The sequence below is a fragment of the Dipodomys ordii genome, unplaced genomic scaffold (genome assembly GCF_000151885.1).
Source record: "Dipodomys ordii isolate 6190 unplaced genomic scaffold, Dord_2.0 Scaffold42, whole genome shotgun sequence".
NCBI classification, from domain to species: domain Eukaryota; kingdom Metazoa; phylum Chordata; class Mammalia; order Rodentia; family Heteromyidae; genus Dipodomys; species Dipodomys ordii.
In genome coordinates, this window is record NW_012267258.1 from 4,152,705 (window position 1) to 4,209,352 (window position 56,648).

A 56,648-nucleotide genomic window follows, 5' to 3' on the forward strand; every position below is an offset into this window, starting at 1 on the left:
ATGGGACTCCACGAAGTGTCCCCGAGATGCGGTTATCTGCTTGTGGCCCTTCTGTGGATGTAGGTATGGGGGGGGGGGGGGGGGGGGGGGGGGGGGGGGGGGGGGGGGGGGGGGGGGGGGGGGGTGCGAGGAGATCCTTTTGCAAAGTGTCGGGTGTCCCTGAGCCTGGCTCGGGGTAAACATGGATGCGCGCTCGCCGACGTGGTGTCGGGCAGGGTGCGTGCGCTCAGGTACCCGGGTTTCCGGGAATTGTGTGCACCGGTCGGAGCGGCAGCCGCGCCGCGCGCGCAGTGGCCGGGACTTTGGGGTCCTGCGTTCCGGGTTCAGCGCTGCCTCCCCCCGGCGGCGGCGCATGGGGTGTGCAACCCGGGGTGGCCGTGCGCAGCAGCGTCGGCAAGGCTGGGGGGGGTGTGTGTGTGCAGTGTCCCCGGGCCGCGAGGGCCTGCCCCCCTCCCTCCCCTCCCCCTTGGCCCGCTCTCAGACTCAGATAAAGCATTTCCTTCCATTGTCATCCTACCCGGCCGGCCGGGCTGCCAGGGCCCTCCCCCTCCCGGCCCCCTCCCTTCCTCTCGTCGTCTCAGTCTCGCTCTGCAGCCTCCGGCGACTAGTGGGGGGGGATGTGAGGCCGGCGCCCCCAGTCCCCCTATCCTGCCATGAGCCCCCCGATCTGAGGGCCCTGGCCCCCTGGATGCACAACCCCGGCGCTGGTGAGTACTGGGCGCCCCCCCTCCTCCCCAACACCCCGCCTCTCCCCGCCCTGCGCGCAGCGCCCAGCGTCTCCCGCCCAGGCTCCGGCTCCGGCTGGGGGTTCCCGCCGGCTCTGCGGGGGCCCCCATTCCGCGGTGCACCCCGCGATCGTACTCGCTGCGCCCGGCTCTGCGGGGTTCTAGCAGGCTCCCAGTTCGGGCTGGTTCCGGGGCCGCAGGACTCAGGCCTTTCTCGGGGTGCCCACATCCGCCTGCCCCGGGGCAGCCTCAGGCCCCGTAGAGAGGCGGTTGGAGGGCCCGGGCCGCCGGTGCTTGGGGTCGGGCTTTCCATCACGACCTCCCCCCCCACACTATACCCAGCGAAGACAAGTCGGGGGGGGGGCACCCGGGAGGCAGGGACGGCCGCCGTGGCCTGGGAAGAGGGCGGTGCTGCCGGGCGGAAGGTTTTGGAAGCGCCGGGGCAAAGGACAGAACCCACTGAGTTGAGGGGTTGTGAGGCTGGACATCAGCGCCCCCATTTCGTAGAGCTCAGCTGGGTTCTCCTCAGATTCTGCGGATTGGGATAACGTCGTGTCCTGGAGGGGTCCTGGGCTGGGAAATTGTGCCTAGCATTGCCCCCCCACCCCGCCCCCTTTTACCCTATTCCACCCTTCAGGGTAAACAGACACCTGTGCCCGAGTGAGATGTGGACCGGGCACAGCCCTCAGGAGGGGTATTGAAGGGTGAGGAACTGGATATGCACCCCCCCCTTCCCACACACACCCTTTTACCCCTGGCCCAGGTATGGTGTTGCTGGGGGGACCGATCTAGCAGCTAAACTGGGTTTCCAGGACCCATTTCTAGGGCCTGTAGGTTTGGATCCAGCTCTCTAGGGCCTGAGAGTCACTCACTGTCCTGGCACCCGCATTTCCCTCTCCTTCTGCCTGCCTGTTTGGGTTTGACCTCAGCCAGCCGTTGCCACTCCTCATTCCTTGTCCTTGCTGGCTGTCTGGCATAAGCAAAAGCCTCCTGCATCTGGACACAGGCGGTCTTGCTATTAACCAGCCCTCCCCACCCTCCGAATTCAACATCTGCTGGAGGCCCAGCTCTGCCTGCCAGTTTCTAGCATAAGAATGGAGCACTGGTCCTCAGCTGGCTGTCTTCCCCCCACCCCTCCCCTTGGGAACTCAACATCTGGACTCAGCCATCATTCAGTTTCTTAGACTTGCACCTGGACCTGTGGGGACCTTCCTCAAGTTCTCTTCCCCCTCCCCCAATCTACTATCCATTGGTCTCAAAGACTATGACTCAAGTTCCTACCCTCTAATGGGGCACTCTGATGGCATCTTTCTCTCCAGGGGAGGGACTGTTAGGTTGCCAGACATATTTCCCTTCTCATGCCAACCCTCTTACTACTTCCCAAGTCCTTCTCCATTTTGGGGGGAGGTAGGGCAGGGGTTACTAGGGCTTGAACTCAGGGCCTAGAAGCTGTCCCTAGCTTTTTTGCTCAAGACTGGCACTCTACCACTTGAGCCACAGATCCACTTACAGCTTTTTGCTGGTTAATTGGAAATGAGTTTCACAGACTTTCCTTCCCAAGCTGGCTTCAAACCAGATCTCAGCCTCCTGAGCAGCTAGGATTACAGGTGTGAGCCACTGGCACCCAGCTTCTTCTCCAATTTCTGCAACCTGTGCCTTCACTCCTAATTGCTCAGCACCTTCCTCTCCTCCCTCCCTGCACTATTTCCTTACACCCTCCCATCCTTAACTATTAGGTTATTTTCTTCTCTGCTGTCACTGCTAAAGGGAAACTGAGGCATACAGCAGTTTCATTGTGTTCGCCAAGTGAACTAAGACAGGATCAAATCCTGGACCCACTGAGACTTGTCAGCTGGCTTTAGTCCCTCTGTCTAGCCAAGCCAGGGGCAGAATCTAGCTCAGAGTTGCCTCTTGGTATTGCACCTGGAGAGGGGCTGGGCGGTGGTGGGAAGGGACATGTCAATGGCCTGTGGAGCCCTTAGCTCAACCCATTGGATAATCGTTTCCATAGCTACCAGCAGCTTGTCCTGGGATCCTGAGGCAGGGAAGGTTGCATTTCTAGCTGGTTGCCTCCACTTTATGACTCTGTTTCTTCATCTCTAAAATGGGGAGAAAATTCCTAGTTTATGTCTCAAAGCACAGAGGAGGAGGGACTAGCCACAAAGAGATGAGTCCAGTGTGAGGGCTACGATGTGTCCCCTTCAACTTGCCTTAGAGCTTTAGTACTTGGTGGCTTTTGGGCCAGAGACTTAGAGCTTTCTGGATCCTAATATAAAAATCCTTGGGCAAGTGAGAAGCTCTTGTGGGATAGGATGAGGATTGAGGATCCTCTTACTGCTGTGGGTATGTGGGTAACCAAATAGAAGTCTTCATAGCCCTATCTTCCCCTTGTCCTCTTTCTCCTGGCCTTTTCTTGAGGGCTGGTAGCTTTGAAGTTGGCAGAGTCCTTAGAGAAGATGAGCTTATGCAAGGCTCAGGGTCACTCAGCCAAGGAATGGATGCAACAGGCCCTCTGCCCCTGCCAGTGCCCATTCTCCTGGTCCTGGTCCATCCGTAGTCAGATGTGGTTGGGGCCCACAGTGGAGTATATTCGGGTGTTGCTTGAGGCAGGCCTGGGGCTTGGGTAGGGCCTGTCCCCTTGGAGTCTCAGGCTCCTGGGATTGTGAGTTTGTGTATTTTGGATTTGTTCACTAGATGGGGCACTTCCTTTGGGGCAGGAAGCTTTGATTTCCTGTGGTGGGGGACTTGGTAGGGATTGGGGGGGGTCAGCTCTGGGCAATCCCTGATGTTATTTGTGACTACTGGGGAGTGTTTCTCCTTGAGGCTGCTTGCTTCTCCTGCTCTGAGGAGGCAGGAAGGAAGGCATGGCCAGGAGTCCCTGGCTGAGGCTGGAGAAGGAGGCTGTGAGAGCCATGAGGTGGGGGTGGGCAACACCACAGGAAACTCGGTCAGCAGGTGATCCTGCCGGGTATTGTGTTTCCTTATAATATTTTCCCTTGTTTCTGTGGTAACCATCCCTGGGGGGGTCTTAGGTCTTAGGGCAGTAGGAAGGCCCTACCCTACAGACAGCTCTTTCCTTAGAGGAATTCCTAGATCTCACTACCCCCTAAACCTTTGGGTTCTGCAGGACCAGGGCCTGGGAAACTAGGTGAGTGGCCTGAATGGGTATTAACCTGGGGGCTATGTATAGGCCTTCTGGGATCTTCCAGGCATGGAAGGAGGGAGGGGGGTGCTGGAGTTTAAGTTGTTGACCTCAGCCTCTGCTCCCCTCATCCCATCTTTCTTATGTGCCCCTCTGGCCATATGAAACATTGGGCACTATGTTGCCTGGGGCAAGGGGAAGAGAGGTAAGGGTGGCAGAGGTGGAAGAAATGCTTTCTTCAGCCCATTTCCCGGGACAAAGTAAATTCAGGATAATGTCTGTTGCATGTGTTCTCTGTGTGAGGTGTGTGTGGGCCCTGGATGTGTTGGGGGAGGGGGCGGTCTGTATGTTTGCACTAAGCTGTGTTGTATCTGGGTGGTGGTTCCCTGGCAATCTGTCCTCCATGTGGTGGCTCCTTGTTGGGTGTTTTCTGAGCATGACCACATATAATACAGATGCGTGTCAGCTGCAGTGGATGGCTCTGTGTGGAGTGTATGGACAGGTTTTGAAGGGTTGTATACCTGTGTAGCAATGGTTTTTTTATTAAGTAGTTGGGCAAAGAGGTTTCAGTTCAATATAACAGTTTACAAGTAAATGTATCTTGATCAATGTCATCTCTTCCATCCTTCTCTGTCTTTCCCAACATCATTTCGTGTGTGTGTGTGTGTGTGTGTGTGTATGTGTGCGCGCATGTGTGTGCATGCCAGTACTATGGTTTAAACTCAGGGCCTGGACACAGTCCCTGAGTTTTTTTGCTCAAGGCTGGCTGGCTCTCTATCAGTTGAGTCATAGCTCTACTTTTAGCTTTTTGGTGGTTAATTGGAGATAGAGTCTCACAAAGTTCTCTGCTTGGACTGGGTTTGAATTCTGACTCTCAGATCTCAGCCTCCTGAATAGCTAGGAGTTGAGGTATGAGCCACTGGTGCCTGACTAGCAATGGCTTTAAAAAAAAATAGAAGTCCAGATGTTGGCTTGCAAAACACTATGTCATCCATGGTTCTTAAGTGTCAGTCCTTAGATCATTTGATTCAGAGTCAGTGGGGAATGTATTTAAAAATCATTAGGCCCTTTTCTGGATTACCTGTCAGAAGCTGTAGTATGGAGTTCCAGGAGTCTTAATGTGTGTGTGTGTGTGTGTGTGTGTGTGTGTGGTACTTGAACTTAGGGCTTTGGTTTCTTGCTTAGCTATTTTGCTCAAGACTGGTGCTCTGCAACTTGAGCCACGCCTCCACTGCAGCATTTTACTAGTTAATTGGAAATGAGGGTATTTTTCCTAGGTTTTTTAAACCATGCCCCTCAGATCTCAGCCTCCTGAGTAGTTAGGATTTCAAGTATGAGCTCTGGGCACATGGCAGGACTCTGGATTTTAACATGTAGTCCAGATTATGATGACTGATGGCTCATGCCTGTAATCCTAGCTGCTCAGGAGGCTAAGATCTGAGGATTGCAGTTCAAAGCCAGACTGGACAGAAAAGTTGTAAAACTTTTTATCTTCAATAAACTATTCAAAAAAAAAGTCAGAAGTGGCACTGTGGCTCAAGTGGTAGAGTGCTAGCTTTGAGCCAAAGAAGCTCAGGGACAGCTCCCAGGCCCTGAGTTCAAGCCCTAGGACTGGCAAGAGGAAGAACCAAGACCCAAGCCCTCCAAAATCTATCCTGCATTTCAAGCTCACCAGAGCATCCTGTGGGTGCCTATGCCACACATCCGTACTCAGTGTGATGAAGAGAACCAGATGAGACTGGTATACATGTCAGACAGAGGCCTGACTTCCTCTGGGGTCCCAATTTTCTTGACTTTATTACTTGTATTTATTATTTTATTTGGTGCCAATACTGAGGATTGAACTCAGTGCCTGGGCTTTCTCCCTTAACTTTTTACCTTAAGGCTGGCACTCTACCACTTGAGCCAAATCTTTACTTACGGCATTTTGGTGGTTAGGTGATGGCAAGAAACAGTCTCATGGATTTTTCTGTCCAGGCTGGCTTGATCTTCAGATCTCAGCTTCCTCAGTAGCATGAGCCACTGGAGCTAGGCACCTTGTTCTTTTTTTTTTTGAGTCCGGTCGTGGAGCCTGAACTCTGGGCCTGGGTGCTGTCCCTCAGCTCTTCAGCTCAAGGCTAGTGCTCTACCACTGGAGCCACACACCACTTCCGGCTTTTTTCTTTGTGCTTATGTGGTGCTGAGGAATTGAACCCAGGGCCTCAAGCATACAAGGCAAGCGCTCTACCACTGAGCCACCTTCCCAGCCCCGGCACCTTGTTCTTATAATGACCTTCTTCTCCTCATGAGAGGAAATTTTGAGATGGTTGCATACCAGTCCTCAAAGGTCCATGTTGACAGGTAGGGAACTTCATTTACTAAGTCATCCATTCAGCAGATCACCCATTCATTAGATGCTTGCTGAACCTTGCTGTGTGCCAGATATGGGCACAGATGCACAGTGAACACACAGGCACCTCTGACCTCAAGAAACTTCTACTCTTGTGGAGGAGACAAACAGGAACAAGTAAGCAAGTAAAGGAATGAGTCTGTGTTGCCTGGTAATGCATTGTGATAAGACCTACAAAGGAAATGAACCCCGTACAGTAATAACAACAACACAAATAAGGTGGGACTTCCTTAGGCCGGGTGACTATGGGAGAACTGTCTAAGAAGGTGACATTGGCACTTTCTCTCACCTCCCTGGACTGGAAATAAGCCCAAAGCGCCTACTGAGCCAGGCACGGGAGCAATCTGGATCCAGGTGAGAGATTTGGATTGAGAGCATTGGCTGAGGATTAGATCTGGGTTGCCAGGCACAATCTCCTATCCTCAAACAGCCCCGGAGAGGGAGGAAAGAGGCAGGGGAAGCCGGCCGGGGCCAGAATTCAGGTTAATGCATTGCTTAGGTGCCTGGTTGTCATACTGAATTTTGGAAAGGAGACAGCATCTCTTCCCAGCGCTCCCAAGCACCACCCATTCCTGACCCGTCTTGCTTTTACATTCCTCTTATCTTATTCCCTCCCATCTTCTGGCCAGGACAACTCTTGTGCCAAACCCTCCCTTTAGGGTCTAGCCTGGTTAGCTCCATGACCATTGGGATTTATTTTCCTGGATCAGGGATCACCAGGAAGATGAGGGGTCAAAGCTTCACAGAGGATCTGGGCTTTGGGAGAACCCAGATTCAAGAGCTAGGTTGGGTGGCCAGAGTGAAGAGAGCTCAAGTGAAGATCAAAGCTGCAGGGCCCAGGATGGGCAAGGGCATGGAGAAGACCTGGGCTCAGATAGCTCTTTCACTGGGCTCTATAGAGCTGCTGCTCCTGGGTTTTGGCGTCTGTTCCCCAGACTGGATACATCTTTGAGATCAGAGGGCAGAGCGTTTGGCTTAGCCACCTGCTCAACATCGATTGGAAGGAAAAGCCCCCTTAGGTCCACCTGCAGCCCCGCCCCTCACCCTCTGTCAAGGGGCTCACAGGGGTATCTGTAGTTTGCATTTAACATTCCTGCCCTTCAGATTCTCACCTTACCCTCCCCTCCCTGGCAACTTTCTCTGGGCCCAACACAGGAAGGTGTGTGGCTTCCCTTAGAGATCAGAAGATTCGAGGATCCTCCAAGGAAGTAAGGAGGTCAGTTTCCTCCCTCCCCTTGCCCCCTGCCAGGGGTTCCCTTGGGCCTTGTGTCCTCTGGACTCTGGATCACCTTGCCTGCTTGAGCAGCAAACTTTTCCAGAAGGGCTACCCTCATTGCCTCTACCCTGTCTCCAGGTGTCTCTACAAGGTGTCTGAAAGAATGGGAAAGGATGATGGTTAGAAACATTAGGCCTATGCCAGGGTGTCTGATAGCTCATGCCTGTAATTCTTGCTACTCAAGAGGATGGGATCTGAGGATCAAGCATGGAAGCCAGCCAGGGCAGAAAAGTTTGTCTCGTATCTCCAAGTAACTTGCAAGAAGCCAGAAGCAGAACTGTGGCTTAAGTGGTAGAGCACCAGCCTTAAATGCAAAAGCCAAGGGACAGTGCTCATGCCCTGAGTTCAAGCTCCAGGACCAGAACCAGAAAAGAAAAAAGAAATCTAGGTTTATAGGACTAGCCCCACAAGCAGGGATTGCATTCAGCTCCCTGATGAATGCCCCCTCAACCCAGCTCCACTCCAGTAGGATTTCTCTGGTCTAGGTAATCCTGATCCCTTCTCCCCAGCACCCCCCTTCTTTCACCCCTACCCTGCAGGATGGCTGAGTGGGGCAGGGTGGGCCAAGAGGTACAGGTTTGGAAAGAATCCGAGGTGGGGAAATTCGGAGATTGGTTTGTAACCGTCTTGTTTTGCGTTACCCCCCCCCCCCCCCCAACAAACTTGCATGTCTGGGGCATCCGCTGTGCCTTCCCAGCCGTTCAGGTTATATAGACTGCTCTCAGAATGACAGACGGGTGGCACCAGGTTAGTGCTGGGGATGGGGTAGGGGTGAAGGGGGAGCCCCAGGCTAGAGGGGAGCTGGAGGGTTAAAAATAGCAGCAGCCGGGGTTTCGGTTAGCAAATGTGGAGGCGGAGTGCTGGAGGCGGGGCAAGCCGCCAGCAGGGCTGTGCTTCCCCTGGGTCCAGGCAGTGAGTGAGTCACCGTGGAGTGCTGGTGCTGCCACTAAGTAGGGTCAGCCCACCCATCCCACAGCCTGGGGCTGCGCAGGGCTGGGACCCCAGGGATCCAGAATGAAAGGTGGTATGACTGTCTCTTCCAGGCCCCTGGGCCTGAGTGTTAGGCCAGCACGAGGTTATGCGATGAGATGGAAGACCTAGGTTTGAGTCCCAGCTGTCTGGCTAGGAAGCCTTGTGCAATCTTTTCTAGGGCTTTTCTTTTTTTAAAATTTCCTTTTTGTTTTCTCATTTTGGGGTGTAAACACGCCGTGGATCTTAAAACACCTCACAGATGTGACATCTCGCCTCCGACACCCACACTGCTCATTTGCAAAACCTGGCAGGAGGCCCTTCCTATAAGAGAAAGAGATCTGGAGCTTGGTGGCTCATACCTGTAATCCTAGCTACTCAGGAGGCTGGGATCTGAGAATCAGGGTTCAAACCCAGTCCTGGCAGAAAAGTCTGTGAGACTCTTATCTCCAGGTAACTAGCAAGAAACCGGAAGGGGAGATATGGCTCAAGTAAGTAGTAGAGCACCATCCTTGAGTGAAAAAGTCGTCAGGATATGAGGTTCTGAGATCAAGTCCCTGCACCAGAGAAAGAGAGAGAGAGAGAGACAGACTGAGACAGATTGAGACAGAGGGACCGAGAGACTTTTGCAAACAGCTAAAATGTGTCCTTGGGCCTCAGTTTCCTTTTTCTATCTAGAAAGAGAGAACAATTACAGTTCCAATCTCTTGACGTTGCTCTGAAGTCACTTTGGGAGATAACGAGAGTAAAGTTATCTCCACGCCTGGTAGGAGAGTACACACTGAATACTCATCCTTATTATTGGTGTTATTGTTCATACTTTTGAAGGTCAGGGAGAGAGAATGTTGGAGACATGAGGAACAGAAACTGGGCCCAGCCCCAGTTCACAGGAAAAACCAGGCCAAATTCCCTGCTCCGGATTCCTCCACCCATGAAGACTGGGAACAGCACGAGTCTATAGCCAGAAGGCACAGGGTGGACCCCTGCTTCTCTTGTTCACTCCCTCCCCAGTATGGCAGGGTGAGGGGGGACCCCAGGGCTCGAAGCCTACTGGCTCCGGGGAAGGATTGCCCTGCCAGCCCTGGGAGGGGCTGGGACAGGCTGCTTCCATGGCCCAGATGTGGGATACCTTGCCAGCATCTGTTCTGTGACCTTTTCTTTAGCCCCTCCCTGGCAGCTTTTGACAGGATGGAGAAGCTGAGGAGGGGTGGGCTGGTCAGTGATGTCAGCGGTGTGTATTCCCAGCACAGAGGCCCTGGAAGAGACATGAGGCATTGCTTTCAGGAAGAGATCATTATTCAGCCCACAGGCATTCATTAAGTAAGGCCTGACTTTATGCCTAGCCTGGGCTAGGCCCTCAGCCTGATTCAGTAGAGGCAGAGGAGTCTGGGTTGTAGATAACATGCACCCTCAGAGATTCTGGGGTCCAAGAACATGTGGGGGGCCATGAAAGCCCATACCTAGCTTTCATGAGAACCTTCTGTGACATCTTGACTTTACCCCCATGAGCGGCACCATCTATGTGTGTACAGTTGTGCAGGTGTATGCTACCTCAGAGCAGAGGCACTTTGGATGCAGGAGAGAACCAGATTAGCAGAAAGTGTGTGTGTGTGTGTGTGTGTGTGTGTTTTAAATAAATAAAGCAAAGCCAGGTGCTGGTGGCTGATGCCTATAATCCTAGCTACTTATGAGACATGAAGCTTGGGGTTCAAAGCCAACCCAGGCAGGAAAGTCCATGAGACTTATTGCTAATTAATTACCAAAAAGCCAGAAGTGGAGCTGCAGCTCTAGTGATCGAGCGCCAGCCTTGAGTGAAAAAGCTCAGGGACAGCACCCAGGCCCAAGAAAGAGAGAAAGAGAGGGAGGAAGGAAGGCAAAGAGGGAGGGAAGGAGGGAAGAAGGGAGGGAAGGAAGACTGACTGCAGTCAGAGAGATCACTGCTAGGGGCACCTCTTCACTTGCTGTTTTTGTTTTTTTGTTTGTTTGTTTTAATTTCTTTCCTGGTCATGGGGCTTGAACTTAGGGCCTGTGTGCTGCCCCTGAGCTTTTGCATTCAAGGCTGGCGCTCTACCACTTGAGCCACAGTGCCACTTCCAGTTTTCTGGTAGTTAATTGAAGATAAGTCTCACGGAATTTCTTGCCCAGACTGGCTTTTGAATTGAGGTCCTCAGCCTCCTGGGTGGCTATGATTATAAGTATAGGCTTCTGGCGCACAACCTTTTTTTTCTTTAAGTTTAACCAAAATGAGATTACACTACACTTACGCTCCCCCCCCCCCCCGACTCAGTGGTCTCTACCTTTAAAGGTAGAAAACGTTTATCTCTTCCAGTCCCTGATTGGCCAGAAATTGTCCTTACAGTTGCTTTGTTTAAATCAGTATGCTGGGCCATGTTGAATTCCATGTTGACCCTGTGGAATTCCATGAAGGCTGTGTTAGTATCCTGGCTAATTTGTGATCTGGAAGAATCTGTTGACTTAGGTGTAAAGGCGGTAGTGCTGGCTATGGAAGGGAATCAAGTCACCTAGAGAAGCCGTCCAATAAACTGCCATCTGCCAAAAATAAAAAGCAAAAGGGGTAAGGCAGGATGGATTGGGGACCTCTGGGAGTATTTATATTAATATTCATGTGGTGTCTCAGAGAGTGCCAGCATTCCTAGCTTGTTGCTATTCAAAGACTCATATCCAGATGCCAGTTTGATTGGTTTGTACTGAGGATATTCCCTCCCACCCCCCAGGCCAGGGAACAGTAGCCTCTGCCAGGGGTAACCAGTGGCTGTCTGACTGCATTTGTAGCCCCCAAGAGCCTGCTCTGAAGGGAGGGACTTACTTCCCTTTGCCCTGGTAGATGTCTCCACTCCTACCTGTACAAGGCCCGCACCGGGGTGATGCTTGGGAGAGAAGGAGAGGCCATCTCTTTCCTAGGAAATTCATTCCTGAATACCACTTGGACCAGTGATTTGTTCTGGTTATGCAACTCCAATTTTCTACAGGGCCTGACAGTTTCCAGAGTCCTCACTCAGCAAGGGCCTCTTCTAAGGCAGCCCTGGGAGGTCTGCAGTTTAGTTCTACCCTGCTGGAGGCAGCGTACAGGAAACACAACACAATGGAAAATGCACATTGAAGAAGCCCAGAAAATGTAAGAGGAGAGGGGAAGAATGGAGGTCTCCCAGTGACAAAAGGCATGTGAGGGACACAGGCAGAGACGACGAACTCTGTTTTTATTTTTGCTATTGTTGATATGTATTGGCGGGAACACAGTAGGCCTTGTGGGGGGACACTGATTCTGGGAGTCACATCCTCGGACTGCCCTGTCTCTCGTGGCTCCTGGTGGCCTCACCTCTCTACCTACTACTAGCTGAGCTAGCTGTTCCTGCCAACACACTGGTTACAAGTTCCAGAGGTCCATCTGTCCCTGTGATCTACGGACTTTTCTGTTGTGTGTTTGTGTGTGTATGTGTTTGTCAGTGTGTGTGTGTGTGTGCACGTGTGCATGCACTTGTACACTGGTCCTGGGCTTGAACTCAGGACCTGAGTGCTCACTCTGAGCTTTTATTTTATTTTTCAAGTCTAGTTCTCTACCACTTGAGCCAAAGCTCCACTTCTGGCTTTAATTTAATTTATTTATATATGTTTTGTGTGCTTAATTAGAGATAAGGGTCTCATTTTTCTGCCTGGGCTGGCTTCGAACCACAGTCCTCAGATCTCAGCCTCTTGAGTAGCTAGGATTACAGGTATGAGTCAGTGTGCCCAGAAATTTCTATTAAAAATTATCGTTATATTATTTTTGCAGTACTAGGAATGGAACCCAGTGGCTCATGTATGTCAGACAAGTGTTGTACTATGGACCTACCCTGCCAGCCCTCTGCAACTTTATTTTATTTATGTTGTACTCAGAGCCTCTAGATCAAGGCTGGACATCTACTGGTTAAGCCTTAGCTCCACCTCTGGCCTTTTGCTGGTTAATTGAAGATAAGAGTCTTTCTTTCCTGCCCAGGCTGGCTTTGAACTGTGCTCCTTGTATCTCAGCCTCCTGAGTAACTAGATTACAGTCATAAGCTGCAATAGGTACCCAGCTGCAATTTGTTAATCTAATCCTCAGTTTCCTGTTTTGTACAATGGAGGTAATAGCATCTACCCAATCAGGCTACTATGAGGATGTTGTGAGATGGTTCTATGGAAACAGTGCCATAGTCAGCATACTACCTGCATTAACATATGCTTCTAGGTCCTTTACTAATATCATTAACTAATACTTAGAATAACTTTATAGTTTGTGATATAGTTTAGAAGTTTCCCTTGCATTCTTGGGAATGGGCTGAGAAGCCTTTGCTGGCACAGGCTAGAGGAGCCAAAAAAGGTACATCTTCAGGCCTACAAGCAGCTTGGACCCAGGCAAGTTGGGAGTGGGGTACCCAGGGAGGTGGAGCCTGGAAGAAGAGGCCCAATCAGGAGAGCATGGGGAATGCATGTGACAACTCCAAGGGGAGAAGGAGCAGCCCCAGTCTCCCTGGGCGGGACTGCTTCCTGTTGGGGCAAGCACTTGAGAAAGACTGACTCTCACTGTCTGTTTAAGGGGGAGCTGCTGGTCGAAGTGGGGTGCTAGAAGGCTGGAGAAAGAGAAGAGAGGGCAGCAGATGCTCGTAGCCTAAAATAGTTATTCTCAAGATTTGGGTTTTCAAATCTTGCCCTGCTCAGGGTGTTTTCCTTATGATAGGAAAGATCGTGGTTAGGCTTCATGGTGAATTTCCTATCTGAGCGATCAGAGGTACTGGAACAGAGGAGTTGAGAGTGAATGTGAGTGGTTACAAATCTGAAGGCAGTCGGGACTGCGGAGGAATTCCCTGGGTGGTCAGGAAGGTGAAGAACTGAACTGAGTTAGTTGTAAGAGAGGCCTTGGGGGTAGGAAGTGGATACAGGCATGCCAGGCTGCCTCCAGAGGAAGTAGCTTTGCCCTCCCTCCACAGCGGCCGAGGGGTGGCCAGAGAGGCCCCAAGAGGTGGTAAAGCCTGCAGAATCCCTGTTTTTCTTTGCTAGATGACAGCCAAGCTCTCTCTTTGGCCCATGAACCTTAGCCACGTGTAATCAAGAATAAATAGCCCAGGGCATGCATCCAGGGTCCAGCCAGCTTTCCATCCTGAAGTCTACAGCAGAAGATCTGGGGTAGGGGATGCTTTCCCACCTCCCCCAGGGAGCCACCACTGGTTGCCCTGGTTACGCCTACTTCCTGTTTGAGTCATCTCAAAAGGCAGAAGTGTGTGTGTATACGTGTGTGTGTGTGTGTGTGTGTGTGTTGGGGGGGGGTACTGGCTCCAACTCAGGCCTCCACTGCGTAGGGGATGTTTACAACAGCCGTATGTGGGATTCCCAGAAAGAGACTCCAAACCTGACATCCTGTGGCTACAAAATACCCAGGTGTCAGGAGTTAAAAATAGCTGCCACAGGGCCCCAGCAGGCCAGAGGTGGCAGGGAAAGGGGCATATTTACTGTAGAGGCAGGAGGGCATTTCCAGCCTTCTGCTCTCTTGCTGCCCAGCTGCTGAGGCTGCAGGGGGCCTCCAATCCACAGGCAAGACCTCTGAGTCTCTGTCTTTACTGGCAGCTGGCCACTCTGCCTCCAGGAGAACCTTGCCCGGTGTGTTTGAGGATGCTAGAGGGTTGGCCAGGGAGTTGACCTCTAGTGAAAGGTCTGACTGGGGCAGGGTACTACAGGGAAATGGAGCTCCTCCTCTTCCTCTGAGACCCTGGCTTGTGGACAGCTCCATGCCCAGCACAAAGCCTCAGTGCATGCTTGGTTTGTGTGTGTGTGCCCATGTGCATGCGTGCCAGTCCTGGGGCTTGAACTCAGGGCCTTGGTGTGCTGTTTCTGCACTTTTGTGCTCAAAGCTAGCACTCTACCACTTTTGAGCCACCTCTCTACTTCCAGATTTTTTTGACTCTTAATTGGAAATAAGAGGCTTTTGGACTTTCCTGCCTGAGCTGGCTTTGAACTGTGATCCTCAGATCTCAGCCTCCTGAGTAGCTAGGATTATAGGCATGAGCCACCAGTGCCTGTCTATACTTTTTTTTTTAATTAACTAAGCTAACAGTTTCTGTAAGTGACCCTGGGGGGCTGTCTTTATGGACTTTTCTGCTTGCACAGAGCTGAGAGTTGCTGCTGGTTTCAAAGCTTTGCCATCTATGTTAGCCAGCAAGGGCAGGGACAGGGAGAGTAGAGGAGCTGTGTCAGGTGTGGATTCTGGAGCCAAACTGTGTCATATGATCTCAGACAATTCCTTAATGCTACAGGTCTCAGTCTACTTGTCTGTATAATGGGGATAAAACAGTAACCTCTGCATGGGGTGGTCAGGAGGATTGGGTAAGTTAGCAAAGGAAGGGCATTTAGCAAATGAAGGAAAAGGGTGATGCTGTGGTTTGGCAGAGGTGGCCGAGAAGAAATGGGGCTGGAGGTTCATTCCTCTGTGGTGGAGGAGCAGACACTGACCTGCTAATGCCAAAGGGAGGCTTCAAGTTCAGCAAGCAGATGGCAGTGATCACCAGCTATGAAGGGTAAAGAAGAACCTCCAGGTGCTGGGTCCTTCATATTAGGCATGGGACATGGCTGACCCCAGCTGGTCATCCTCTTCCAATAGATGTGTGTGTGTGTGTGTGTGTGTGTGTGTGTGTGCATACACACACATGCGCACATGCACGCACCTTCACATGGCTTGAACTCAGGGCCTGGCCACTGTCCCATTGTAGTTTTTTCACTCAAGGGTGGTGCTCTACCACTTGAGCCACACCTTCACTTCTGGCTTTTTGCTGATTCATTGGAAATAAGAGTCTCACAGGCTTTTCTGCTGGGGCTGACTTTGAACTGAAATCTTCAGATCTCAGCCTCCTGAGGAGCTAGGGTTACAGGTGTGAGCTGAGAACACCCAGCTCTAGCAGATACTCAGGTTTCTATTGTAGGTAAGACCAGCTGAGGCTTGACCAAGTTGGTGTTTCTGATTCTCCCTGCCTGACCACAAAGCCTGGATCAGAAGTTGCAAACCCTTTGTGAGAGCTTCCCTCACTGCTGGTGATCAGCTTCACTTCAGGTGTCAGGAGATTCTAGACCACCGTCAACCCCGCTGCATTCTGGATAAGTCTTGAGCAAGAAGATGACACTATAGAGAATTTCTGAGAAGAGGGACAGAAGTTAAAAAAGGTAGTGAGAAATTTACATTTTCTCTTCTACTTTTAGGGGCTCTTTGAATTTTCCCCCTTTTAAGGTGTATGGGGGATGGATCTCAGGGCTTTAAACTTGCTAAGGCAGACACTCTACCACTTGACCCTCACCTCCAGATCCTCTTTTGTTAGTTATTTTTTATTTATTTTCTTTTTGACCAGTCCTAGGGCTTGAACTCAGAGCCTGGACTCTGTCCCTGAGCCTCTCTATGCTCAAGGCTAGCACTCTACCACTTGAGCCACAGTACCACTTCTGGTTTTTTCTGTTTATGTGGAACTGAGGAATCGAACCCAGGGCTTCATGCATGCTAGGCAAGCACTCTACCACTAAGCTACATTCCCAGCACGTTATTTAGTTATTTTTGAGGAAGAGTGTTTGTTTTATAACCTGTCAGACCCCAGCTCCGTGGCTTCTGTGGCAGGACTCGGGATCCAGTGCTTGGCCTGGTCTGGCTGCACCTCTAGCTTGCTGGGTGTCTGGTGACTGAGTACCTTCTCTTCTCTTTCTTCCTCTGCCAAGTGTGAGCGTTGGTCTGAATGAGCCCTCATGCCCTATCAGCCCTTATCATCTTCACACACTCTTCCAGGTGTAACCTCAACATCTGGAAGGAGATCTGTTTCTTAATGCTCAGCCTTCACAGGCCTTCGAGGCCTGGTGACCACAACATTCCTTTACCCGTTTGCTTGCTTATTCTTCCATCTCCTTGGGGCCATGTCGCCTTTGCCAGGGAAGTCAAGCGTTGTCCCACTTGAGTCAGAGAGGTTGAGGATCAGATGCTGAAACCCAGGACATGAAGGGGGTCAGCCTTGAACCTGAGACCCTGGTCTCTTGATTCTCCCTCCCCTCCCTGCAAATGGGGCCTGGCTTTCCTGTGACTTCCTTTCTAGGTAGTTGTCAAGAAAGCAGGGAGTGGGAACAGCCACTATAAGACATCCAGGGTCTTAGGAGAGTCTGGATGGCAGAGCTCCTGGCAAGCCTTTTCCCCCAACACACAGCCTGCAGACACCAGAACAGCAAGCAGCCTGCAGGACTCGGATTTCCAGTCCCCTTCTGGGGGAGGGGGACCCACACCTGTTGGGCAGATAAGACCCAAGCTGGGGCCTGAGGCAATCATGGAGGGGCATTGGAACCTGGCTTGGCCTGGGGGCTCAGAGCTGGAGGTGTGGTGTTTGTAACTAGCCTTTTGGTTTTTATGGGCTTGAGGTGAAACCATGGGGCAGGTTTCCCAAGGCCTTTGGTTCTGGGTGAAATTAATTGCTGTGGTTTAGGAAGATGACTTGAATAAGTTACTTCTGAAGTCTTTGGAGTTGCTTCTAAAGTAGGTAGAAATACAGACAACCAGGATTCCAAGGAGAGTTTTCCCAGTCTTGCAAAAAGAGAGAGAGAGAGAGGGAGAGCTGTGTGGAGAAGGTTTCCAGCCTTGGACAGTATTCTCAGTTCCTTGGGGTCCATGTGCTATTCATTGTATTTAGGTTTAACCCTAAATTAGTGGTTACCAGCTCTCTGAAAGACACGGGGGAGGGGAAGGGAGGGTTGATGAGAAGAGGTGTCCCCACATGCATGCAACATGGCCACTGTTTCCGTTCAGCCATTGACTGGGTGCCAGGAAATAAATAAATACCTTTCTGCTTCCTTTTACCTGGGAAGTACAAAGAAAGCTGTTCCCAAGTCTCTGACTGCTTTGGGCTCTTCTCAACTCCACCATCCTCAGCACACATCCAGGGGAAGGAGGAGAAGCCAAGTTTTTATAGGAAGTACTTTTGGAAGTAGCATCTTCGTGGACATATACACACACGCGCGTATGTGTACATCTGAACAGGTTAGACCCAGATCATCACCACTACACATCCCTTTGGGACCTGATAACAAATTACCATAGAGTTCAGAGTCATTAAAGTTCCTCCTCTCCAGAGGGTTCATGGTGTCCAGACTCTGTGGTTACCAGAAGAGCCAGGCATAAAGGCCCTGGCTGTGTTCCCAAGCATGAACGCTGTTGACCAACCCTTGGGCAGGGACTGAGAGGAGGTGGGAGAGAATTCCCAGGAGGCAGAGGAATAGAGGCATGACACGGTCACTGGGAGTGCATCTGGAACCAGCTCCAGAAACTTCTTTTTGGGGGACCTGGTCCCACTGAAGAAAGAAGCAATCATAAGACAAGCAGGGTTACAGCATCCCGAGGAAGGGGAATCCTCCTCTGGTGTTGAGGGTTCTTGGGGCTCACAGATCTTGCCATATCTTGTGTTTGGTTTACAGGGTCTGCCATGTGCAGTGTCAGATGGGGTTGACTGACAAAGGATGTCACGGAGACTGTGACTGATTTGGTGTTGAGGTGGTCACAGACAGAAGCACCGGAAGTGAGGAGACTAGTGGTCGGGAGGGGTCATGTGAGGATCCACTGGGGGCTGACCTTGGATTATGAGCAGAATGGACAGACTTGTCTCTACTGAATTTCACCAACTGAAGCTTGGGGTACTAGTGTTTAGAAACCATCAGTGGTGGAACAGGGGGCTGTCCCCCAGTGCTTGCAACTAAGCCCTCTTGATGTGGGGCCTGTTTATAGAAATTTCTCTTTCCTGAGCTTTTGGAAGAGAAACAGCTTCAGGGTCCTGAAGCACAAGGTTACAGAACAGTGTCTGCTGCTTGTCCTTTAGAAATGATGCCTTCTGTCCCCAGGTGTGTCCCGAGGACTCCCTGTGTGTCCACTAAATGACATGTCCCCTCCAGGTGGCCCTCCAGCTTCTTCCTGGCCTCCTGTGCTTTGGCTCTGATTTGGGATGGCAGGATGTGTCCTCTGTGGACAGGTGGCCTCAAGACTTAACTCCTAGTGCTCCTTGCTATCTCTCCCCGCCCCCAACACGCACACTCCCTACCCTCACCCCAGGCCTTGCTGTGGATGACCAGCCTGAGGCCATACTGAAGTTCAGTGGGTTCTGAGTGGAATGTGATGAGCGCCAGCCAGAGTTTTATGTTTAGGAAGCAGAGAAAGGTGGCTGTTTTTTAAAAGGGAAGATTTGTTTTTAGCTCAGGTTATCAGAGGAAGAGTCCTGAGGCGGAGTGGGTTTCTTCTCTTGGGCTACTAGAGACAGCAGGACACATAAGGAGGAGTTGGAAGCAAGGGGGTTCTAATCATGGGGTCCTCGGGCCCCCAATCTCCTGGCCACTTTACAGTTCCTACCAGATCTAGCCTGACCTCCAGGCTGTGACCCAGCCCTTCCTCATTAGAAATTTCTCCATTCCTTTCTGCTCTTTTCTTTCTCACCCTTCTCCAAGCCTGCTCTCCCCAGCTCCCTCCTGGCCTCCCCAGCCTTGGGCTCTCACTTCTGGCCCCACCTCCCCTCCCCACCTGCTTCTTTCCCTTCAGGCTATCGCAGCCTGGTTTGGCTGCCCAAGGAAGATTGTATCTGACCACATCAGGGAGGGCTGAGGGCAGTGGTGGGTGAGCTGGGGCCTCCTTAGGTTCTTTGTCCAGGACCTGAGTCACTCAGTAGTTGGCCAAGGAAAAGGGAGCTGGGGGTTCCTCTCAGCCAGCATGGAGTGGTAGGGAGCCTGCCTGGTGAGCCTCTCTCCTCCCTGACCACTTTCCTGCCCTATCTCTGCAGTCCCTTTACTCGACCTCTCTTCTCTCCACAGATGGGACCCAATTGAGCCCACGTGCCCACTGTCTTAGTCCCCTTGGCACAGGTAAGAGTCAAGCCGGAGGCTGACCACAGTGCGGGGAGGCGGGGGGAGAGGGGGTTGTAGGCTGGGGGGGCGTGAATGGAAGGGCAGAGTATGAGGGATGGAAGAACACAGGAAAGGGCAGTTCTGAAGGGTTAGGGGTTAGAGAAACAGTGAACTGGCAGGACCAGAGATGAGAGGTTATTATGGTTCCAGGAGAGGACAGGTCCTTGGGCTTCCTGGGGAGAGGGGAATAAGAGAGACACCTTTGGATCCAGGGCAATCCCAATTCTAGAAAGCACCACCGAAGAAGGAAAGCTAGCATGATTTTTTTTTTTTTTTGTCTTGGCTGGGTTTAGTCAAACAGGACAGAAAAGAAGATGCTAGTATTTATGCTCAGACCCCTATCCATATCAGACATCAAGCCAGTGTCTGATGAGTGTTCTTGGTTTGGATCAGTCTGATTCCTTTCTTTTTTCCTTTCTTTTTGGTCTGGTCCTGGGGCTTGAACTCAGGGCCTAGGCACTGACTCTAAGTCTCTTTGTGCTCAAGGCTAGCGCTGTACCACTTGAGCCTCAATGCCCTTTCTGGCTTCCTGGTGGTTAATTGGAGACGAGTCTCATGGCCTTTCCTGCCTGGGCTGCCATGATCCTCAGACCTCAGCCTCCTTAGTACCTAGGCATGAGCCACTGACACCCAGTCTCCATTCAATTCTTATAGTCATCCCACAGGGTGGGAAGATGTCTTGCAGCTCTGGTAGAAAGCACTGCTACTGTTTAGGTTACAACCTGATACCAGACTAAGTCTGGGTCTAGATTGAAGGACTTCTCCTTTCTTTTTCCTTCCTTCCTTCCTTTCTTTCTTTCTTCCTTCCTTCCTTCCTTTCTTTCTTTCTTTCTTATTTTTTCTTTTTCTTTTCTTTTTTACTGGTCCTAGGGCTTGAACTCAGGGGCTAGGCATTGTTGCTTGAGCTTTGTGCTCAAGGTTATTACTCTACCACTTGAGCCACAGCTCCACTTAACCCCCCCCCCTTTTTTTTTGGTGCTAGTCCTGGTCCTGGGGCTTGAACTCAGGGCTTGGGTGCTGTCTCTGAGCTTCTTTTGCTCAAGGCTAGCATTCAACCACTCAAGCTCCAGCTCCCCACTGCTTTTTTTTGGTGATTCATTGGAAACAAGAGTATCACAGACTTTCTTGCCCAGGCTGACTTCGATCCTCAGATCTCAGCCTTCTGAATAGCTAGGATTACAGATGTATGCCATCAGCACCCAATTCCACTTTCTAGCTTTTTAGTGGTTAGTTGGAGATAAGAGTCCCATGGATTTTTCTACCCAGGCTGGATTTGAGTCACAATCCTCAGATCTCAACCTCCTGAGTAGCTAGGATTATAGGTATGAACTACTGATACCTGGCTTTCTCCTTTCTTTTTCTTTCTTTCTTTTTCTTTTTTGGCTTTCTCCTTTCTTGATTCCATCCAATGCTCCATTGATTGCTGCTGAGTACAAGATACCTAGCCTGCTGGCCTAGAGATTCCACATTTGAGGGAGAAATGGAAGGCCAGGTGTCTCTTTTGCAGTCAGCTGTCCAAAAGTTGGAGAGACAGAACATATTAGAAAGTCAGGACACTCCAACAAAAGAAAAACCGGTATGATGCAGTATGTGACCAAGCCTAAATGAGAGGGACCTGACTGATGAGTGTTTTCAGCATTCAAGAAATCATTTTCTGTGTTAGGACACTTTTATAGACAATTTACGAGGGTTATGGAGATTTATTCATTGATCCTAAGTTTGTTGAGTGTCTGTCATGTGCTAGGTGGTATTCTAGGTCTGGAGACAATGAACAATGGACAAACTAAGTCCCTGCCTATGGAGACATTGTTGGCATGTCCAGGTGTGGTACTTTTTTTTTTTTTTTTGTCTTGGCTGGGTTTAGTGCTGGTCATGGGGCTTGAACTCTGGGCCTGGGTGCTATCCCTGAGCTCTTCAGTTCAAGGCAAGCACTCTACCACTTGAGCTACAGGGCCACTTCCAGTTTTCTGGTGGTTAATTGGAGATAAGAGTCTCATGGCCTTTTGTGCCAGGCTGGCTTTGAACTGTGATCCTCAGATCTCCAACTCCTGAGTAGCTAAGATTACAGGCTTGAGCCACCAGCACCCAGCAGGTGTGGTACTTCTTCACACAAAATACTTATCATGCCTTGGAATGTGAAGTCCACAAGAAAGGGATATTGGGTGCTGGCCTAGGTCCAGCCAGGCTTTGAGCAATGAGTAGAACTTGGAAAAGTAGTATGGTAGAGACAAGGGCAGGGTTCATTGGTGAGCCAAAGCTCAAAGGACAAAAGGTACCTGGGCCTATGCTAGGGGAGAGGAGACTGATGGTTGTGGTGTGGTTTGTGTTCAGATGTAGGAGACCAGGTCGAGGGAACTCAAGTTACCACCAGATGGTGGAGTATACCACCTCCTCTCCCCCATCTACAAATGCCAAATCACTTTGATAGGCATTCCTGGGAGTTCTGGCAGAACCTCTTCTTTTATCCCTATGGCTCCAGACATGAGAGTAAGGAATGGATTCACTGATGAGGAACAGTTCCCACTCTGCGTGTGGCTGAAGCTGCTAGCTGTAGATCTGGTGGCTCACTTTATGTTCCACTATATATATCATCTGGGAAATGGCCGAAGGAAGCTGGTACTAGGGAAGACAGAGGCTTTTCATGGGCCAGGAGTGTGTGGGTATCCAAGGCCCAGACTTGACCAGAATGCTTGAGTGGTCACTTATATGAAGTACAAGGGCATGAAGGCCATGCAGGGTATCCCTGTGGGTTGCATGTAGGTGGACAACCATCCCTCCCCCAGGTCCCTTGACATTGAGGGCTTGCTATTCGTGTGTTTGTGTGTGTGTGTGTGTGTGTGTCCTAGGGTTTGAACTCAGGTCCTGGGCACTGTTCCTGAGCTTTTATGTTCAGGGCTAGCACTCTGCCACTTGAACTACAGCTCCATGTCTGGCCTTGTTGGTAGTTAATCAGAAATAAGAGTCTCTTGGGCTTTTTTTTTTTTTTGCCCAGGCTGGCTTTAAACTATGAACCTCACATCTCAGCTTTCTGAGTAGCTAGGATTATAGGCAGTACCCGGCTTGGTATTCATCCTACAGTCAGTGTTGAAATGATGCTCCTTAGCATCAACCTATCACAAAGTCCCACCTCTTTTGCTCAGGGAAGAAATCCCTTTCCAGGGAGGTGATCTCCTAAGGTTGATAGGAAAAAACGGAGCAAAGGCTTCAGTGGGCTTGGAACCCACGCTCACTCTGACCTTTCACCTTTGAGCTTTTGTGTCCTCATTTGGGATAATGGGATAATAACGACCACCTCGTAGGGCAAGTAGGGATGATGAGGTGAAAGGGTTTTGTAGTCTCTCCCGCGCACATGTGCTACAGATGTTAAGCTTATGATTGGTAGTGATTGCATTGGGCCTGGAGGCTACATTTCCTGACTTCCTGACTGGTATTCTGCCAGGATGCCTTTCCAGTCACCCTCAGCCTCAGACCCAGAGGATAACAATAGCTGATCCATTGAGAGAGGCCTCAAGGAGGCCTGTCTGGGAGCTTTTCCCCACTGTGTCTCCTTTTGTGGGAAACAGCTTCTTACCTTCTCTCTTCCTTTTCTGAAGGATAATCTCCTCTTCTTCCCCCCCCCCCCCCCCCCCCCCCCCCCCCCCCCCCGCCAACTCTCACCCTTGGGCATCTCAGAATCCCTGACTGCTCAGCTCAGCTTGGCCAGCTGGCTGTACTGGCATATCCCCTGGTCTGATGGTGAGCTATAAATAGCTCCTGCACCCACGATCTTGGCAGGGTGCTTCTGGCGTGGGTGCAGTGGACACTGGAGGAGACAGCTGAGCCTGCTGGACTCACCCAGGCCAGGACCAGAGCTGGCTGGGAGGGGAGCTGGGAGCAGGCTACATGAGCACCTGGATTCTGATGAACTGAGGATCCTTGCCCCCCAGGAACAAAATTCTACAGGCCCAGGGGTGGCCAGCCAAAGCAGGCTGTGAGTTTAAAGAATCATTTTTAGATCTCAGGCCTGAATGGGACTGAGCCTGGGATTGAGGCTGGAGGTTGAACAGCGTGAGTTTATTTGCCTGTCTGATCACTTGCCTTTGAGCCTGGCTCATCTCATTCTGAGGGGGTGGAGTAAGGGGGGGAGGGCAGGGTGGAACCTGGAATGTACCAACATAGATTGGATGCTACTGCTCCGTAGTCCTCAGCCCCAGGCCTGGGGAGGAGTATATTTAAGGGAAAGGTAGGACTCTGAGTAGTCAGGCAGCTGGCTGGGTTGGAGCCACTAGCCATGCAGGGAATACATCTGACAATTGAGCGACCTCCTTTCTCACAGGTAAAATAGAAACACTGGGAACCTACTTGCAGGACTACGGCCAGGATTAAGTGAAGCAAAGGCCCCTTGAGGGTGTTTTGCTGTTGTTGAGTCAGCCTGATGAGGCTGATTAGGTTGTGACCAAGCTTTCCGCCTGACCATCCTCCCTCTGTATCCTCAGGCTGCCCTGCTCTCCGTGCAGTCACGCCCGGCCCTCAGCCTCAGCCCATGGACCTGAGGGTGGGCCAGAGGCCCCCCGTGGAGCCCCCTCCTGAGCCCACACTGCTGGCTCTGCAGCATCCCCAGCGCCTCCATCGCCACCTCTTCCTAGCAGGCCTTCAGCAGCAGCAGCAGCAACAGCAGCAGCAGCAGCAGCAGCAACAGCAGCAGCGAACAGCCGAGTCCATGAGGGTAAAATCAGAGCTCCTGGACCACACCCAGTTTCCCTGCCTCCAGCCTCCCTAGACCCTCACCCCAGCCTTCCACTTCTGTCCCTTTCCTGAGCTACCGGCCCTGCCCACAGCTCTCCATGGACCCACCGATGCCTGAGCTGCAAGGACAGCAAGAACAAGAGCTACGGCAGCTTCTCAATAAGGATAAGAGCAAGCGAAGTAAGGATGGGGCCTTCCTGGTCTCCCTGTCTGGGTGTTCACAGCCAGCCAGGGCTTTACCTGGGATCAGAGGAGGGTGTGGGGCTAGCTCAAGGCTTCACAGGACGGGTGGGGCCATGGGCTTGGTTCTTGCCTGAGGAGTCCTTAGGACATGGTGTGCTAGAGATGTGGACGGGGCAATGGGCAGAGAATGTGCCCAGGAGGCCCTCTGTCTACCTACTCCCAGCCCACTGTTGGTTCTCTGTCCCTGCAGGCGCTGTAGCCAGCAGTGTGGTCAAGCAGAAGCTGGCCGAGGTGATCTTGAAGAAACAGCAGGCGGCCCTGGGGAGAACAGGCCATTCCAATAGTCCCAGCATTCCCTACAGGTAGCCCTCTTCCCTACAGGTGTCCCCTTCTCTCTGGACACTAACCTATGTGAATACCTGCAGACTGATCCCTTTTCCTCCTATCAACTGTCCCCTAGTCTTTACCCTTCATGTACACATAATCCCCTCACCCCCTTTCAACTGCTCTGTTTTATTTTTATTTATTTTTGTGCTGGTATGTTGATTGTGACTTGAACTCAGGGCAGACACACTATATACCGTGTGTGTGTGTGTGTGTGTGTGTGTGTGTGTGTGTGTGCATGTGTCCTGTTATTGGACTTGAACTCATGGCCTGGGTGCTCTCTCTTAGCTTTTTTGCTCAAGGCTGGCACTCTACCATTTGAGTTATAGCTCCATTTCAACTTTTTGGTGATTAATTGGAGATGAAAGTCTCACAGACTTTCTTGCCTGGGGAAGGGGGTGGGGGGGGAGGGGGGAAGGAGAAGGATTGGGATGGGGGGGGGGAGGCTGGGAAGGGATGGGAAGGGTAAACAAAGGAGGAGGCTGCAATGCTTGGTAAGAAATGTACGCATTATCCTGCCCATGCAATTGTAACCCCTCTGTAGAGTATGTTCACAAATAAAATAAAATAAAATTAAAAAAAAAAAAAGAAAGTCTCACAGACTTTCTTGCCTGGGCTGGCTTTGGACCATGATCCTCAGATCTCAGTGTCCTGAGTAGCTAGAATTATATGTCTTGAGCCACCAGAGCTTGGCTGTCTCTAGCTGTTTTGCTCAAGGCTGTTGTTCTACCACTTGAGCCAGTTTCACTTCTCAACTTTTTTCTCATTTGAAGTGTTTCCTTTGTCCTTCCTCTACACACATACACACACACACACACATACACACACACACACACACACACAGTCCTACTGTGTTCCTAGTAGGCCATAAACTCCCAGACCTACCTACATTAGGTCTCCTTATTGTGGCTGCTAGTAGCATGGGTGGCCCACTGCTGCCCCCTGCAGAGAGCTTCTGCTCCTGCCCAGCCTCACACAGACCAGCCTGGCCTGGGACTGTCTTCCTGCTCTAGAAGGTACCTGCCTGGAATGTGGTTTCTCAGGGCTTCCAGGCTTCCTCCTCCTCTTGAAGCAAACTTGACCTTCACCTCACAGAACCCTGGAGCCCTTGGACACGGAAGGAGGTGCTCGCTCCATGCTCAATAGCTTTCTGCCTCCTGTTTCCAGCCTACCCAGTGAATCCCCAGAACACTTCCCCCTGCGTAAGACAGGTGAGCTGGATGGACAGGTGCCGGGAGCCTTTCGTGGAGATTAGGTACAGACAGAACTTCTGGTTTCAGTGAGAATGAACAAGGCTGAGCTGGGCTGATCCTGAGCCATCAGCTCAGCACAGGGGCTCTTCCATCTCTTACCTTTACCTGCTGATTGAGAGAGACAGATAGAGGGAGAGAAAGGGAGAGAGAGAGAGAGATGGGGGGGATTAGAGAGGACAGAGAAGCGAAGCGAGGCTGGCATGTAGCCTGAGACAGCCTCGGACCTCCCCACAGTGTCTGAGCCCAACTTGAAACTGCGCTACAAGCCCAAGAAGTCTCTGGAGCGACGCAAGAACCCACTGCTCCGTAAGGAGAGCGCCCCACCCAGCCTTCGGAGGAGAAATGCAGAGACCCTTGGAGGTGAGGGCCATCCTCGCAGGGATTGCATTCATGTTACCTTGGCTGGGCTTGTCCCTTCAAGACCTCTCCTGGGGCCATTGTGTCCACCAAGGGGCGGGGGGAGGGTGGGGTCAATGAAGGCTGAAACCCAATCCCCTGCTCAGTTGGCTATGCTAATATTTGCCCAGAAAAGAAAAGAAAAGAAAAACCTTGTAATACCTCTGCAGAGGTGCTGTGGGCTAGTAGGCAAGGGGCTGTATCTGGGTTTCCTGCACAAGGGGGGCTTGGCTGCACCTCCTGGCCACCCACGGCCCCCTAACTATGCGTCCCTTTCTCCCCCAACCCTCAGACTCCTCCCCCAGTAGTAGCAGCACACCTGCATCGGGGTGCAGCTCCCCTAATGACAGCGAGCATGGTCCCACCCCCGTCCTGGGCTCAGAGGTAAGGCCTTTCGGGGCCTGGGTTTTCTTTATTCCAGCAAATGGCCACACCAGCCTGGGGCTGTATGTAGGGCTTGGGCAGCCCCCCTACCAGGGCCTTCTGGGTCTTCTAGGGATGGGGTTCTGGGGGTTATAGTGCTGGGACCGGTGACCCGTGACCCTGCTCCCCATGGCAGGCGCTCTTGGGCCAGAGGCTGCGGCTGCAGGAGACTTCTCTGGCCCCGTTTGCCTTGCCGACAGTGTCCTTGCTGCCTGCAATCACGCTGGGGCTGCCCGCCCCTGCCAGGGTGAGTGGCTGGGGCATCTCTCCCCAACTTCAAGCTCCTCCGGCTTCTTTCCTGTCCCATCACCTTCCCTGTCTGCTGCCGGGATTTTCTCTCTGCTACTGATGTGTCCCTGCCTCTCTCCCAGGCTGATGGTGACCGCAGGACCCATTCGACGCTGGGCCCTCGAGGTCCAGTCTTGGGGAGCCCCCATGCTCCCCTCTTCCTGCACCATGGTCTGGAACCCGAGGCTGGGGGCACCCTGCCTTCTTGCCTGCAGCCCATTCTCCTCCTGGATCCTTCGGTGTCTCACACCCACCTGCTAACTAGTGAGTCCCACTGCTTCCCCTAGAGAGGGGCTGGGTTCCTGCACCCTAGCAAGCTCGGGGAAGGATCCATCCTACCATCCCCACCTTTGCCTTCATCCTAAGCCCTTGTCCTCCTTCTGTAGTTCCCTGTGGCTTCTTCATCATGTCCCATTCCATTCTCTACAGTGCCTGGGCTTGGGCCCCTGCCCTTCCACTTTGCCCAGTCCTTACTGACAACGGAACGGCTTTCTGGCTCGGGCCTCCACCGGCCACTGGGCCGGACCCGCTCAGAGCCCCTACCCCCTAGTGCCCACCCATTGTTGGGACCTCTGCAGCCACATCCGGAACGGCTCCAACCTGATGTCCAGGTGATCAAGGTGAGGGGAAAGGGGAGATACAGAAGGGGTACTTTAACTGGGCCCCTCTGGCCTGAAAAAAGAAGGGTGGAGGGTCTTAGGGTGGCTAGATTCTGCAGGGCAAGATAGAGAAGGTGGAATTCTAGCAAGTTGAGGGTCTCCCTACCCAGCCCTATTTCTCCCCTACTCCCTCTCTCCATCTGGGCTTCTCAGCCAGGTATCTCCCCTCCCTAGAGGCCAGCCAAGCCCAGTGAGAAGCCCCGACTGCGACAGATCCCCTCGGCGGAGGACCTAGAGACAGATGGTGGGGGAATGGGACAGGTGGTGGATGACAGCCTGGAATTCAGGGATCCGAGCCATGGGCAGCCTGAGGGCAGAGGCCCTGTTCCTCTCCAGCAGCACCAGCAGGTATGGCTATACCCAGGTGCCCCTCAGCAAGTAAAGTCAGAAGACCTGAGGCTTAGCATAAGGTGGGATGGGAGGAAGATAGGTCCTCAATGCAGGGAGACAATTCAAGAACCCTGGTTGCTCTGGTAGATCCTGGGCAGGGTGGAACAGTGTTCCTTGCCCAGTCATGAGGTTGGCTTTTCACAAAGCTGAGCACGTTTCCTAGCCTATACAGATAGGATACCTTTGAATGACAGAACCTCTGGAATCTGAGCTCTGCAAGTAAGGGGTGGGCAGGGATGTTGCTTCTGAGGGCTGTAAGAGGAAGCATTATTCTATCTCCCTGGTCTATAAGTTGATGTCTTTTCCCCACTCTATTTCTATCTACATCTTCCCTGTCTGCATCTCTGAGCTCAGGCTAGCCTCATAACCCTCCTGCTTTGGCCTTCCAAGTGCTGGGATTTTAAGTGTATAACATCACATGTGGTTACATTGGATTTATTCATTCGTTCATTTAGTGCTGGTACTGGTGCTTGAACTCAAGCTCTTGCTCACGCTTATGACTGGTGCTCTACACTTTCAGCTATAACTTGATTTCTGGCTTTTTTTTTTTTTTTGGTGCCAGTTCTTGTCCTTAAACTCAGGGCCTAGGGGCCTAGAGCTTTTTTGCTCAAGACTAGCACTGTACCACATGAGCCGCAGCTCTTCTGGCTTTTTTGGTAGTTAATTGGGGATGGTCTCATAGACTTTCTGCCTCGATTGGTTTTGAACCATGATCCTCAGATCTCAGCCTTCTGGGTAGCTAGGATCACAGGCATGAGCCACCTACATCCAGCTACTTCGGGCTTTTTGGTGGTTAATTGGAGATAAAAGTTTCATGGAGCTTAGTGCCAGTGGCTCACGCCTATAACCCTAGCTACTCAGGTGGCTGAGATCTGAGGATCATGGGTCAAAGCCAGCCTGAGCACGAAAGGCTATGAGACTCTTATCTCCAATTAACCACCAAAAAACTGGAAGTGGCACTGTGGCTCAAGTGGTAGAGTTCTCGCCTTGAGCTGAAGAGCTGAGGGACATTGCCCAGGCCCAGAGTTCAAGCCTCATGACCACCCTCTCCTCCCCCAAAATAAAAGTTTCATTGACTTTCTTGCCCAAGCTGGCTTCAAACCATGATCCTCAGTTCTCAGCCTCCTGAGTAGCTAGGATTATAGGTGTGATCCACTAGCAAGCATTTCCTCTGTATATAAAGAACAGCCTTATTAGATTAGGGCCTACCCTAAGCACCTCATTATAACTTGGTTACCACTGCAAAGATGAGGAATCTTTCATTATTTCTAAATAGGGTCACTTTCGGAGGTCTTGGCGTGTGAATTTGACAGACATTTCCACTATAACAATATGCTAACTGCCTACATGTGTGTAGTAACTCACACAGTGCCCCATGTTCCCCCATGTGGTAGTTGGTCCTTAGAGATGAGATCCTAATCGGAGTGGAGCCCAGGAAACTGTAGAGGTATGGGGTAGTCAGTCTGGACGTATGTCTTCAAGGAGGCCCCTGAGTCAGGGGACTCAGAGTCAAAGAGCCAGAGCCGAGATAGAAAGCACAAAAATTTGGGTGCATCCTCCAATCTGTCTGGAAAAGCTAACTTACCTAGAGGCTTTCAAGATCTTGGACAGAAGCAGGTGGAACAGATCGCGGACACCTGATACGAAAGCCCCTGTTTCCTGTAGGCATTGCTTTGGGAACATCAACAGCTGTCCGGGAAGCCCTCCCGGGGGAGCGCCGGCGACTCAGTGCTTCTTCCTCTGGGCCAGGGAGGACACCGGCTCCTGTCCAGGACTCAGTCTTCCCCAGCTGCACCTGCTTCACTGCTGACCCCAGAGCCCGCAGGTCAGGCTGGAGTTCTCACCAGCTCAGAGACCCCCCCCAGGACCCTGCCCTTCACCACAGGTGAGACCACAGCAGAGGCAGGAGGAAAGAGCTTGAGGCCTGCGTCTATGTCTGTATATGCTGTGGCCTGGGATAGCTTTAAACCTCACAGGGTAGTTTCTGGGAATTATGGGATGCCTTCAGTGCCCATGGACAGGTGGTACTCTTTAACAAAGGTGTCAAGCATGTGGCTAAATAGCAAGCTGACAATCAGACCAGGATAGGAATTCAAGTCTCCTGCCCATGTGTGTGTGTGGGGGGGGGCATGTGCGCATGGGGGGGGGGAGAGGGAGAGCAGTTAATTTGCTTCTAAAGAGCTCGGAAGTACTTTAGAAATTTAGGGAAAAAATATGAAAAATGCGTAGGAATCCAATAAAAGTTCCCAATCAATATTCTATCACCCAGAAGTTTCTATCTTAAATTCTATTCATATTTCCCCTTTCTTCCTTTTTTCATCTTCCTCTTTCCATCCTCTTCCCTCTCTCTCTTCCTCCCTCCCTCTATTCTACCTTCCTTTCCTCCCTCCCGCCTTTCCTTCTTTCCTGGGCTTGAACTCAAAGCCTCCCTCTCTCTTATAGCTAGCACTCTACCACTTGAGCCACACCTCCAATTCAGCATTTTTTTTTGCCAGTCCTGAGCTCAGGCCTCTCCCTGAGCCTCTATTTGCTCAAGGCTAGTGCTCTACCACTTGAGCTGCAATACCACTTGGGGCTTTTTCTGAGTAATTTATTGGAGATAAGAGTCACAGATTTTCTGACTGGGCTGGCTTTGAACTGCTAGCTTCAGATCTTAGCCTCCTGAGTAGCCTCTGGCACCTGTCTCAATTTAGCATTTTGCTGGTCAATTAGAGATAAAGTCTCATGGATTTTTCTGCCTGGGCTGGCTCCAAACTTTGCTCCTCAGATCTCAGCGTCCTGAATAGCTCGGATTACCAGTGTTGAGCCATTTTGCCTGGCTGAATTCTTGTCTTTCATTACAGTATTTTATTTTTTGATTATTTGGATGGCAAGTTGTTACTTATTTCTCCTTATTTTGATTTCTGTATGCACAAGTCTTTCTTCATAACTGGCGTTATTCTTCTTAAAAAGAGTGGCAATAGTTGGGTGCCAGAGGTACACACCTGTAATTCTAGCTTGCAAAGAGGCTAGGAGATGGGGATTGTGGTTTGAAGCCAGCCTGGGCAGGGAAATCTGTGAGACTCTTATCTCTAGTGAATCACCCAAAAGCTGGAAATAGTGTTGTGACTCAAGCAGTAGAGAGCTAACTATGAGCACAAAAGCTCAGGGACAGTGCTCAGGTCCTGGGTTCAAGCTCCAAGAGTGGCACTAAAAGTAAACAAACAAACAAATAAATAAATAAATAAGAGAGGCATTTGGATTCAAATGGTCTGAGCCTTCTGAAGGCCCTTGGAGTTATAGGCCACACTCCTACCTCAAGCTCCTATGCCATAGTATTTACATTTAGCCTTTGCAATCCACACTCAAGCTCCTATGGCATAGTATTTACATTTAGCCTTTGCACCCACTTCTGTATCCCTTAAATCTTCTCTGGATATAGTCCCTACTACAATGCAAATGCTATGCAAAGAGCTGCCATGCTTTGTACATATTGTTTCAGGACTAATGACAAGGGAAGCAAAGAAACAAATGAATTTTTATCCCTCTTGAGTATTTTCTATATGCAAACTTGGGAAAGCCAGCTAGTCAGTCTCCTGAACTCCATTTGCCTTATCACACTAACCCAGTGGCATTGTGGGCTTCTCATCTCCCTGACATTGTTTCTCTTTGCCCTCTCCTGTGGATTGGTCACACCCAGAAGGACAAGCCAGGTGTTGGGCCTTGTATTTAGGGTCTGAGTCCTGGAGGACACAAGAGGTGTGTTGTCAGAAAGGTGGCCAAGTGCTGCCTAAGGCCACCTGGACAAGCATGTGGGCATGCGCAGGACTGGGGCTCTGCGGGGTAGTCAGGGAATTACAGGCCCATGAGGGATGAAAGGGGTGTGGGCCATGCTGTACCTGGCTCCAGGTGGTGGGTCTCTGTGGGTGTTAGCCAGGTCAGGGGGTCTCCCCAGGTCCCGGTTGTGACCTCTGCTCCTGGCAGGGCTAGTCTACGACTCAGTAATGCTGAAGCACCAGTGTTCCTGCGGAGAAAACAGCAGACATCCAGAGCATGCTGGCCGCATCCAGAGCATCTGGTCCCGGCTGCAGGAGCGAGGTCTCCGAAGCCAGTGTGAGGTGAGAGGGCAGGGTGGGGGGCAGTGGGAGCCGGGGAGGTTAAGGTGATGAGAAGGAGGCCCTGTGTGTGAGGGAGAGGTGAGAAGGGAGGATGAGGTAATAGAAGGACAGGCGGGATCATGGGCTCAGGAGCTCTGTGGGCCCCTTCCTCAGTGTCTCCGGGGTCGCAAAGCCTCCTTGGAGGAGTTACAGTCAGTCCACTCGGAGAGGCACGTGCTCCTCTACGGTACCAACCCACTCAGCCGCCTCAAACTGGATAACAGGAAGCTGTCAGGTAGGGGATGGATGGATACTTGCCTCCGAATCTCCATGGATACACATCTCAGCTGCTCCCAGCCAGACTCACGCCAGCTTGCTGCCTTCATCCCTCTGCTCCCCTCCTCCACCTCTCCCCACACCCTGCTCTCCCTACACCCCTACTTGACCTCCTTCTCAGGGCTCTTCCCTGCTCCTGGTCAGGCTGGGCCAAGAGCCTCCACATTCATTCAGCCTTGGTGTCTCTCCAAAGGGCTTCTAGCACAGCAGATGTTCGTGATGCTGCCCTGTGGTGCGGTTGGGGTAAGTCTGCCCGGGGATCCCCAGTGGGCATTGCCAAGGGCTCTTGGCTTTCTTCCCTTTGGTTCTCCCAGGCCCAGCCCCTTTCTGCCTGTGTGCTTTGTTCTGCCAGATCAAGTAGTAGGCTAGGGATTTTTCCCAGGATGCCTCTCTGCTGGCTAAAAGCTCCTAGGGGACAGATATATCCTAAGCCCATCCCTCCCTCCACCCCCCCCCCCCCACCAATGTGGATCTCAGTGCCTCACACTTAGAAGAAGGTATTTAGTATATGTTGAGTGAGGCACCAAGAGGAGAGCCAAGGCAGAGGTTCAGATCATTTCCCTTTATAAGACTCTAGTAGTCAGCCCATTTCATGATGGCTCCCAGGTTGCTCTGGCTGCCCAGGGGTGGGTTCTCACACAATTAAGGTGACCTCTGCCTGGTTCCCAGATCTTGTACTGCCTGGCTTGGGGGCTGTGGTGGTACTCCAGGTGGCCTTGAAGATCCAAGGTTTTCCTGCCCTGGACATAGCAGCCCCCCTCTCCTCAGCCCTACAGGTTGACTCACCCCTGCTCTGTCAGGGTGGGTTTTCTGCACCTCTTTGACATGGTAGTTCTCTGCCTCAGAGGTTCCTGTAATGGTACCAAGCAAGGTGGACACCAGGGATGGAGGCCGAGTTCAGGAGGGAAACATAGGAGCTCTAGTGGAGTAGGGGGGGGTTGTTTGGGAGCCAATCAATGCCCAGTTCACAACTCCCCATTTTCTTGCCACTTTCTGGTTTTTCCAACTGTGTTGCTTCTGTTTTCTCCTCCCTCCTCTCCCTTCTCTGTCCCTTTCTCTTTCTCTCTCTCTCTCCAGCCTCTTGCGACTCTCTCTGCCTTCCTCGCCTCTCTCGGTTCGCCTCGCCCTCCCCATCTCCCCATCATGCCCCCCCGGCCCCTCCCTAGCCTTGAGGCCCAGGGACTGGGTTTGGGGGGCCTCCCAGCCTGGGCTAGGGGCCCCGAGTGGAAGACAGTGGTGCAGACGGCCCCTCCAGCTCCGACCGTCCCGCAGGGCCTGAGCAGAGTCAGCTGGGGCTTAACAACCCCCCTCCAGGCCCAAACCCCAATCCTGCCCAGGTAACGCCATGCCCCCCTCCCCTGACTGGGGAGGCAGGTGTGATGCTGCCGGCAGAGTGCTGGCCACAAATGGGCTGGTACCGGGAAGGAAAAGTCCTGCTGGGATTGGGGACACAGGAGGCCTTGCCTTTGGGCGGTGGGGCACTGGGGAGGCAGCACTGTCTGCCCAGCTCCCTGCCCCTGGGGTCCTGGCCATAGGGTGGGTACCACTGCTCTGGGTACCAGCTCCTGTGCAAAGCCTTGGCTGATGCCGGCCTTGACTCTGGTTCCTACAGGTGGACACTGACACCATCTGGAATGAGCTACATTCCTCCAATGCAGCCCGCTGGGCTGCTGGCAGTGTCACCGACCTCGCCTTCAAAGTGGCTTCTCGAGAGCTAAAGGTACACAGGACACATGCTGTCTCTCATATGTGGAAAGTTAGATTGAAATTGTAACTGTATGTGTGTGTATAGGGTCCTAGGCACATATGCACAAGCCTGTTCACTGAAGTGTGGGATATGCAAGGGGGGATTCCAGTGGTGAGTGAAGTCAGTGGAGGTAGGGAAGACAAGGAGAGAAAAGGTGGGCAAATACAGTCATAATATTCAGTGCACATATGTGGAAATGGAGCGAGATAGATTGGGTGGGGTTGGGAGAGATGGGGGAGAAGGATGGAATGAGTGACATTGATCAAGATGCATTAACTGACATTTTGAATAGAAACCCCTTTGTACAACTACATAAGGATAATAAATAGAAATCAAATGAAAAAAATCTTAGGAAAAAAAATACATATAAGAGGTTTGCGTTGATCACAAGCAAGCCTAAAGGAAGTGCAGGGTAGGGCCGTGGGCTCCAGACCTCCAAGCCCAGCTCTCTCATTCCTCATCGATACTGCACAGTGTTTGCACAGAAAAATCCAGAGTTCTAGGGACTAGGGTGAGGTTTGAGCCTGAGGCTTGCATTACCTGGTTAGTCAAGCCACTGTGCCCCTGGGTACTTGGTGTCTTAGAGACATTTAAGGGCTGGGGCATGGTTCAAATGGCGAAACACTACCAGGTGCTGGTAGCTCATGCCTGTAATCCTAGCTACTCAGAAGACAGATTTGAAAATCAAGGTTCGAAGCCAACATGGGCAGGAAATTCTATGAGACTCTTATCTCCAGTTAACCATTAATCCAGAAGTAGAGCTATTGCTCAAATGCTAGAGTATTAACCTTGAGTAAAGGTTGGACAAATGGGATTGCATGAAATTGCTTCTGCATGGCAAAAGACATAGCTAGCAAGATCAATAGAAAACCCATGGATTGGGAGAAGATCTTTACTAGTCATACAATGGACAAGGGTCTCATATCTAAAATATACCTGGAACTCAAAAAATTAAATCCCTGAACAACAAATCCTCAAAGAAACAACTGCCCAACAAATAAGTGGGCTAAAGACTTACAGAGAAACTTCTCTGAAGAGGAAAGAAGGATGGCCAATAGACACATGAAGAAATGCTCAACCTCCCTAGCCATAAAAGAAACGCAAATCAAAACAACATTGAGATACTACCTCACCCCAGTTAGAATGACTATAATCAAGAACTCTAATAACAACAGATGCTGGAGGGGATGTGGACAGAAGGGAACCTTACTGCATTGTTGGTGGGAGTGTAAACTTGTTCAACCACTTTGGAAAGTAGTATGGAGGTTCCTCAAAAGACTCCACATAGAGCTCCCCTATACCCAGCAATCCCACTTTTGGGCATTTACCCAAATGTTCACAAACAAGACCACACTAAAGCTACCAGCACAACTATGTTTATTGCAGCATTATTTACTATAGCTAAGATATGGAACCAACCCAGATGCCCCTCAGTAGATGAATGGATCAAGAAAATGTGGTATATATACACAATGGAATTCTATGCCTCCATCAGAAAGAATGACATTGCCCCATTTGTTAGGAAATGGAAAGGCTTGGAAAAAATTATATTAAGTGAAGTAAGCCAGGCCCAAAGAAACATAGGCCCCATGGTTTCCCTTATTTGCAATAACTAGTATATGTCTGAGACAAACAGAAACTGTCAGATAAGTTGATGCTAGGCGAAATGAACCCCAAGATAAGGACTCAAATGTTTTTTTTCTTTCTTGCTATTGTTTCTAACATATTTATAAGATGATTTCTTTGTTGCTTTGTATATCCCTCCCCCATGTATAACTCCTGCTTTCACTGTATTTGATGTAGGTATAATTTGTGGAGGGGAAGGGAAAACCAAATTGTTTAAATAGGGATACAGGTGGACTCATTGCAACAATGAGATGTACAAGACGTTATGTCGAAAAACGAACTTTACAACTTTGGTGTGGGAAGGGGATGGGTAGAGATGGGAAGGAGAAACAAAGGAGGAGGCAACAATGCTTGATAAGAAATGTACTCATTACCTTGCCCATGTAATTGTAACCCCTCTGTATGGTATTTTCACAATAAAAAAGAAAAGCTCAGGAACCCAGCACCCAGGCCCCGAGTTAAAGCTCAGCACCATCTCTCTCTGTCTCTGTCTCTCTTTCTCTTTCTTTCTCCCTCTTCCTCTCTCTGTCTTTCTCTGTCTCTCTTTCTCTGTCTCTGTCTCTCTCTCTCTCTGTCCGTCTGTTTGTCTGTCTGTCTCTCTCTCTCTCTCTCACACACATACACACACATACACACACAAATGGTAGAGAACTTGTTTAGTAAGCTCAAGGCCCTAGGTTTGAATCCCATTACCACCAAGAAAATGAAAAGATACTACTAGTGTCATTGAAGACATGCTGCATGGCTGTAGGTATATTGCTGCCATCTCCAGAGCTCCTAAGTGGCATGTCAGCTCCCTCCTGCCAACAGGGGCAGTGTGGATTGGAGCCATGGTCTGAACTAAGCACTTTATGGAGTCTGACGACTCCATTTTTTTAAGATCTTATGGCCCAAGGCAGGTACAGTGGCCTCAGTGTCAGAGTCCTTGACAGCACTGTAATCTGGAGCAGAGCCTTGGTTTTGTTCTGTTTTTGTTTGCCAGTACTGGGATTAAACCCAAGGCCTGACACTTGCTAGATTGGCCACAGTTCCACTTTTGGCTGTTTGGTAGTTAATTAATAAGAGAGAGGCTCATGGACTTTCCTGCCCAAGGCCTGGCTTTCAGCTAAGAGCCTCAGATCTCAGCCTCCTGAATAGCTAGGATCACAGGTATGAGCCACTGGCTCCCAGCTTCCAGCCCTTTGTGCATTAGTTACTTTTTTAAACTATAACTTTATTGTTAGTATGAAGGTATTTTACAGAGGTGTGCATTACTTGTTTTTGAGACAGCATCTTGTTTTTTGCCTGGGCCCAACCTGGGCTATGATCTTCTTCCTTGTCACTGGGGATGGCAGGCATGTGTCACCAGGCCGAGCTGTGGTTAAGATGGAATCTTGCAAACATCTTTTCATCCAGGCTGACCCCAGCTTGGAGATGAGAAGATGATGAAACCTGGAGTGTATAAAGTACTCATCAGCATAGGGCCAGGCACACGTGTGTGTGTGTGTGTGTGTGTTTTTACAAAACAGCCAGTAGTTGTCATCATTGTTAAGGTGATTACAGTCAAAACACACCAGCAAAGAACACTTAGCATGGAGACAGACTGAACACTTGCACACACTGGTACTGGGCCTCGAACTTAGTGCCTGCGTGCTGTCTCAGCTTTTTTTTTTTTTAATATTTTTTATTGTTGCGATAAAGTTGATGTGCAGAGCAGTTACAGTTACATAAGTCAGGTAAAGAGTACATTTATTTTTGGACCATGTCACCCCTTCCTGCCCTCTTTCCCAGTGTTTCCCTCCCATTCCCACCCACAAGTTGTATAGTATAGTTCATTTTCCACATAGTGTCTAGTGAGTACCACTGCTATATTTGTTTCCCTGAAGTTTTTTTGCTCAAGATGAACATTCTACCACTTGAGCCATAGCTTTACCTCTGGCTTTTTGGTGGTTAATTAAGAGATAAGAATCTCATGGACTTTTCTGCTCAGGCTGGCTTTGAATCTCGATCCTCAGATCTCAGCCTCCTGAGTAGCTAGGATTACAGTCATTTTTTTTTTCTCCTTTCCAGAACGGTTTTGCTGTGGTACGGCCCCCGGGACACCATGCTGATCATTCCACAGCCATGTAAGACCTTAAAAGGATGAGGGGATGGAGGAGAGGAACCCCAGAGCCTTTCTGTAGGCTGAGGAGGCTTCTGGGTGGGGGAGTAAGGGACTGCCGAGGTGGGGTGTGGAGGAGGGATGGAGTGGCAGGCCCCTCTCTCCTTCTCTCAGGGGCTTCTGCTTCTTCAACTCGGTGGCCATCGCCTGCCGGCAGCTGCAACAGCAGGGCAAAGCCCGCAGGATCCTCATTGTAGACTGGGTAGGTCCTTCTTCCTGGTACCTTCAGAAATGTACAAAGAGCTAGGCACTGGTAACTCACGCCTGTAATCTTAGCTACTCAGGAGGCTGAGATTTGAGGATCATGGTTCGAAGCCAGCCCAGGCAGGAAAGTCTGAGAGACTCTTACCTCCAATTAACCACTAGAAAGTAGGAAGCTGGATTTGTGGCTCAAGTGGTAGAGAGCTAGCCTTGAACAAAATAGCTTAAGATTAGTGTCCAGGCCCTGAGTTCAAGCCCTAGGATTGGCACACAACACGCACACACACACACACACACACACACATACACACACACAAATACATGCATAAAGAGCCCTGAGCTGGTCTTAGAGATGTGGCTCCATCTATCAGGTCTGTGCCTCAGTTTTCTCTTGTGAAGCACAGAGCTGATGGGAGGCCCAGTGGATAGGGGGTGTGGGAAGCTGTTCACCAGAGCAGAATCCTGAAGGGGGTAGGAGCTCTCATTGTCTTGGGCTCTTCGTTGAGCAATTCTAATAATTATAATAACAATCCAGAGACAGTTTTATGTCTGAACTTGATGGTAGCCCATTTCATAGATAAGGATAGAGAGTAAATAACTAATAACGTGGAGATTAAATAACATGGACACTTACTTTGAGAGTGAGACTGGGATTTGAACTCAGGCCATTAGCTCTAGAGTATAAATATTTAGCTACTAAACAGTATCTGATCTGCATTGAAAGCTATGAAATACTTTTTTTTTTTGGTGCCAATACCGGAACTTAAACTGTGGAACTGAACATTGTTCCTTAGTTTTTTTCATTCAAGGGTGACACTCTGATATTTAAGCCACAGCTCCACTTCCGGCTTTTTGCTAGTTAAACGAGAGATTAAGAGTCTCATGCACATAAGCAAAAAGAAAAAATGCCGGAAGTGCGCTGTGGCTCAAGTGGTAGAGTGCTAGCCTTGAGCTGAAGAGCTGAGGGACAGCGCCCAGGCCCAGAGTTCAGGCCCCACGACCAGATCCCCCTCCCCCCAAAAAAAGAGTCTCATGGATTTTTTCTGCTGTTACTGGCTTCAAACTGCAATGCTTAGCTAGGATTACCAGCATGAGCCACTGGCACAAAGTAAAAAGGACATTTCTAAGGACAAATTGAGATCGGTAGGGAAAATTTGCACATTTGGACCCATGCATGATCTTTTAAGACAAAGGCAGGGCCCAGCTCTTTCAGGGACAGGGGGAAGGGAGTGCATCTGGGCCTCACATACCGTACACTGTCCCTCTGTAGCTGAGCTTGGTTTCTTGAGCATCTGCATGACTTCATGATGAAGATGTAGCAGAAGTGCCCCTGACTTGTGTGATTCTGGATACCACATGGCACCGTCCCACCCACCCATGCTCTCACATGACCCTAATCACTGTGACTCACCTCCTCACAGATTGGGGTGCCTCTATTTTAGGAGCTCATGTTACAGTCATTCCCATGTACCGAGGAACTCTGTATCTATCATAACTAGGTAGATAGATAGATGAAGTAGATAGATTATAGATAGATGGCCAGATAGATGATAGATGGGTAGTCACATAGATGATAGATAGATAGATAGATAGATAGATAGATAGATAGATAGATAGATAGATAGACTCTAGACATGAGATTTGAATGGGGAGAGAGGAGACAGTATCTTTCCATATGGGAAGATGAGGCTCATAGCGAGACAGTGGATTATTATTATTTTTTTTTTTGGGTCCGGTCATGGCCTGAACTCTGGGCCTGGGCATTGTCCGTCAGCTCTTCAGCTCAAGGCTAGCGCTCTACCACTTGAGCCAGAGCGCCACTTTTTTCTTTTTTTGCTTATGTGGTGCTGAGGAATCGAACCCAGGGCCTCGAGCATGCAAGGCAAGCGCTCTACCACTGAGCCACCTTCCCAGCCTGAGACAGTGGATTATTTAGGACCACTCAACCATATGGCTGTAGGAACCCCAGTTTCTTGACCTCACAATATGCACAACGGTTATTGACCTTGAAGCCCACCCTCCCTCCCCCTCCCAACCCTGGCATTTTGGTGCCAGTACAGGGACTTGAACTCAGGACCTAGGTGCTGTCCCTGTGCTTTTTCCACTCAAGGCTGGCACGCTGCCACTTGCGCTACAACTCCACTTCTGGCTTTTGGGTGGTTAATTGGAGATAAGAGTCTCTCAGATTTTCCTGCCCAGTCTAGCTTCAAGGCAGGATCCTCAGATCTCAACTTTCTGAGCAGTAGCTAGGGTTACAGATATGAGCCATCAAGGCCTGGCTTTGAAACCCTTCTTATATGTCCTGGCTTCTATCTATCCTCTTCTGGACCTGCCCACCACCTGGCTAGGATGTTCACCATGGAAACGGCACCCAACAGACCTTCTACCAGGACCCCAACGTGCTCTACATCTCCCTGCATCGCCATGATGATGGCAACTTCTTCCCAGGCAGTGGGGCCGTGGATGAGGTAACATGAAGCCGAGCCTGCATCTGCCAGCCCCATTGACTCTCCCGTACACTCACTCTGCCCTTCCCAGTGAGCAGCTGTATGATCACGGGCAGATCACTTTGCCTCTGTGGTATTTCCGTTTCCCTTTGGAAGCGTAGAGGCTGGATGTACTGGCGCTGTAGTGCTGGTCTCTGGAGGCTCTCCTTATGCTCTTTTTGCACCCTATTTTCCAGGTGGGGACTGGCAGTGGTGAGGGCTTCAATGTCAATGTGGCCTGGGCCGGGGGCCTGGATCCCCCTGTGGGGGACCCTGAGTACCTAGCTGCCTTCAGGTAAGTGCTTTTGGGGACCAGAGGAGACCATCCAGCAAGGCCACACCTTCCTGCCCCGCTTTCCCTCACCCCGAGTTGGAGATGGTTACTAGACTTGGTAGTCAGTGAGAAGTGAAGGCCTATACAAGAAGAAGAAAGTTGCCAGGTGTTGGTGGCTCACATCTGTAATCCTAGGCTGAGAGCTGAGGATTGCGGTTCAAAGCCAGGCTGGGCAGAAAAGTCAATGAGACTTTTGTCTCCAGTTAATCAGAAAAAAAAATCAACAACTGGAAGTGGAGCTATAGTTCAAGTGATAGAGTGCCAGCTGTGAGTGAAAAAGTTAATTGAGAATACGAGGCTCTGAGTTCAAGCCTTAGTGCTTGAAAAAAGAGAAAGCCAAAATGTGCTTTATAACGTCACATGATATCAAGATCCAATCTAGGCCAGGTGCTGGTGGCTTATGCCTGTAATCCTAGCTACTCAGGAAGTTGAGATCTGAGGATTGCAGTTGAAAGCCAGCCAGGGCAAAGAAAGTCCATGAGACTCTGGTCTCCAATTAACCACCAGAAAATCGGAAATGGTACTGCGGCCCAAGTGGTAGAACACTTGCCTTGAGCTGAAGAGCTGAGGGACAGTGCCCAGGCCCATGACCAAAGCGGGGACAGGGAATGCAGTACTATAGAGACTGATTGCAAGACAAAGTGGACAAAGCTGCCATATGTATTTAGCATCTGGGAGGAGTTGGGCCTTAAGCAAGAGAGATGAAACTTGTCCTTAAATTATGCCTATCATCAGCCAGATGATGGTGGCTCATGCTTGTAATCCTAGCTACTCAGGATGCTGAGCTCTGAGGATTGTAGTTTGAAGTCAGCCCAGACAGGAAAGTCTGTGAGACTCGTCTCCAATTAGCTACCAAAAAAAAGTTGGAAATAGTGCTATGGCTCAAGTGATAAAGTGCTAGCTTTGAGCAAAAAAAACTTAGGGATGGCATCCAGACCCTGAGTTCACTCCCTAGGACTGGCACCAAAAAAACAATAAAAAAAAATGTCTATGGTGGAGGAGTTACTTCAAAAACCAGTCTAGGAGGAGCTCTAGGCTGTGCTCAAGAGCCCTTTCCTCCTTACCCCCATTCTCTGGGGGACTGGGAACCCTAGAATTTGATCTGCAAACTGTAGTCTCCACAAATACTAATTGTACAAGAGTCCTGGATGGTCTTTTGGTGGTTGCTGGCATCCATGCCCCTTGCCTAGGACTTTAAAGAACATAAAAGTGCACCTCAGCTTTGGCAAGAGGAAGATAAGAGGGTGGAGCTTGGTGGCCCATGACTCAACTAGTCCAGGTCCCATACAGTAGAGTCAACTTAGTCCAATGCACTCAGTGTTTCTGGTCTCTGAGGAGAGCACATGGGTGGGCAGCCAAGGTCATGGAGGTCTAAGGAATCTTCTCACCTGCTGGCAGATGGGGCATCTTGGAGCCCTGAGAGCAGATGGCCCCTTTCCCTGCAAGTTGACAGGAAGGAGCACAGGGCGGGGGGGGGGTCCTTGGTCTATGCATGGGCCACCCTGTGCCATGTGGTGACCCCTTTTTCTCCTGGAACCCTCAGGTTAGTGGTGATGCCCATCGCCCGAGAGTTCTCTCCCGATCTGGTCCTGGTGTCTGCTGGGTTTGATGCTGCTGAGGGTCACCCTGCCCCGCTGGGTGGCTACCATGTCTCTGCCAAATGTAAGGGGGCCCCCCGCTGAAGGGGAAGTGTCAGGAACGGCAGCTAACCTGCAGAAGGATGAGGAGGCATGGCCCAAATCCATAGGGGAAGGGAACAGTGGCTGGCCCACTGCTGAATGAGAAGCCTGAAGTACCGCAGTGAGAATCCTCTGGCATCCCCAGCCTGGCAAGGTCCAGGCCTCTTTCCCAGTACCAAGTCAGTTCACCAGAGAAGCCCGATCAGGCCCCTGGGACGTAGGTAGAAGCTTCGTTCTAGAATTTCCCACCTTGTCCTGTGATTTTTCAGACTAGGCTGGTGGCTCTTGAAGGGGGAGGGGCAAGGGAGAACAGAGGGTACCCCAAACTCCCTGGGCCACAGGAGCACAGACAAAAAGAGGTAGAATGGCCCCAGTGGAAAACACTCAGACTGGAGTTAATGCCTGGGTTTGAGTCTTACCTAGCCCTGTCATTTGGGCAAGACCTTTAATTTCCCTGAGCCAGAGACAGGTTTTTGCATGGAATCCAATGGCCTTAAAGTCACTGTTTCCGAGGACGAAGCAAGCAGGGGAAGTAATAGGGGTATGGATAGGTCTGCTTTTTCCTCCTAACCCCCTTGTATCTGTTTAGGCTTTGGGTACATGACGCAGCAGCTGATGAACTTGGCAGGAGGCGCGGTGGTGCTGGCCTTGGAGGGTGGCCATGACCTCACAGCCATCTGTGATGCCTCCGAAGCCTGTGTAGCTGCTCTTCTGGGCAACAAGGTGAGCTGCCCTGCCCCCACCCGTGCGGCTGCGGCAGTAGGTGAGACGGGCTCCCATAGGTCTGCCCCAAAGAGCAGGCAGATAGATGGGCTGGGATGGGCTTGGCCTGAGCGGGAGACGGGAAGGGAAGGCATGGGAACTGAAATTCGGTGGCCACCAGAGATTGCCTTCCTAGGTCAAGGTTACTATGGCCAATGCCTTCTGAGCTCACAGAGCCCGTGGCGCTTGCCTACTGATGCTAGAGGGTTGCGGCCTTTTTAGGGGAGAGAACGAAGCCTGTGGGTCCCTGAGAAACTGAGGGGCTGTTTTCTGTAGGTGGATCCTCTTGCAGAAGAAGGCTGGAAGCAGAAACCCAACCTCAACGCCATCCGCTCTCTGGAAGCTGTGATCCGAGTACACAGTGAGTTCTGGGCCCAACTTGGGGACCAACATCAGGGGCTCATTGGTCCTCAGCGGGTAGAGGCTAGCTGCTAAGTTTGTAATCAGATCCCATGAGTCACCCCAGCAGTAATGATGAGCCAGCCCCACCCCAAAGTGTAACCTCTGAACTTTCCAGATGGTCCCATAAGACAGTGGGCCTCCTTGACGCAAGAACTAGAGGCAAGTCTTGATATTCAGGCCTTTTGGCAAATGAGGACTGCTTTGCGTCTCTCCCTTCAGGACTGGCCCCAGGCAGCGCTGTGCTTGCAGCAGGGCTGTGTCTTAGAATACCCCACTGAAAAAAGAGTCCACGTTCGGGGCAGGTGTTGGAGGCTCACACCTGTAATCCTAGCTACTCAGGAGGCTGTACTCTGAGGATTATGTTTTGAAGCCAGGGAAAGGAAAGTTGGTGAGCCTCTTATCTCCAATTAACCACCAGGAAGCGAGAAATGGTGCTGTGATTCAAAGTGGTAGAGCACTAGCCTTGAGCAAAAGAGCTTAGGGGTAGCACCCAGGCCCTGAGTTCAAGCCCCATGATCAAAAGAAGAGCCCACATTTGGAAAGCACTTTGAAATCTCAACTTGAACTTAGTATTTGTTGTATGCTCTATGTAAAGTCTGGTGATATATTCTAGAGATACGGAAAGAAAGTAGGTCACTCTATCAAGTGCATGTGACCAACTAGACCTATATAGGATATTCCATGGTCCAGATGAGCTATGGGAATAAGCCTTCTACCTCCCCTTTCTTTCTTCTATTTAGTTATTTTTGTGGTGCTGGGATCAAACCCAAGACCTTGTGCTTACGGGCAAGCACTCTACCATTGAACTATACTCTCAACCCTTGTTAATGCTGTTGGTTGTGGTGATTTCTAGAATGTGAACTCTGTGAACCCAGGACCTCTTGCTAGACAAGGGCTCTACCACTTGAGCTATATCCTCAGTCTAGTCATAGAGCTTGACCTCAGGACCTGGGCTTTTTTTTTTCCCCCCTCAAGGCTAGTGTTCTACCACTTTGAGTTACAACTGTACTTCCAGATGGTTAATTAGAGTTAAGAGTCTCATGGGCTTTCCTGCCCTGGCTGACTTTGAACCGCTATCCTCAGCTCTCAGCCTCCTGAGTAGCTAGGATTACAGGCATGGGATGCCAGCACCCAGTTCCAATTCAGGTTTTTTTGTTTTGGGTGGTGGTACTGAGCTTGAACTCAGGGCCTGGGTGCTGTCCCTTAGTTTTTTCTTTTTTTTCTTTCTTTTTATCTCCCTTCTTCCTTCCTTCCTTCCTAACTTCCTTCCTTTCTCTTTCCTTCTCTTTCTTTCTTTCTCTTTCTTTTCCTTCCTTTCTTTTTTCTTTTCTCTTCTTTTTGTGCCAGTCCTGGGGCTTGAACTCAGAGCCAGGGCACTACCCTCAGCTTTTTTTGCTCAAGCCACAGCTACACTTCCAGTTGTTGCTATATCTGGTAGTTAACTAGAGATAAGAGTCTCTCATACTTTCTTGCCTGGGCTGGCTTTGAACCCCTATCCTCAGGTCTCAGCCTCCTGAGTAGCTAGGATTACAGGCATGAGCCACCGTTGCCCAGCTGGTCCCTTAGCTTTTTTGCTCAAGGCTGGCACTCTACCACTTAATCCAATCTTCACTTCCAGCTGTTTGCTGGTTATTAGAGATAAGAGTCACATGGACTTTTCCTGCCCCAGGCTGGCTTCAAACCATGATTTTAAGATCTAAGCCTTCTGAGTAGCTAGGATCACAAGCATGAATCACCAGCATCTAGCCAGTTGTTTTCATTTTATTTTTTTGAGACAGGATCTAATTTTTTTTGGAGGGGGGGGGTCTGGTCCTGGGGGCCTGAACTCTGGGTCTGGGAGCTGTCCCTCAGCTCTTCAGCTCAAGGCTAGCTCGCTACCACTTGAGCCATAGCACCACTTCCGGCTTTTTTTTTTCTGCTTATGTGGTGCTGAGGAATCGAACCCAGGGCCTCATGCATGCAAGGCAAGCGCTCTACCACTGAGCCACCTTCTCAGCCCCACAGGATCTCATTTTATTACTCTGCCTGGCTTCATACTCAATATGTAGCCCAGGTTGGCCTCTAACTTTAGAACTTCCTGCCTCGGCCTCCCAAATGCTAGGATTATAGGCATGTACAACCACACCTAGCTCACATGTGAAGATCATGTGAGTGAGACCTTGTGCTCCAGAAGGCCAGGGCTCAGGAATGTGTGAGCAAATTTGATCCAGACTCAGTGCAGGGCAAAGAGGCTCCCTAGTCCTCACATCCCCACACTTATGGGAGTGGCTCGAGGTAGTCTTTCAGGCAAATGAGACAGCAGAATGGCCCAGCACCCCCCGCCCCCAGCATTACAATGTCAAACCTGTTCTGCCAGCTGTTCAGGGCGGTAGGCAGGGAGGGGCAGGCTAGGAGAGGGTGCACTGAGGAGAGCTGACCCCAAGCGTAGGGCACGCCCACTGTTCTTGGACTCTGGGCCTGAATCTCCAGCCTCAGTATCCGGTATAAGATGCAGGGTCAAAGGGTTTTTTTTCTAACCTTTCTGACCTTGCTTCTTACCCTAGGTAAATACTGGGGTTGCATGCAGCGCTTGGCTTCCTGTCCAGATTCCTGGTGGCCCAGGGTACCAGGGGCTGATGCAGAAGTGGAGGCCGTGACTGCACTGGCTTCCCTCTCCGTGGGCATCCTGACTGAAGACAGGTAATGCCAGAGGTAGAGCTTTGGGGGTCCACGAGCTCCCCAACCTCTCCTATTCTCCTGACTTGAAGATCCCAGAGCCTGACTCTGTGCAACCATACTAATTCTCTTCAGGCTTCCTAACCAGGAATGTGGGGGTAACCCCACTAAGACCCCGTGTGAAGCTTCTGGTCCACCAGCATCCTACCCTTGTGTGTCCTCCAGGCCCTCAGAGCAGCTGGTAGAAGAGGAAGAGCCGATGAATCTCTAGGCTTCAGCGTCATCAGCCTTCTCTTTGGACTCGGCTCTCTTCACCTCTGCTACCAGCCCTGTTTCCTGGTCTTCAGAGATCTTGCGGGCAGGTAGTCAGGACCAGAGACCAGCCTGCCTTACAGTCACCCAGGGAGCTGGAGGAGGCCCCTAGCTCTGGGATGGGGGTCAGAAAGGACCCTGAGAGGAGGCAGGCTGCGCAACAGGCCCCAGCAGAGTGTCCCCTCCCATGTGGAGGCCTCTAGCTGTGGCCTCCATCCCTCAGGACTGCACTGAGGACTGGCTCAGGTGGGCTCACCTTTAACCACTATTCTTGGCTCTGCAGACCCTAGACTTTGCACACAGCCCCAGGCTCCACGCAGAAATGTGAACTTGGCCCTTCCTGGGTTTGGTGGGGGGGGGGGACTGGGGGAGCAGAGGAGGAGCCAAGGGATCCCTGGAGTGCCAGGGGAGTTCCTCCTGTCACCTGTTTCCTCGAATGCCTCTAGAAGCTTCCCTGCACCAATGGGCTCTGAGCCGCTCTGTCACTGTGAGAACAGTCACCTGCAGGCCTCTGATCTGGTCACTGCCCTGCTGGGGACCCCCCCCCCCTTTGTGGACCATCTCAGTGCCCTGGTGTAGACAGGTGCTTCCTGACCCCATGGTGCCAAACCTTCATCTCCCCCCCCCTCAGAAGCACAGCATGACCCTCCCCCCAGGGGGAATCCCTGGTCACTGTCTATCCCCCCCTCCATGAGCCTTCTGTTTTCTGGGGTCTCCCCCACCCCAGCTCTGACTTTTGCCCCACATAGGACTAGCATGGCTGAGAGGAAGAGGGTGGGTGAGTAGACACAGATGTGGGGGAGGGGAGGCTGTCCCCTCAGTCTTTAAGGCTTTTGGAGTCCGGAACCTGGGGCTAAGAAGAGTGTGTGTGTGTGTGTGTGCGAGTGCGAATGTGTGCGAGAATGTGTGTATGTGTGTGTGTCTAACTCCCTCAGGACCCACAATACCCTGTGTACGTATGCATGTTTTTGTAAAAAAGAAAAAAGTGGAAAAAATCTGAACAATAAATGTTTTATTTGCTCTAATGTCTCTGTGAAAGTGTCTCCTGGGTGTGAAGCGGCACCATCCATACAGGCTGCGTTGCATGACCTGTGCCTTTGGATGAGGGACAAGGCTAGGCGGGGCTCAGCCCCTCCTGTAGCCGCTGCTCAGAGTACACCCTTGCCACCCCTGCCCCTGCCTTTCTCTCTGGGAGAGACGAAGGCAGTGATAATAACTGAGCGGCCCAAGGAGGCGGAAGGGAACATAGGGCTTATTCAACCAAGCACCTCAAAGGATCATGAAATCACCGCACCTGGACTTAAATTCTAGCTGGGAGCCGAGTTTAGTCTCATCACCTCCAGGGGGCCTCTGGGTATCAATAGAAGGTTCTAGAAGTGGACACTGTTTTCTGTTTGCTTTCTGCTTTCCTGTGGCATGGCTTCTTAAGCACGTACTGAGCCAGGAAGAGTGGGTGAGACAAGTTGGGACAAGTATGCCCAGCGTGAGCAGTGAGGCTCCAGGGCCTGCCTTGCTGGTTTTGCCTGCCAGGCTTTGCCAGTCTCTCATTCGCATAGTCCTGGATCTGAGCCCTGAGCAGCCTGACAGAGGTGGAGGGAAGAGGGGCTTCAGATGCTGAATCTTTTGGGGGGTTGTTAGGGTGGTGCTTGTGGGTATCCTAACCCTGGCTGGGCAGAGCAGGGAGCCCAGGAAAGAACTGAGCTAGAGCCACTATATTTCTGGTGCTGAGCAGCTCTAGCGCTGGTAGATAGACCCTACCCCTGCCCTCCCGAGTGCAATTTAGCAAAATGGTTTATTGAGATAGCTTAAGGACTTACCCTTCCCTGCCCATCATTCCCCACAATTTGCTCCCAAGTTTCCTACTTCCCCAAGAAAACAACCTGAAAGCTGTCTGATACAAATGCCCACTGTATTTCTGCTAAGGTGACAGATAAGGCAGAGCTAGGGGCGGGACAAGTAGAAAAGGAGTAGATGTGCAAAATGGCAGCCTGAAGAAAGAGATGGGGATAACACACACCATGGAGTTAGGGGAGCCCCAGGGTCGGGGAAGAAAAGCACAAGTTGTCCTTCATGAGGGAAAAGGCTTTTCTTTTTTAAAGATCAAACCTCTAGTTGAAGGGTGGTAAGCTGGGCTGGTGTGTGTCCCCTTCGCTCAAAAGCCTTTCTGGGAGCAGGAATGCACTTGCTATGGTCCTTCGGTTAGCCTCATTTGGAGGGTGCTCAGGTGTGTGGACTTGTGACACACAGACAGACCGGCCCTAGACCAGATCTGAGTGGAAGGATGGGAGTAGGGACCCAGAACTCTCCATTCAACTCTTCTCCCTTGAGGACAGGGCCACAGGTCACCTTTCTGAGACATGACTTTAACTACATGGCCTTTGGGGATAACAGAATGCAAGGGAGGGGGCTGAGAGGCCTCTTAGAGGTTCCTCACTTGACCTGAACACCCCAGTTTCTCACTCCAGCCTCAGTGAGTGTGCCTGGGGCAGCAGGGATCAAACCTGTCCTTAGCCAGAGGTCCAGACTTCAGAGTCTTATCCCCTCTCTCTTCACTCCATTGCTCTGGCCTGACTTACAAAGTGCTGATCAATCCACCGGAATGGATCTAAGCTGCCTTCCAGCTAGGCTGAGGAGCTATTTGTGAGAACCCCCTCCACTACACCAGTCTCCCCCCCCCACCCCTGCAAAGGAGATATATAGACAGTTTCCTCGGAAACTGTAGTGGTCCTCTTGTGTATCTTCTGCCACAGTTCTGGGGTCTCCAGGGCATGGCGGGGGTGGGGGGTAGGCCCACTTGATGTCTCAGGGGCTGAGTTCAGGTCCTCAGGTCCCCCCCAGGCCACAGTGATCTCAGTTCCTGGGTCAGAAATCACTGAGGATGCTGATGTCGGCAAAGTCAGCCCGGTAGCGGTGGGCATAGAGGCTGAGCAGGAAGGCCCACTTGAAGGATATGAAACTCCACACGCAGGAGAGGTAGTAGCTGCTGGGATCCAGGAGGCCTACCAAAGGGAAGGGGGCAGTGGTTACTGGAGAGGCCCATCCTTGACCCAAAGCCAGGGCCACCCTCCTGACATAGTACCCCTTCCATCTCCTGGCTGGTGAGGCAGTCTTCCAGAGACTGGAGCAGGATGTGAGTTTGAGCATATCCCAGAGTTTGGGGGCTGCAAGTCATGGGAGGCAAGGGAAGGTCAGGGCTGGCCAGACACAGGTCTGTACCATCTACTGCCTTTCTGTTTTGTTTGTGCTCATCCTGAGGCTTGCATTCAGGGTCTAGGTGTTGTTCCCGAGCTTTTTTTTGCTAAAGATTAGTGCTTTACCACTTGGGCCACAGTTCCACTTCCAGCTTTTTTGGTGCTTAATTGGAGATGAGAGTCTCACAGACTTTCTTGCCTGGGCTAACTTCGAACTGTGATGATCTTCAGATCTCAGCCTCCCAAGTAGCTAAGCTTAGAGGTGTGAGTCACCAGTGCCCAGCCCACTCTACCTTTGTGACAAGTACCCCAAGTGACTTCAACTTGCATCAGACTACACAGGGGGTCTGGAGAAGGGCCTCTGGGTACTTCCTGTCATAGCCGCCAGAGGGCACTCTCCTCTCAGAGCTAGGCAGAGACTAAACGATACCAATCATTCTCGGGATTGCTGACACAGGCCATGCTCCGTGTCCAGTAGGTCCTACTAATTCTCATTGCCTATCTTAGGGGGTGGAGACTGATTCTCTCTATTTTATCAGTAAGATCAAATGTTTTCTCTAGCTCCTTGAACATAAGCTGGTGTGTGTGTGTGTGTGTGTGTGTGTGTGTGGCAGGTGTACAAGAGCCTTCAGGGAATGCTTCCTCCCGGCAGCGTCCCTCCCCCATGCTCTTACTCTGATGCTGGGTGATGGCCAATGTAAGAAAGGTGCAGAAGGCAGCGACGGAGACAGCTGAGAAGAGAATGCCCACGAAGAAGAAGCCACGTAGCCCCTTGAGCCAGGTCCTCCAGTAATCCTGCAGGTACATCACGTGAGTGACCAGGACCCACAGGGCCAGCACACCTGTGGGAACAGACTTGCTCAGCGGGACGCAGCCACCTCCCACCTACCGGGCTGCAGTCCCCTCTCCTCCCTGCCTGAGCCCAGCTGCTGGGGATCCCAGGTCCACCAGGCCAGACTTGTTTTCATGAAAACATGGAGGAGACTGTCCCTTGTCATTCTACTTCATGACTGCAGAGTGGTGCCTTCCCTGGAGTTTGACCTCATGTCCCAAATGCAGCGCATGAGACTCAAAGCTGCCTTCTAAAAAGCAAGACAAAAGAGATTTGTGAGAACTATGTCCCTCTTCTCCTTAATGTATGTGTGTGTGTGTGTGTGTGTGTGTACATGCCTGCACACTAGCACTGGAGCTTGAATTTTTTTTTTTTTTGGCTGTGTTTGTCTTTACTTTTACTTAACTCCTGGTAGACTATGAAAACAGATCAATTGGCTTAATTTTGTGATTATTTTTACTTCCCACTTCCTGCTTGATCACACAATTCTTTTGGTTACAATTTTTTTTTTTTTTTTTTGCCAGTCCTAGGGCTTGAACTCTGGGCTTGGGCGCTGTCCCTGAGCCTCTTTGTGCTCAAGGCTAGCGCTCTACCACTTGAACCACAGCACCACTTCTGGCTTTTTCTGAGTAGTTCATTGAACCTTTCCTGTGTGGGCTGGCTGAGACCTGTGATCCTCAGATCTCAGCCTCCTGAGTTTGCTCAGCTTTTTCTGCTCAAGGCTGGTTCATGCTCTTATCACTTGAGCTACACCTATACTTCCCGCTTTTGTTTGTCTGATGTTTGTTTGGTTTTTTGGTTGGAGGCTGGTCCTCAAACTCAGTTCCTGGCGCTTTCACCCACTGGCTAGCATTCTGCCAACTGAGCCATAACTCCAACCCCTACTTCCAGTTTCTTTTTGGTGAACTGGATAAGAGTCTCACAGATGTGTCCATCCCAGCTGGCTTCAAACCTCAATCCTCAGATTTCAGCCTTCTGAGTAGCTAGGATTATAGGAATAGCCCAGCACTTGGCTCCTAATTGATTTGTGTATTTATTAAACATAAGCATCTTTCCCCCAAATATTACTTTTAATATGGCCTTTAAAATGCTTAAGATGTTCTTGTTTTTAATTTTGAATCTGTCTGTCCTCAGGGACCTCAGCCTTTCAAGTTTTGAGGCCTGTGGCTGAGCTCTGGCAGCAGAGCTCTTCCCAAATTCTGGATTGCTCTTCAGGATGAGGAAGCCCAGCCCCAGCCCTCCCAGGACCACCCAGCACCAAGTGACCTTCTTGCTCTTTGCTACATGTTAGGCCCTTCCCTCTAGCTGGCAGCAAAGGGCAAGCCAGCATCCCCAGCATCCTCTGGGCCTGGTGGGTACTTGCTCAGGCTAACAGCTGCTCTCCGCCAGTACAATAGGACAGAATTCAACTCTTGGTGCCTGGCAGTGCCTGCTCACATAGCTCAAGCAGTGGAACAAATACCAGGCCCATTGGCAAGGGCTGGAGCAGGGGCCATGGGGAAGAACAAGCAGAAAAGAGGCAGAGGCAGCTGCAAGCTCTTGGCTGCAAAGCCTGGGTTGTTGATGCTACAGGCTGCCACAATCCAGGGGGCAAGGGGACTTTCCAAAAAGAGCTGCTGCATCTACCATGTGCACAGGAGCCTTTTACCATGCTAGCAAGGGCTGGAAGAAAAGTATTGAAAGTGGGGGAGGCTAATAAAAGTCATCTATAACATTTTATTTCTTAGGCCCAGTGATAAACCTTCCATATTAAATTATCTATCCACCAGGTTCTGATGGCTCACACCTGTAATCCTGGCTCCTCAGGAGGCTGAGATCTGAACATCTTGGTTCAAAGCTAGACGTGGAGCTGTGGCTCAAGAGGCAGAACGCTAGCCTTGAGCAAAAAAGCTCGGGGATAGCAGCAAGACCCTGAAACATGCCTCAGTACTGCACTAACTAGTCTATTTTTCATACCTGAAATGGTCACTTTTTTTTTTTTAGGAAAATGAGGAGGAGGGAGCTTTGTCACAGTCAAGTAAGGGACAAAACCCCATGAGACTTTAAAGCTAGAAAATCTGGAGCCCAGCACTGCTGTGGAGCCCTTGGTGTTTCTACATCTAAAAATAGAGGTGAGGAGGCTGAGGTCCTGCTAGACTGAATAACCAGGAAACCTACAGTAGGGAAGAGGCCCACTGACTCCACAGTGGGTGTCCTTACCCACTCTCTGTGACCTCCCCCCACCCCCATCTTGATACTTGTCCATCCTCAACCTTCCTTTGGGATTGAGGGTCTGGAACGTAGACTTCCCGTGATCAGGATGGGCCAAGACAAAGCATACCTCCAACTCTGCCTGGCCAGGACACTGAAGCAAGACACCAGGTGGACAGAATAATAAACCCACAGCTTCTGCTTTGTCTGGTGTGATCTGGATTTTGTGCCAGCCACTTTCCTCAGAAGTTTTTCCAGCTTCCTCCCCAGGCATTGTAAGTTTTCATTTGGGGGTGCTGTTTAGTTTCTTTTGAGGGGGGAAATAATGCTGAGGGTTGTAGCTGGGGACCTAGCACATGGCTGGGTTTAACACTGAACTTTAGCACTGAGCTATACCTCCAGACCCCTTCTTGATTTCTTGTCTTCCTTTTTTTCCCCTGTGTGTGTGTGTGTGTGTGTGTGTGTGTGTGTGTGTGCGCGCATGTGCACACGCACGCTAATCCTGAGGCTTGAACTCAAGGCTTGAGCACTGTCACTGAACTTTTTTTGTTTTTGATCAAGGCTACCCCTTCTTCTACTTGGATTCCCCCCCACATCCCCGCCCACCACACACACTTCTGGATTTTTTTTTGAAGGTTAATTGTAGAGAAGAGTCTCATAGACTTTCTTGCCTTAGCTGGCTTTGAACCCTGATCCTCAGCTCTCTGCCTTCTGAGTAGCTAGGATTATAGGCTTGAGCCAAGGGTGTAGGCTCTCCCTGCTTGATTTCCTAACAGGCCCTTATCATAGGCAGTCAGGAGACAGAGAGGGACACCTGTTGGTGACAGGTCCACTCACTCTCTCTCTTTCTTTCTTCATGCCATGTGGGGATTGGAGTTGAGCTCTATGATCCTTTCCCACTTGAAGATTCTAGAAGCCAGCTTAGGAGAAAAATAAGTCCCTCTGTGACTCAGCAGTTTCTGGATTAGGAAATGTTGAAACAGAGCCCCGTGAAGACACCAGCTCAGACCAGTGTTCATAACCCAGTGGATTCCCCCAAACTTCCATTCCTACATAGACAAATAGGGCTGAGAACAGGAGGAAAAGATTGTTTTCTTTGTTTTGTCATTTGTTTTTTTGGTGCTGGTCCTGGGGCTTAAACTCAGGGCTGGGGCACTGTCCCTGAGCTTTTTCCGCTCAAGGCCAACATTCTCCCACTTGAGCCACAGCTCTATTTCAGGCTTTTTGGTGAGATTCATGGGAGATAAAAGCCTCACAGACTTCGCTGCCCAGGCTAGCTTGGAACCATAATCCTCCTGAGTAGTTAGGATTACAAGTGTGAGCCACCGGTACCCTGCAAGATGTCTGTTTTGTTCCTTGTTAATATGCAGATACCTTTCCCACCTGTCACCTCCATTCAACCCTGGTCCAGCCGCTGCACACAGGCCTCCTCCAGATAAACAAAGCCAATCCGGAGGCCCATTGCACCTGCCCTGGCTCTCCCAAACTACTGGAGGGAAGGCCAGTCCCTCAAAACCCCCAGATAGTCACTGAGCCCCCCTCTTCCTAGTCCCCCCACCACCACCAGGAGGCAGTTGGCTCTTCCTTCTGGAGCTTCAGGGAGCCTGGTCTGCACAAACTGGTATAGAATAGGCAGGTCCAAAGCCCTACCTGGCTGCAGCCATGCCAAGACCTTAGTCTGGCTCCAGCCACCTGCCCTCTGGACCCACAGCGTCGGTCAGCAGAAATGCCAGCATTGGGTTTGGATGAAGCCAGGAAGTCCCCAGAGTAGCCCAGAAGGGAAAAGCAGACAGAGAGGACATGTCCTGGGTCAGGGCCCTAATACGTATGCACCCCAGTCCTCTCTCTTCTTACACCTGGGGGTAAGAATGGCTGGGGGGTACAGGGAAATGGAGGGACCTAGAACAAGTGAGGTAAGTCAAGCTCAGAGAGACAAACAGCACACGTTTTCTCCCCTATGCAGAAGCTAGAACTAAAATACAGTGCAACACAATAAATCGTACAGGACTCTAGGCATTCATGGTGAGACCAAAGGAGGATTTTTTTAGGGGAAGAACACAAAGGCACAATGCCTATGTCCCGCTGATCATAGAAAATATTTATCGAAATGAACTCTAGGAAATGGAAACGTGACTTTTCTTTGCTGTTCTTTTCTTTCTTTCTTTCTTTTTTGTTCTTGTTTATCTGTCTTTGGGAAGGTAAAGGAGGGGAGGATATAGAAATGAAGGACCAGCTGAGTACCGGTGGCTCATGTCTGTAATCCTAGCTACTCAGGAGGCTGAGATCTGAGAATCACCGTTTGAAGCCAGCCTGGGCAGGAAAGTCTATGAGGCTCATCTCTAATTAATCACACAAAAAAAGCCAGAAGCAGTGCTGTGGCTCAAGTGGTGGAGCATTAGCCTTGAACTAAAGGAACTTAAGAATATACCCAGGCCCAGAGTTCAAGCCCAGGACCAGCAAAAAAAAAAGAGGGAAAAAGGATGAACAGCAGTGGTACCCACTAAATATTATGTTGAAAATGACACAACTTGTGGGTGGGGGAGACAGGAAGGGAAAACTGGGAATGAGGGAAGGGGTGACATTGCCCAAAAAGAAATGTACTTTACCTGACTTGTGTAATTGTAGCCCTCTGCATATCATCTTTATAGCAACAGTAAAAAAAATTAAAAATTTAAAAAAGGCTAGAGGCACACCAGAGCTCCTCTTCACTCAGGTGGGAAGAACATAGCACTGTTTGGTCTTAGAAGCCAACCTTACTCTTCTCTTTCACTGGTCTTCTAGACCCCAAAGCAAGATTGTGTTGCACCAGAGTTGGTGGATCCAACGTGGCTTCTCCAGGAAACACACCTCCCTTCTGCCACTGCTTTTCTGCATACCCACTTCTCCCCAGATGGGATGGGATTGTCGGCCAAGTGCTTTGCCTCCTGGGTTCAGGAGCTCCCTGGGCTAACCCTGCCCAGGGGCCAGCATGTCCAGCCAGTATGCCCACCAGTGCCACGTGGCCCAGCATAGAAGCAGAGCCCCTGGGGTTGCCTTGCAGTGACTCAGCAGCTTCTGGACTGCAAAATGCAGAGTCAGAAGTAGAGTGCTCACAAGATAGACAACCGCTGACACTGCACCCCAGAAGAGGAAGAAGGCGGGCAGGCTGCAGATTCCTGGGAATTAGACAGGCACACTGGACATCTCAGAACTGGAGAAGAGTTAGAGAACACTCCAGTGGCATCACCGCCCACTCCTTCTGGGAAACTGAGGCCCCAGAAGCACTGAGATGCCTAGGGTCACCTGGTTAGGAAAGACTCACCTCTAACAGGTCCTATCAGTCTCTGAACAATCACTGAGCTCAAGGATTTCTCACCAGCCCCCACATCCATCCCTCCTATCTGCAGTCCCAGCAACTGTGAACCCCCAAAACAACTTTTTTTTCTTTTTATGCTGGTCCTGGGGCTTGAACTCTGTCCCTAAGCCTGTCTGTGCTCAAGGCTAGTACTCTACCACTTGAGTTACAATGCCACTACTGGCTTTTTCTGAGTAGTTTACTGGAGATAAGA

The 56,648-nt window shown here is 50.8% G+C and overlaps 2 protein-coding genes across 5 annotated transcripts; one reads left to right on the plus strand and one right to left on the minus strand.

Annotated features, from left to right (window-relative positions):
• The first annotated feature begins 563 nt into the window (after positions 1 to 563).
• Positions 564 to 47,906, plus strand: Hdac7 (histone deacetylase 7). 4 transcript variants are annotated; one of them, XM_013018802.1, is made up of 26 exons: positions 564 to 707; positions 19,338 to 19,388; positions 23,906 to 24,135; positions 24,248 to 24,335; positions 24,589 to 24,700; positions 25,818 to 25,933; positions 26,210 to 26,335; positions 26,664 to 26,755; positions 26,931 to 27,041; positions 27,166 to 27,346; positions 27,512 to 27,702; positions 27,916 to 28,089; positions 29,797 to 30,016; positions 32,095 to 32,228; positions 32,382 to 32,502; positions 32,737 to 32,786; positions 34,156 to 34,263; positions 37,966 to 38,021; positions 38,171 to 38,258; positions 40,606 to 40,725; positions 40,941 to 41,038; positions 42,621 to 42,739; positions 43,346 to 43,479; positions 43,795 to 43,879; positions 46,464 to 46,599; positions 46,801 to 47,906. In XM_013018802.1, the coding sequence occupies exons 1-26, from the start codon at positions 689 to 691 to the stop codon at positions 46,844 to 46,846; spliced, it is 3,006 nt and encodes a 1,001-aa protein (XP_012874256.1). In that variant the 5' UTR covers positions 564 to 688; the 3' UTR covers positions 46,847 to 47,906. The 4 variants fall into 4 exon arrangements, with proteins under 4 accessions (XP_012874256.1, XP_012874258.1, XP_012874257.1 ...); XM_013018804.1 differs by having other exon boundaries at positions 29,881 to 30,016; XM_013018803.1 differs by having other exon boundaries at positions 25,890 to 25,933.
• A 216-nt stretch (positions 47,907 to 48,122) lies between these two features.
• Positions 48,123 to 51,151, minus strand: Slc48a1 (solute carrier family 48 (heme transporter), member 1). The gene is made up of 2 exons (XM_013018806.1): positions 50,753 to 51,151; positions 48,123 to 49,886 (listed from the first exon to the last, which is right to left on the minus strand). The coding sequence occupies exons 1-2, from the start codon at positions 50,883 to 50,885 to the stop codon at positions 49,750 to 49,752; spliced, it is 270 nt and encodes an 89-aa protein (XP_012874260.1). The 5' UTR covers positions 50,886 to 51,151; the 3' UTR covers positions 48,123 to 49,749.
• Positions 51,152 to 56,648: the final 5,497 nt, after the last annotated feature.

Coding starts and splice junctions, on each gene's coding strand:
- Hdac7 (XM_013018802.1), top strand. Junction 26,756..26,930: donor CCCCCGTCCTGGGCTCAGAG/GTAAGGCCTTTC, acceptor TCCCCATGGCAG/GCGCTCTTGGGCCAGAGGCT. Junction 32,503..32,736: donor GGATAACAGGAAGCTGTCAG/GTAGGGGATGGA, acceptor GTCTCTCCAAAG/GGCTTCTAGCACAGCAGATG.
- Slc48a1 (XM_013018806.1), bottom strand. CDS start 50,885: ATGTACCTGCAGGATTACTGGAGGACCTGGCTCAAGGGGCTACGTGGC. Junction 49,887..50,752: donor GGCCATCACCCAGCATCAGA/GTAAGAGCATGG, acceptor TCCCTTTGGTAG/GCCTCCTGGATCCCAGCAGC.